Here is a 55727-nt window from a genome sequence, read left to right on the forward strand (position 1 = left end):
AGTGTAGACACAGCTGATCCTCACAGCCAATTGGCCTGGAGGTCAATTCCTCCCAGTGATACCAACAACAATCAAGGCTTAACTACAACAAGACTGTGCACACAGCCCACAAAGGGGTGCACCAAGAGTGTCCACCTCAGGTAACTGAGGAGGCTGAGCCACTGGGCCCTATAGGACAACTAGTACACAAAGCCACTCTATCAACTCAGGGAAGCAGCCAAAATGCGGAGACAAAGAAACAGGTCACAAATGAAAGAAATGGAGGAAAGCAAACGACTGGATATAGAGTTCAAAACCACGGTTATAAGGTTTTTCAAGAATTTCCTAGAAAAGGCCGATAAATTTAGCGAGACCCTCAAGGATATGAAAAAGGACCAACTAGAAATTAAGCATACACTGACTGAAATAAAAAATAATATACAGAGATCCAACAGCAGACAAGAGGATCGCAAGAATCGAGTCAAAGATTTGAAATACAAAGAAGCAAAAAACACCCAACTGGAAAAGCAAAAAGAAAAAAGAATCCAAAAATATGAAGATAGTGTAAGAAGCCTCTGGGACAACTTTAAGCGTACCAACATCAGAATTATGGGGGTGCCAGAAGAAGACAGCAAGATACTGAAAACCTATTTGAAGAAATAATGACTGAAAACTTCCCCCACCTGGTGAAAGAAATAGACTTAAAAGTCCAGGAAGTGCACAGAACCCCAAACAAAAGGAATCCAAAGAGGACCACACCAAGACACATCATAATTAAAATGCCAAAGGCAAAAGACAAAGACAGGATATTAAAAGCAGCAAGAGAAAAACAGTTAATTACCTACAAGGGAGCACCCATACGATTGTCAGCTGATTTCTCAACAGAAACTATGCAGGCCAGATGGGAGTGGCAAGAAATATTCAAAGTGATGAATAGCAAGAACCTACAACCAAGATTACAATACCCAGCAAAGCTATCATTCAGAATTGAAGGGCAGATAAAGAGCTTCACAGATAAGAAAAAGCTAAAGGAGTTCATCACCACCAAACCAGTATTATATGAAATGCTGAAAGGTATTCTTTAAGAAGAGGAAGAAGAAGAAAAAGGTAAAGATAAAAATTATGAACAACAAATACATATCTATCAACAAGTGAATCTAAAAATCAAGTGAATAAAAAATCTGATGAACAGAATAAACTGGTGAATGTAATAGAATCAGGGGCATAGAAAGGTAGTGGACTGACAATTCTCAGGGGGGAAAGGGGTGTGGGGGGTGCGGGAAGAAACTGGACAAAAATCGTACACCTAAGGATGAGTACAGTGTGGGGGGTAAGGGCAGAGGGAGGGGTGAGAACCGGGTGGAGGGGAGCTATGGGGCGAAAAAAGAGGAACAATTGTAATCTGAACAATAAAGATTTAAAAAAATAAAAAAATAACTACTGCCAGAAGATTAAAAATAAAATGAAGAATTGAGTCCCAGATTAATAACTTTCCCAAGGTAACAAGGTTAGTGAATAGTTGAACCCAGATCCATTATACTCTCAAAGACCTGTCCTCATAACAGCTAATAGTATAAAGTTTCTGTACAAACTAGTATACAAATATGGTAATTAATAGGCATTTGATGAATGAACAATTTAGTCTGGAATAGATATCTGGAATTCTTCTAGGGGGACTTTGCATTCACTCAAAAATATTTTAATGTGTACTATGTGCCAAGCACTAGGGATAAAGTAGTCAATAAAATGGACATGGTCCCTATCTTTCTTGAGTTTACAATATGAGAAAAACTGGTATTACACCAAAAATTACACAAATCACTATAATTGTGTTACGTGCTTTGAAAATAAAGTGTTAGCCATAACTGGTTTGGCTCAGGGGATAGAGCATCGGCCTACAGACTCAAGGGTCCCGGGTTCGATTCCAGTCAAGGGCATGTACCTTGGTTGCGGGGACATCCCCAGTAGGGGGGTGTGCAGCAGGCTGCTGATCAATGTTTCCCTCTCATCGGTGTTTCTAACTCTCTATCCCTCTCCCTTCCTCTCTGTAAAAATCAATAAAATATATTAAAAGAAAAAGAAAGTAAAGTATTAAGTGCATTGTAATGGGGATCTAATTGAGTGTGGGGAATCTTACATTATTCAGCTGTCACATCCCTGTCTTTCTCCAAAAAGTTTCTGATTATCATTCTTTAATGGTTTCTGACCTATGTTTAACCTGTTATAGTCAAATCCCAAACCTTTTTTGAGTAACTTTAGCCCTTACTAAAAAGGATTCTGGCTACAGTCAATTGCTAGCAGACTATGGGTTTAACATCCATAGCAGTCACTCCTAAATTATTTCACCCCGACACAAGTACTACATTTCCAACAGCACTGTAGACTCCATTTTCTGGATGGGTCTCTGACACCTCAAGCAACTTACCATACCTTCTCTTCCTATAAGAACAAAACAGTTACTCCTTCCCCACCCTTCCCTATTCCTGTTGTTTCAGTCAACCACAATGAACAACTTGGAGTAGCACTAGACAATATTTTCTAAAAATCATTCGTTATAACTGATCCTTTTTTTCCTTATTGTGCCCCTCCCCACTTGGTGCAAACTCTCTTGTATTCTTGCTGTGTGTGATCTTTTTCCATGTAAGCTTTTGGGGAACAGATCATACATTTTATATTTTCATATCGCCTTGCTGAGAAGGTAGGTACTAATCAGTAAATAACTGATTTGATAACATGCCAGATAGTTTATAGTGCAACATGCTGTTTACAAAAGTGTTTAGCATATACTATTTTTTCCCTAATATAAATTGTTGAGGTGGAATGCCCTTCTGTAAAAAGATAAGCAAAATGAGGATCAAATGTGAAGTCTTCCTAAAGATCACAATTTCTTAAACAATTATAACATGAAAAAAGGGAATGCTACAAAATGACCCAGTTATGATCTCTCTCCACATTTACCAGGTAAACTATTCACTCTTTAGTAAAGCCCTCTCTAAATTCTGTCTTCTCAAATCTCCAGATAGCCTCAATTCTCAAATTTTTCATGTGAAAATATTGTTCTACATTCAATGGATTGTTGGGAATTATCTATTCACTGTCCAGAAGGTAACCACTAGCCACACATGGTTACTTAAATTGAATTAAAATTAAATAAAATGTAAAATTCAGTTCCTCTGCCAGAGTATACACATTTCAAGTGACTAGTAGCTACCATATTGGACAGCATATATTTCCATCTTTGTAGAAAGTTCTATTGGACAGTGCTGTGCTAGAGCTAGGACTTGTCAAGATCAGAGAAAACAATATGACCAAACTGAAAACCCAGGCCAGTCAGTACCTGGTTGGTTCTGAGTGAGAAGGTTCACTGGGTGAGTGGGAAGCAAGCTGATTTTTGGGACGGTGACATCACAAAGCACAGCTCACAGTGGCTCTAGAACACGGGCTCCCAGGCCACTTTCCTTAACTCTTATCTAGGGTCCTGAAGCCTCTGAACATGTAGCTCCTGGAGCTGCTGTCTTATTAAAATGTCAACATTTTCACCTTCATCTTCTATCTGGGACATCATAGATTATGCCTCTCTGAGCTCAGTATGGAATTGGCTACAAGCAACTTTTCTGGGACAGACTAGTGTGACTCAGCAAACAAATTTAGGGCTACTAGATAATCTTGCTCCGGCTCTGCAAGTTGCCTTCGGAATTTTCTTTATTATTTTCTTGGCAGTAGGACTATATGCCTTATGGAAACGAAGTGTTCGGTCAATTCAGGTTATACTTTTTTGTTACAGAGAAATTTAAATAGTTATACATTGAAAGTTGATTAATTCTCTCCCCATATTGCTACCATTCTATTTTAAGACCATGCAGATGAACAAGGGTAAACTCGTCTCTGAAGGTTTTTTAGTTGACTGAAACTAAAGTATCCTTAAAATCTTCCCCCAATTAGGTTTTGAGCATAAAAATACTTTCTCACAATTGTCTTTGGCTTGTCTTATAGTAAAGTAGATCAAACAAGTTCACAACCTGAAAAGGTAGCCTTACCCCCAAATTTATTTATTTATTTATAAATGTTTTTATTGATTTCAGAGAGGAAGGGAAAAGGAGAGAAACATCAATGATGAGAGAGAATCATTGATCGGCTGCCCCCTGCACAACCCCCACTCAGGACTGAGCCCACAGCCCAGTCATGTGCACTGACCTGGGATCGAACTGTTATCACCTGGTTCATGAGTAGACGCTCAAACACTGAGCAACACCGGCTGGGCACCCCCAAATTTATTTGATCACTGATTCATCTTTGAGTGTCTACTATGTGCCAGACGCCATTCGGGGTACCTTTTCTAGAATAGGCACTGCAAGTATGACTGGGATCTTGGGTTCTTACTGTGCCACTGCTTTGTAACTGATGAGGCATGAATAGTCAGTCATTTAGTCATCATGGTGTTTTCATTATTTCCTTGTTTTAACAAGATAGGGTTCCATAAGTATACAGTGGCTCTTTCTGGTAAGAGTATAACTGGCTGGGATTATGAGAAACATTATTTTACATATTTCTGTGTAATCACCAAAAATAATACCTATATTTACAATATAGTCAAAATGCTTTGAGAGTCCCAATGATTTCATGATACGAAGTTATTTTCATATAGAAAACAAAAATGAGGTGAACTGAGGTTCAGTGGAAATGAAAGGAAATAGGGTTTTAAAAAAGACTTTCTTAAAGAGTGACTGGTTTACTTGGCAAATCCTAAAAGAAATTATTACCAGATCATTTTACAGCATGTCACTACTGTTGAGGAACCACGGTCACATGCATTCTCTTAATCTTTCAAAACCCTGCATGGTAGGCAGGGCAGGGATTATAATCTCAATTTTGTAGGTGAGGAAACTTGATTATCACCTACCCAAGTTGACAGAGACCAGAAAAGCTGAGATTTGAACCCAACTTTTAGGATTCACACTCAATTCTTTCCAAAATCTCATTTAACATAAGCTGACTTAAATCCCCAGTATGGATGTGTGTGTATACATATTCACATACACATTATAATCAGATAACACAAGGCAAAAAACCAAACTCTATCTGTAGTTCTGGGTTCTGCCCTTGTATAGTTAATGCTTAGCTCAATCAGAAAGACGAATTTACAGCCTTCCAAAAACCTCAGCCAAGAAAAAGCGGTAGTATAACAGAATGGTAAATAGCACGGGCACTGAAGTCGACTGCTGGGGCTTAAATCTTAGTTCCATCACTTGCTGTGTGACCAAGAGCAATCACTTAGCCTCTAAGCCCATTTCCTTATCTGTAAGATGGGTTTGCTAACAGTGCCTTCCTCAGGGTTGTTATGAGGATTGAAGGAGTATGTATAAAGCTTAGCACATAAATACCAATAAGCAAGTAGTGCTTGTATTATAAGGAAAAAAGATTGGTGTGTTTTTTTCTTATTCTGGCAGGAGTCTGTTTTGGTACATTAAAAGTTTTTTGCCATGACCAGGAAATCCAGTTTTTTAGACCACTGTGTCCTGAATATACATGTAAGTCAGAATTCCTGGAGTCCAGTACTGGCTCTACCATTTCCAAGTATATGACCTTGGATAATGGCAGGGTCCAAAATGGAAGGTAACAAAATGGCTATTCAGTTGTGTGGGGTTTTTGTTTTTTGTTTTATATAATTAGGTCATGCACAGGCAAGGAAACTCCTAGCAAAGAGCCCTGTATGTGGCAAACTTTTGGCAAAGGGTATCTATTATTATAATCTTTATTAAGTAAATGCAAAGAATAATCCCTGACCTGCCTACTACTCCATTTTGTGGTGAACATCAAAAGATGAAATAGGGGCAAAGATGTTTTGTTAAACAAGGCTAGGAAGAGGAATAAGGGATTATTGTTACCATTCAGTTTTTGTTTTGTTTTGCATCTACAGTAAACTGGCATTTCACGTGAATAAACAAGTAACGTTCAACTTCTGTTGTTTTATTTTAGAGTCTGTTGTTGTTTGTAATCACACTCTACAAACTTTACAAGAAGGGCTCAGATTTTTTGCAGGCTTTGCTGGTCAACCCAGAAGGGATTAGTCTCCCAATTCAAGACAAAAATATCCTCCTGTCCTTGGGTCTGCAAGAGAAAATTTTGAAACAACTTCAGATGGTGGAAAGCAAAGTGAAGAACCTGGAGGGGATGATCATTTCTCAAAAACCTGCCACGAAGAGGGATTGCTCCTCTGAGCCCTACTGCAGCTGCTCCGACTGCCAGAGTCCCTTACCCACATCAGGGTTTACTTCCACATCTGAAATCTGATGGACTCCAATCTTTTCCAGAAAAGCACCGTTTCCCTTATGTGTGCAGTGGTGTACCAATAAAGGTAGAGAACTGTATTGAAATTACCCTGCAAGGCCTGGCTCTCTATTCGGTAGAGCCCAACTTTTACTTGTGTTGGGGTAATATTGGGTAGGGTGGTGGTTTAAAATGTCTCTGGGATTGTGGTGCCCGCTCAGCAGGCTGGAGACCCGAATCTAGGGAGTGAGAAAAGAAGGGAGAGTGGTCATGGATATGGCCTTCAGCTCCATACCAAAGAGGTTGGGTTGGATATAATAAGCAAGAATGTACTGTTGAAGGGCGATGCTGTGGACTGTCCTGTAAAGTAGGCTGGCCCTTGTGCTGGTCTTGGGTATAAATTAACTATTTGGCCCAGGAGTCTCCCTGCATTAATTACTCAGGAGTGGCCAAGGGTGGGGGTGGACATAAAGGAGACTATTTAACTTTATCCAACTTTTATTGATCCTTCCTCTGTGCTAAGCAGTGTGATAATTCTTGGGAATCTGTCCTGAGTGTTTCAGGAGCACTCAGTTTGGCTGGCTGGACAGGTAATTTCAGAACAAGGAATTATAACACAGTGGGGTCATAACATCTTGAATTTAGGGGAACTCTCATGTGAATCCAGTTTGGCAGCACCTTGGCAGCACTCAGTTGGTTAGAGCATCATCCCAATGTGCCAAGGTTGCAGGTTTGGTCCCGGTCAGGGCACATACAAGGATCAACACTATGATACAATTTTCACAAGTATGGGGAGATGGTAGCTAATCTTTATTGGGCAAGCCAGGCACATTGCTAAGATATTTACAAGATTTTTCTTATTTGATCCTCACAATATGAGGAAGCAAATACTATTATTCTCATTCTACTGATCGGAAACTGATGTACAGAGAGGTTAAGCAACTTGCTAATATATGGTACAGCTATGACTGGCACTCAAGCAGCCTGACTAAATGATCACTCTTAGCCACAAAGTTTGGAGCTTCTGTGAGACTTCGGACCAACTGGATGGTCCTAGACCAGTGGTCGGCAAACTCATTAGCCAACAGAGCGGCAAACCGCAGCTCACGAGCCGCAGTTTGCCGACCACTGACCTAGACAGATGAAGACAAGAAGACTGAAGAGGGCATAGCAATGATAGACCAAGGGAGAGAGAATTTGGAAAAAGTGTTTATCCCCTCATATTTTAAGTTAACATCTAAGTTTTCATCATTCATTTAGTTGCAATGGAGCCCTAGCCCGTTTGGCTCAGTGGATAGAGCGTGGGCCTGTGGACCGAAGTGTTCTATTCCGGTCAAGGGCACGTATCTCAGTTGCAGGCTCCTCCCCAGCCTCGGCCCTGGTCAGGCCTCATGCAGGGAGGCAACCAATTGATGTGTTTCTCTCACATCGATATTTCTGTCTTTCCTCTCTCTTCTACTCTCTCTAAAAATCAATGGAAAATATCCTCGATTTAAAAAAAAAGTAGCTGCAATGCATGTAAATTCTGGCAAATTATAAATAATGACAATTTAAGATAAAATTGTAAAATTACTTTTTATAATGTATCCAACAGAATCCACTTAACAGCTGAATAACCACTATCCATTTAAAATTACACAAATAAGCTCTTTAACATTTGTCAATTCTACATTTTCTTTTATCATTTCTAATTTACATTTATATTCCACTTCCCCATTAAATGTTATCCAAATGTAACTTTTTGTTAGTAAAACCTTTAATTGATCCTTGTTTGGGATAAAAATATGTACCTATTAGGAATAGAATTTTTTAAATATTCCTGTAATTGTATGGGTCTATGTATTAGGATTCTTTGAATTGACTAATCATTATAATTATCACTACAATTAATGATTAAAAATCTGTGCAAAATTATATGATTACACATTTAATAATACATAAACATAAAATGTAAAACACTACTGTAAATGTATTTCTTAGTGAGATGGGTGGGGCTTCCCCACCAATTAATTCATTTGTCTGAATCTATTACTAATAGATTAATTTTTTTTGTTTCTGTAGATATAGTGCTGAGAAATATTACTTCATAAATAGGAATGCTAGTTTTCTAATAGGAATGTCAATTCTTTGATTTCCTTCTCCGTTATATACCACAAATTAAATAATGTCCCTTCATTAGCTGACAGTTCAATTAGGTCCACCACCAATTTTGTTGAAAGCAAAGAACTGAAAACAATTTGACTTGCAAAACAATTTATCCTGTCATTACAGTCCATCACTTTCTCAAGTGACATTTAATTATATAACTACTCTCATTTAAAAGCATTTCGGAAAAGTTGGGAAATTCAAGATAGTGTTAATTTCCACACATCTTTAGCACTACAATTTCACTCTAATTTAAATATATTTTAGTTGCAGCTGCAGATTTCGCTCAATTCATTGTAAATAATAATTATGCACAGTAGAAATGCCACTGTCAATCCAATTAACCAAGTCAGATTTATCTTGGGTCAGGAAATATTTTACTTTTCAAGTCAAACAAATGTGTTAACAGGCGTCCCCGTGACCACATTTCACTCCTGAATTCCAAGACAGACATGGCACTGTGCTTTGATAGGAGCTTGTCCCTAAAGTTAGGCCCTTTCACTTTGCTCCAGAGCACTCTCTCTTAGGCAAAATGCTGCCTGGGACTCGCTTGAGGTGGAAGAGGCGAGATTTTGAATGAAAATCTCATCACTACCGCCCATTCTCTAACATACCTGAATTCAGAATACCCCCATACAGGCCAAAACACGGCACTTACAATGCCTGGTCTCTCTGTTAACTATCCCTTTAGTTCTAAGGTATCCCGGGATGAACATACCACAATCCGAATAGCATTAGTTAGAGGAATGGCCTCTAGAGCCTGAGACGTCTGCTCGTCCCTCGTTCTTCCCAGTAACTTCGGGGCGGGAGTGGCGGTCCACTCTGCGTTAGTGCCCGCTCGGTCCCCCTACCAGTGGGCTTGTCCTGACGGAGAAATACGGCTCAGGTCGCAGCCCGAAGCGAAGAGATGCACTTGCGGATCTGGAAGCTAGAAAGCAGTGCCAGAGGGAAGCCGGAAGCCTCGGCAGGCCCTCGGCAAGGAGCGGAAGGGAAAAAAAAAGTTGGTGTGCAGCTCAGCATGACCAGGTCGCGGGCCGGAGCTGGGGTTGGCGAAGGCCGGAACGCGGCGTCAGAGTTTCAGTTCTCCTCCAGTCGGAAGTGAGGAAGGCGGGAATGGTCCTTTTCCGGCAGAAAATAGGCGGTTCAAAGAGGCGTGGGCATTGGGAAGACTATCTGTGTAACACTGCCGGCTGCGCGCAGGGAGTGGGATGAGGGTGGATGTCGGTGCAGGGGCGCTCGGAAGGGACGGAAATAGCTGTAACACCAACGGGACGCTCTGAGGGGACTGTGTTGGTGTGGCACTGTTGCACGCTTAAGGAGCAGGCGGAACCAGGTGGCCATGGGGATGTGGGCGTCGCTGGACACGTTGTGGGAGATGCCGGCAGAGAAGCGTATCTTTGGGGCCGTGCTGCTTTTCTCTTGGACCGTGTATCTCTGGGAGACCTTCCTAGCACAGCGGCAGGTGAGCCTGACAGAGCCCAGCTAATACCGACACCCGGCCAGCTCTAGGCCAGCCACGGTCTCGACCCCAAGTCCCTAAATGAATACTGCGGCCCCAGCACCCAGCCTCGACCCGCTTGAGTCCCTACTGAGCCTCCTAATTTGTCCCGATGGTGCGACTGGCCTTGAGAGGACCTGGTATCTTGGGGACGTTTTCCGCAACGTGATCGTGGGACTCAGGCGGGTTAGGGCCTGGTGGAAGGGAAAGCAGCCTGCCGCCTTGTCAGGTTTAGCTCTTATGCCTGCCCCACAGCTTCCTTAAGATCCCCGGACTTACCTTTGTTATCTTTGGCAGCGACCCATAAGCCTTCAAAAGGAAGATTTTAGAATCACTAACATTTTAGAATCACAACTTTCTCATGACGTTTGTACAATCATGCTCAACCACAGAATCAGGAAACCATTTTCTGAAAATAAATCCTTCCGAGGACCCGAACTCTTTTTCCTTAAAAAAAATATTTTTTTTTTACCCGAAGAACAATCTTTCTTGTTTTTATCAAAAGCGTCTTTATTATTTTTGTTTAAGCAATTAAAACAGTAAAGTAGAAATGAAAGTTACTTAGCAATTCCCGGGCGATGATCATAAACAGCTTGATGGATTAGAGATCTGAACTTTTAAATGGGATAGATTTTATGTTTAATTGACTGCTTTATTGCCATCTCTCACTGCTGGTTTGCTTTACCTACATTCTGTGTTGTTGCTGAATTGTATCAGCCATGATGGCTATGAAAACCTTTTTTTTCTTGAGCATTATAGCCTTTTTCCTCTGCAAATTTCGTCTCTCATTTTACATTCTGCATGAATCTTTAAATTTGAAAATTTAATTTTTCTATATCTGTCAATGTTTGGGTTATATTTTGATCTCTTCTTTTAATCCAGAATATTCAAAGAGGCATTAATATGAATAGCATTAGTTTCTCTGACCTAATAGTTCTTTGGATAGTTTCATTAGTTCAGAGTCTTGTCCGCTAGAGAAGATAATTTGCATAAAGGAAGCACACGATATGTAGTATCTAAATTGGGAATGGATTTTGAACATCTCTCTGTCTTACTTAAATAATAAGCCTATTTCAGTAACTACTTTTCTATAGTGTCTTCTTTACTCAGTTATGCTTTCATGTAGTACCTTTTAATGAGGGTTTTGTAAGATGCACAGCAATAAATAGAAAAGCCTTTTGTTGTAAAACCATTGTAGAAGATAATGTCCATTATATTATTTGATATCTGTTCATTGTATTATGTCCCATGGGCTGAAAGTATCTTTTAGCATTTGTTTTAACAAGAAAATTTGACTTTCTTGAAGACCTGATATGTTTGTATCTGTTATTCCTCAAATTTCCCTTAATTTGGCTGCTTGGACCAAATTTAGCCACAATATCTGTTAATACTCATGGTTAGCATATTTGGTTCCTTGTATGCTAACCATGAGTATTAACAGATATTATAGCTAGTAATTTGTTTGCATGAATTTGTTTTCTGTATTATAGGATATATGTTATACCTGAAATGGATGGTATCATTTGTGGTTTATATATGCAAGCTGAAGTATGATAACAACCCTGATTTTAATCTTACATAGTCAGCTAGCTTCAGATTCTCTTGTTCTTCTTTTACTTTTCTGCATCATTTGTTTTAGTAGACAATGTGTTTGATCAAATACATTGTTTATGTATAAAGCAAATTCAACAGGCTTATATGACAAATTAACATTATAAACCATTCAATGTTGGATCATAAATGACTATTGTAATAAATAACGAGTTGGTTTGACTGTTTTATTAAAGTGTTTTCTTCAAAATATTTCAGAGACGGATATATAAAACAACAACTCATGTACCAATGGAGTTAGGACAGATCATAGATTCAGAAACGTTTGAGAAATCTCGACTGTATCAGCTGGATAAAAGTACCTTCAGCTTCTGGTCAGGACTCTATTCAGAGATCGAAGGCACTGTGAGTAATTTACTTCTTGAAGAGACAATCTATCAAATTGTTTAATACTTTTTAACAAATATATTTTTATTGATTTCAGAGAAGAAGGGGGGAGAGAGAGAGAGAGAGAAATATCAATGATGAGAGTGAATCATTGATCGACTGCCTCCTGCACATCCCACACTGGGGATCGAGCCCACAACCTGGACATGTGCCCTGACCGGGAATTGAATGGTGACCTCCTGGTTCATAGGTCGACGTTCAACCACTGAGCCATGCTGGCTGGGCTATTTAATACTTTGTAATGTTTGTTTTCCTTTTTATATTTTTGTAATATAAATACATCTACAAACCTCAGAATGCTTTTCTGACCTTTGTTAGTGATAGAATAGGTGTGAAGCAAAAGAGGCAGGAATGTAGCTGCTATGATTTCACTTATATGTAGAATCTAATGAACAAAATAAACTAACAAACAAAATAGAAACAGACTCAGAGGTACTTGTAGAGAACAGACTGACAGCTGTCAGAGGGGAAGGCGTTTGTGGTGCTGGGTAGTAGCTTGATTGTTACAGTTTGTGACATGGGAGTGGTTCAGTTTGCTCTAGGACAGTGGTCGGCAAACTGCGGCTCGCGAGCCACATGCGGCTCTTTGGCCCCTTGAGTGTGGCTCTTCCACAAAATACCACAGCCTAGGCGAGTCTGTTTTGAAGAAGTGGCATTAGAAGAAGTTTAAGTTTAAAAAATTTGGCTCTCAAAAGAAATTTCAATCGTTGTACTGTTGATATTTGGCTCCGTTGACTAATGAGTTTGCCGACCACTAGGAGATGATAGAGGCAGGGAGAGTACAAACAGAATGAGAGCTCTGTAATCTGCTGTGGCTCAAGCTAGAAGCAGTACTGATGGGCAAAAGGTGGGAACAGTAATAGTCATTGTAATAGTTGTATGGGTAGTGATTTTTCACTTCATATATTGTTTTTATATTTATTGTTTTGTTGGATGTTTACAACAGTCTCTGTGGTAGAAAGTATAGGCATTATTCCCTTTTTATGGCTGAGAAAGTGAAGGCTCAGAGAAATTAAATGGCTTGCCTATTTAATGGCTAGGTGACACTAGTAAATGAGAGAATGGGTTTCAAACTCTGCTCTTCTGAGTCTTTAAAACTACATTGAAGAAACCATTCTTTTTTTTAATTTAATAAATCTTTATTGTTCAGATTATTACAATTGTTTCTCTTTTTTCCCCCATAGCTCCCCTCCACCCGGTTCCCACCTCACCCTCTGCCCTTAGCCCCCACACTGTACTCATCCATAGGTGTACGATTTTTGTCCAGTTTTTTCCCACACCCCTCACACTCCTTTCCCCCCGAGAATTGTCAGTCCACTCCCTTTCTATGCCCCTGATTCTATTATATTCACCAGTTTATTCTGTTCATCAGATTTTTTTATTCACTTGATTTTTAGATTCACTTGTTGATAGATATGTATTTGTTGTTCGTAATTTTTATCTTTACCTTTTTCTTCTTCTTCCTCTTCTTAAAGAATACCTTTCAGCATTTTATATAATACTGGTTTGGTGGTGATGAACTCCTTTAGCTTTTTCTTATCTGTGAAGCTCTTTATCTGCCCTTCAATTCTGAATGATAGCTTTGCTGGGTAGAGTAATCTTGGTTGTAGGTTCTTGCTATTCATCACTTTGAAAATTTCTTGCCACTCCCGTCTGGCCTGCATAGTTTCTGTTGAGAAATCAGCTGACAGTCGTATGGGTACTCCCTTGTAGGTAACTAACTGTTTTTCTCTTGCTGCTTTTAATATCCTGTCTTTGTCTTTTGCCCTTGGCATTTTAATTATGATGTGTCTTGGTGTGGTCCTCTTTGGATTCCTTTTGTTTGGGGTTCTGTGCACTTCCTGGACTTTTAAGTCTATTTCTTTCACCAGGTGGGGGAAGTTTTCAGTCATTATTTCTTCAAATAGGTTTTCAGTATCTTGCTCTCTGTCTTCTTCTGGCACCCCCATAATTCTGATGTTGGTATGCTTGAAGTTGTCCCAGAGGCTTCTTACACTATCTTCATATTTTTGGATTCTTTTTTCTTTTTGCTTTTCCAGTTGAGTGTTTTTTGCTTCTTTGTAATTCAAATCTTTGACTTGATTCTTGCGATCCTCTAGTCTGCTGTTAGATCTCTGTATAATATTTTTTATTTCAGTCAGTGTATGCTTAATTTCTAGTTGGTCCTTTTTCATATCCTCGAGGGTCTTGCTAAATTTATCGGCCTTTTCTAGAAAATTCTTGAAAAACCTTATAACTGTGGTTTTGAACTCTATATCCAGTTGTTTGCTTTCCTCCATTTCTTTAATTTGTGATCTGTTTCTTTGTCTCCGCATTTTGGCTGCTTCCCTGAGTTGATAGAGTGGCTTTGTGTGCTAGTTGTCCTATAGGGGCCAGTGGCTCAGCCTCCCCAGTTACCTGTGGCTCAGCCTCCCCAGTTACCTGAGGTGGACACTCTTGGTGCACCACTTTGTGGACTGTGTGCACAGTCTTGTTGTAGTTAAGCCTTGATTGTTGTTGGTATCACTGGGAGGAATTGACCTCCAGGCCCATTGGCTGTGAGGATCAGCTGTGTCTACGCAGGGAGAACTTCTGTGCTGGAGACACCCTTATGAGACAAGACTTGCAAAAGCCTCTGTGCTCAGCTTGGATGGGGCGGAGTCTCAGGGCGGAGCAGACAGCATTGGTTTCCCGTCAGCCCTGCCCTAATAGGCCCCTGTGTCTCAGTGTCCCGTGGCAATCGCTGCAAGCACCTCTGAGAGAAAGCCGTCCTCGAGTTTCGCCCGCTGCCAGACAGTCCAGTTTCTCCCCGAATGAGTCTGGGTCCCCAGAGTCTCACCCGGAACTGGAGTTCAATGTAGTCGGGAGCTTGTGTCTCCCTCCCGCTTGAGAAAGCCAGCTGCGTACTCAGTTGCCAGCCCTCTCCTCGCACGTGCCTCGGTACCTCTGCCTCCTGCAGCTCCTCTGAGTCTCAGTGTGCTTTTCTCTTTCCTTCTAGTTGTAGAATTTCCACTCAGCCTTCCTGTGGTTCTTGATGATGTCCGTTTTGTCTTTTAGTTGTAGTTTTGAAATTGTTGTGCGAGTCTTGGTTTCTCTGAAGAAACCATTCTTGAAACTCTAGGGACTGCAGCATGAATGTGCTCTTTCTCCTTGGGGAATTAGCAGCTACATTTGCCATTAGATATGAAGCATTTTGTGTTACTTTGAAATCCTGTTCTGTTTGAAAACAAGTTCATTAATTCCTGTTTTGTGTTGATTAAAATCAATAGGCTTATATGCTTTGATCACAAAGAACAAGTATAAAGATTAACTTAGACTTTTTTTCTTGCCTTGGTATTTTTTACCTGAGGGAACATAAGCAGAGGCCTTGTGTGCCCACAGGTGCCACTGTTCACACAAATGTGACAGCACCCAGAGAGAAAATGTCCAGCCTCTCTGAGACAGGCTTTCCTAACTTCTCACAGATGTCAATAAAGAGCCCTCTCAGGAAATGGAATGGCTGAGGAGTAGTGTAGGGCAGAGTAGAAAAGTTCAAATTGTTGCTTCCTTAATTTCTGCGTGTTTCTTGGTGAGTTTTAGCCTCTTTGAGCCTCATTTTCCTCCTCTTTAAGATGAGAAGTAGGTAGATATTAAACCATGTTGAAGGTGGTTTATGGCAAGGACTAAGGAAGATAATGTAAGTGAAGCATTTAGTACAGTACTTAACACAGCAATTACTTAGTCATTGGGTTTCTTGAGGCAAATTACTTGAACCTCTCTGAGTTTCAGTTGCCTCGTCTATAAAACAGAAATGACTATGCTCTTGCCCTGCCTGCTTTACAATACTTCATTGAAATAATTATAAAAGCACTGGATTTATTATTGCTGAGATCATTAGTTCTTTTTATAGGCTATCCCAGGAGCATGCTCAGGGAGAGTATCAATATAGAGAAAGTTTACTGTTCACTGTACTTTGATTTTCATTCCACAGAGGATACTAAACAAGGTTGCAACAGCAGTACCCAAATGCATTCGTAGATGCATTCAAAGTTCATATTACAGCTACCCTTGGTACTTACTTAAAAGCTGGACTTTTAATTTTAAGTGTTTCAGCCCTTCACCAAAGACATTATAAATCCTTAATTCTGTATTATTTATTAGTATTGAGAATAGGATGAAAGAAATTCATCCCAAGTCGATTAGTTCAACAAGTGGAGCATATACCATGCATTGATGCCAAAGCATGTCTTTTGGGAAAATAGGGTTTACACCTATGATTGAGTTAGTTATTGTAAAGTGGAAATAGCTGGACATAGAACTAAGGGAGCCTTTAAAAGCAACTTATTAAAACAGTGTTTTTCAAATTTGGGTGTACATCAGATTTATCTGGAGACTGCTGGGCCCCATTTCCAGTTTCTGATTCAGTAGTTCTGGTGTAGAGCCTGAGAATTTGCATTTCTAACATATTCCCAGGTGATTCTGCTATCTAGAGATCATATTTGAGATCACTGGTATTAAACCAACCCAGTATACTGGTAAAAATCTAAAAGATGGATAGCATCAACTGTGAGTGAGATTGTGGGGAAACAGGAACACTCAGGTAATGCAGATGGGAGCATAATTTGGTATAAATACTTTAGAGAACAAGCTGATAATACTGAATAAAGTTAAAACTCACCAAGGATGGATCTAAAAAAAATGTAGAGTGTAAAAGGCAGGTTGTACCATATGATGTCATTTATATACATTCTTAAAAAGCATGTATAAACCACGATATTATTTATGGATTCATAGATAAAAATGCAAAGTAAATTGGGAGGATACCCATGAACTATATTATAGTGCCTCAAACCCTCAAAGCACAAGGAACTGGTGGGATATCGTGCTTCTAACCAAAAAGTGTGATTGATCATTGTATTCCTGAGACTCCACAGGAAGAAACAATAAATTGATTCCTCTTGACCAAATGAGTTTCACAAACTTGTATCTGTTGTGGGAAATCGTGTTTCTTCAGCATGTATTCTCAGATTTTAAGAGCTTCCTCACTCAAATGTCCAAGTGATTTGGTGAATATCTGTATTCACTTTATCTGCCCAAGACAGGGGTGTGCTGAGAAAGGGGCCTCCTATGAAACCCTGACTCCTACCTCAGGATTCACCTTCTCCTTACCTGGAGAAGGCACAGAGAATCCATTCTGTCCCAATTTGATAAGTGGACAGGACTCTCCACTTATACCAATACTAATACTTTGTCCTGGCTGAAGAAGTGATTTCTTTTTTTTTTTTTAGGAAGAGCCAGTTATGGAGCCATAAAGCCTAGTTCAATCCATTTCCGTCACTCAGTAGCTGTGGGATTTTGGACAAGTTGCTTAGCCTTTCTAATCTTGTTTTCTGATTCAGAAAGCCTTTGTTATGGTCTTTTGGCAAAAGTTTTTTTTCTTTTTCTTTAAGCAGCTTTATTGAGGTACTAGAGGCCCAATGCACAAAATTCATGCAAGAGTAGGCCTTTGCAGCTGTGGTGGCTGCCTGGATCCCTCCCTCGCAGCCACATCCAGAAGGCAGCCACGTCCGGAAGGTCATCCGGAAAAATGTCCAGAAGGACATCTGGTCTAATGAGCATATTACGCTTTTATTATTATAGATAATTCACATATTGCACAATTCACCCATATAAATGTACAGGCAAATACCTTTTAACAGTCTAAATTTAGTATCTCAATTGGTTTATATTTATCTAAATGCATATTTTATCCTAAATAAGACAGGTCCTTTTTTCTCTATATCATGATGGTTTCTAGTACTGCTCAAATGTGAGCAAGGTATGCTTTGTTTTATAGCTTATTCTTCTCTTTGGAGGAATCCCTTATCTCTGGAGACTTTCTGGACGGTTCTGTGGCTATGCTGGCTTTGGACCAGAATATGAGGTATGTACATCCTTTTATTAGCTTCCTTGGCTCTGAAATGATACCTGTCCTTTGTATGCACATTTTGTAGGTGAACCACTCATTTAGTCTCAGATACAACGGAGCTGAGTGATGTAGTCTCTGGTTAGGCAGCTGCTTCTCAGGAACAACTCTGCAATGAATGGGAAAGCATGTGTTTTGTTGAGCCCACACTAAGCAGGTACTCTGTGCCACATAACTTAGCAGATACTTCAGACAAAGACAGAGTGTGTATCTCTTACAGTCTCCATTGAGCTGCTTGGTTTGTCTACCCACTCTTCTAGGAACTCCAGTTGAAGGCAAAGCCTTAAACCTGAAACTGCCCACCTGTAAGGATGTTGAGACACTGCTTCCTGACTTTTCCTTAGAAATTGCCCAGTCTATTCCCTCCCTCCTGATTCCTTTTTGAAATGATGGGTCTCTTCTACATACGTATATAGGTACCTTGGGCTTTAATTCAGCTCGTCTGATGTCCCTTTTCTAAAGCAGCCAAATTCTTTTAAGATCCCTTCTTTTTAAATATATTTTTATTGATTTCAGGAAGAAAGGTATAGGGAGAGAGATAGCAACATTAGTGATGAGAATCACTGATTGGCTGCCTCTTGCAGGCCCCACATTGGGGGTCAAGCCCACAACCCTGGCATGTGCCCTGACCAGAATCCAGCCACGATCTCCCAGTTCATAGGTCAACACTCAACCATTGAACCACACTGGCTGGGCTATTTTATTTTCTCTATAAAGGCACTTACCACTATTGCAGTAATATTGTTTGTTTGTTTTCTTTTTATTGCCCTAACAAGAATTTTAAGTTTTAAGGAGACAGAGACCTTATATATACAGGTGTGGGCAAAAGTAGGTTTACAATTGTGAGTACATGAAACAGTTTATTTTTTATAATTATTAATTATAATTATTGTATTATTTCTTTGTTTTGCAGTTGTAAACATACTTTTGCGCACCCCCTGTGTTCTTCATTGCTATGTCACTAGTGCCTAGAGCAGTGCCAGTCACAGAGTAGATACTCCATAAATATTTGTTGAATGAATGAACACAGTCTATAAACATATTCTGAGATATTATTTTAGGATTTAACATGTTTTGCAGATCTCTTCCTGTCCATATATAGATATCTTTGTCCTGTGTGTGTGTGTGTATTTTTTAATTTTAATCTTCACCGGAGGATATACTTTTACTAATTTGAAAGAGAGAGAGAGAAACATTGATCGGTCACTTCCCACACTTGCCCCAAATGGGGATCAAACCTCCAACCAATAGAGCCACCCCTCCAGGGTGATCTTTGTTCTCTTTAATGGCTATGAAGTATTGGTTGTCCATTCTTTACACAGTTCTGGTATACACAAATTTCAATTATACAGTTTAGTTAAATAACACCAGTACCTTAAAAACATGATTCAAATTTCAGTTGCCATAGTATATTATATGAGTAATCACATACAGTATAAACTTCCTTGCTAGCTCTTTAGTCCACCACAGGTCACTTGCAAATAACAGATTCTCATTGTCATCAGTGACTAATCACCTCCCTTTTTTCAAAGTGTGTCAGTGATTGGTCATTGCACATCTGTTATTCAATTATCCTGAGTACACATTGTGTTGCCTCCTGACATTTTAAATAAATGGATATATATCCACCTGACATTTTTAAAAAATGGATAATTGAAAAGGAATTGGCCAACAAAGATAAAAGTGTAGCAAATAAATGAAAAATGGTAACACAGAAGTGAAGTTCAATTCTGACATACGGGGAGTTATAGAAGAAATAGCTGGCCCTGGGAATGCTGCCCCTGCTATCATTAGACAGATTTAGATCTGCAGCCAGAGGAACTTAGTGAAGGTGACCTTTTTGGTATAAATGAGGAAAGTGGCTTTGACAAAAAGGATGATGTCCCAGAGTTGGTGTTACTGGCAAAAAAACTGCCACGTTAAAGGGCCTCAATGATATTTTATGACATTGAAAGCTCAAAGAGTAAAATGTTAAAATGTTCGAAGCTGATGTAAACTTTGAGAGGAGAATAACAATTTACCAAGACAGAGAAAAGGTGCCATTTCCATACAGTAAGTTACACAACAAGAAGGCGAGCATTGCCCTAACCGGTTTGGCTCAGTGGATAGAGCGTCGGCCTGCGGACTGAAGGGTCCCGGGTTCGATTCCGGTCAAGGGCATGTACCTTGGTTGCGGGCACATCCCCAGTGGGAGGTGTGCAGGAGGCAGCTGATCGATGTCTCTCTCTCATCGATGTTTCTAACTCTCTATCCCTCTCCCTTCCTCTCTGTAAAAAATCAATAAAATATATTTAAAAAAAAAAAAAGAAGGCGAGCATTGTTCAAACTACTCTTAAGTTTTTTTACAAAGAAATAAAACACTGTGCTCGCTTCGGCAGCACATATACTAAAATTGGAACGATACAGAGAAAATTAGCATGGCCCCTGCGCAAGGATGACACGCAAATTCGTGAAGCGTTCCATATTTTAAAAGAAAAAAAAAAAAAAAGAAATAAAACACTAATTCTTTTTTTAAAATATGCTTTTATTAATATTTTTTTTTAAGAGAGAGGGATAAAGAGATAGAAACATTGATCAGCTGCCTCCTACATACCCCCTGCAGTGGATCAAGCCCGCAACCCGGGCATGTGCCCTGACCGGGAATCAAACCAGTGACCTCTTGGTTCATGGGTCGCCGCTCAACCACTGAGCCACTCTGGCCAGGCAAACGCTAATTAATTCTTAATGTTTCTAATGGTTTCAGTTATAGTATACTGGCCCAGCCATTGTGCCTCAGTGGTTAAGCATTGACCTATGAATCAGGAGATTATGGTTCAGTTCCAGATCTAGCCACATGCCTGAGTTGCAGACTTGATCCCCAGTAGGGGGCATGAGGAAGCAGCCAATCAGTGATTCTCATTATTGATGTTTCTATCTCCCTGTATCCCTCTCTGATATAAAAAATATATTTTAGCCAAAACCGGTTTGGCTCAGTGGATAGAGCATCAGCCTGCGGACTGAAAGGTCCCAGGTTCGATTCCGGTCAAGGGCATGTAACTTGGTTGCGGGCACATCCCCAGTGGGAGGTGTGCAGGAGGCAGCTGGTCGATGTTTCTCTCTCATCGATGTTTCTGACTATCTATCACTCTTCCTTCCTCTCTGTAAAAAATCAATAAAATATATTTTAAAAATATATATATATATTTTAAATGAATAATAGTATACTAAATAAATATTAGTTTGATTATTTTTTCATATTCTTACATATTTAGAACTGACATTAGGAATAGCCAAAAATTGTAAAGCTCACAAAATAATCATCATTTTTTTATATTGATTATTAAGATGTGTTGATAAACTAGAGAGAATGGGGGAGGTTTCAGAAGATTATAGACAAACAAATGTCTTGATTTACAAGTCTTTTTTTTAATTCTTTATTGTTGAAAGTTTTACATATGTCTCCTTTTTCCCCCATTGACCTCTTCCCGCCTGCTCCCGCCCCCCCTCCCCCCAGCAAATGCCCCCACCTCCCTATTGTCTGTGTCCATTGGTCATGCTCATATGCATGGATACAAGTCCTTTGGTTGATCTCTTATCCCACACCCCTACTTTCCCCTGCCTCCCCTCTAAGGCAGTGGTTCTCAACCTTTCTAATGCCGCGACCCTTTAATACAGTTCCTCATGTTGTGGTGACCCCCAACCATAAAATTATTTTCGTTGCTACTTCATAACTGTAATTTTGCTACTGTTAATGAATCGTAATGTAAATATCTATGTTTTCCGATGGTCTTAGGCTCTACAGCAGCGGTTCGCCTAAGACAGTGGTCGGCAAACTCATTAGCCAACAGGGTGGCAAACAGCGGCTCGTGAGCCGCATGTGGCTCATGAGCTGCAGTTTGCCGACCACTGGCCTAAGACCATCAGAAAACACAGATATTTACATTACGATTCATAACAGTAGCAAGATTACAGTTATGAAGTAGCAACAAAAATAATTTTATGGTTGGGGGTCACCACAACATGAGGAACTGTATTAAAGGGTCGCGGCACTCGAAAGGTTGAGAACCACTGCTCTAAAGTTTGATGGTCTGTTTGATGCTTCTGTGTCTCTGACTTTATTTTTGTTCATCAGTTTATGTTGTTCATTATATTCTACAAATGAGTGAGACCATGTGATATTTATCTTTCTCCGACTGGCTTATTTCACTTAGCATAATGCTCTCCAGGTCCATCCATGCTGCTGCAAATGGTAAGAATTCCTTCTTTTTTACAGCAGCGTAGTATTCCATTGTGTAGATGTACCACAGTTTTCTAATCCACTCATCTGCTGATGGGCACTTAGGCTGTTTCCAAATCTTAGCTCTTGAAATTGTGTTGCTATGAACATAGGGGTGCATATATTCTTTCTGATTGGTGTTTCTGAGTTCTTGGGCTGTATTTCTAGCAGTGGGATTACTAGGTCAAATGGGAGTTCCATTTTTAATTTTTTGAGGAAACTCCATACTGTTTTCCACAGTGGCTGCACCAGCCTGCATTCCCACCAGCAGTGCACAAGGATTCCTTTTTCTCCACATCCTCGCCATTACTTGTTTGTTGATTTGTTGATGATAGCCATTCTGACAAGTGTGAGATGGTACCTCATTGTCGTTTTGATTTGCATCTCTCGGATGATTAGTGACTTTAAGCATGTTTTCATATGCCTCTTGGCCTTCTGTGCGTCCACTTTCAAAAAGTGTCTCTTTAGGTCCTTTGCCCATTTTTTGATTGGATTGTTTATTTTCCTTTTGTTAAGTTGTATGAGTTCCCTATAAACTTTGGAGATTAAACCCTTATCGAATGTGACATTGGCAAATATGTTCTCCCATGCATTGGGCTCTCTTGTTTTGTTGATGGTTTCTTTTGTAGTGCAGAAGCTCTTTATTTTGATGCAGTCCCATTTGTTTATTTTCTCCTTAGTTTCCATTGTCCTAGGAGATGTATCGGTAAAGATATGGCTATGACATATGTCTGATATTTTGCTGCCTATGGGATTTCCAAATCTTTTAACTGTTTATATGCCTTTAGTTAACTTTCATACAGTGCCTGGGTAATAAAAGAGGAATTGTTTTTTGCCTTCTTCTCTAAGAAGTAAACTTTGAGGGTATAGATGATGTTTCAGAGCTTGTATTAGCCATAGAATCAAGCACATTGCTTGAGTTCTAGTAGGTACTCAGCAATTGCTTATCAATTTGTTCACTAAGAATTCATTTTAAGAATGAATTAATATTACACTATAAAAACTGCTGTGTTTTTGTTTTTTTTCCTTCTTGTGTTTAGATCACTCAGTCTTTGGTGTTTCTGCTGATGGCTACACTTTTCAGTGCATTGACTGGTTTGCCATGGAGTCTTTATAATACTTTTGTGATAGAAGAAAAACATGGTTTCAATCAACAGGTATAATAGAAAATGCAAGTGTTCTCCCTTAAATGTGAAGACCTTTTGTGCTCATAATTTACTGTTGTAGAGCATGAAATAGTTGAGAAAAAAGGGAACTGCATGTGGCAAAGATAGTAGTTTAAAGTCTTGCCATAAACTCTTCTAACACTAATGTCTAGTGCTTTTCAGCTGACATTTAAATGAGTTTATTTTAAACTGTAGAATGCAAGACATTTAGTTATTATCTTGGGTTATCTAGTGTCATATAATATAGTCTCACTGCCTTTTAATTTTTAAATTTACTTTCATAATGTGTCCTTTATATTCATTAATTAGTTATTTAATAGCAGTTTCTCAGTTTCTTGTGATGATGTTTTCTTTTTTCAGACTTTGGGGTTCTTCATGAAAGATGCAATCAAAAAATTTATTGTGACTCAGTGCATTTTATTGCCTGTGTCTTCACTTCTACTTTACATTATTAAAATTGGGGGTGACTATTTTTTTATATACGCTTGGCTGTTCACATTAGTTGTTTCACTGGTGAGTAAAATCTTTGTTTCATGTTTTTTACAAAGTTCCTTGGTGGGATAATTATGGTATAGTCTTCATTAGCATGTAAACAGTTCTTAAGAAGCAGATAAAATATACATAAGTGCTCATAAATTCCCCTATTGGTTTCTGCATTTGGTTATAAAAATAGGAGAATTGACTCTGACAGATTTTCTTCTCCTTATGTTGACTTTTACAGATCTTAGAAGCTAGTTGTTACTTTTAATGATCCAGTTGTCAGGCAATTTTGGGCTATGCATTTATGAGTTGTCACCAGAATGGATGACACACTTTGGTAATTTAATGACTCTTGACTGAGCTCCATTGCCTAAAAATCATGGCTGTTTTGAAGAGAATAGATTGAAGAGGGACAAGAAGAAGAAAGCATAAATGTACCTGGTTTTTCTTTGCTTTCTTCCTCTGCTTTTTCCTTCCTCCTTTCTCCCTTTACCCTCTCTCCCTTCTCTGTTCCTTCCTCCTTCCTTTTCCCCCTTCTTCCTACCTTCCCTTCTGCTTTTCTCCCAGTCACTTCTGCTCTCCTTTCTTCCTTCTCCCTCCCTTTTTCTCTCATCCCCCTTCTTTTTCCCTCACTCACATCTTCTTTTCCTCTTCTCCTTCCCACATTCTAAACTGTTTCACAACACAAACACTACAACACAGTGAAAATTGTCTGTTGACAGCTCCTAGAAAATATCATCTGTCATTTCCTAACTCTGCCAATGAGCAGCCTTATTTTAGTCTGAATTACCGTGATGCTCATTGCTTCACTTCCCACTGGTGGGATCAAGATTAGAAAATGGGCACTAGTTGGATTTACAAATATCTGTTGTATGGCAAAGGAAGTGAGAGGAAATGCTTCGAAAATACTTAAAGAAGTGCTGTTTAACCAAGTGTACAGTTGTGAACTGCAGGTAATTAATTTTAGCAGACCAACCAAATAACAGATAGCACACAGTCAGGTGCTAGTAATTCTTTTTAGCAAAGACTTCAGATCTGTCATGATTACTTTAAAAGGCAGCATTCCAACTTCTTATGGGTTTATGAAATCCCCAAGATAGTTTTGAATGGACCATTTGACTTTTCAGTTATTACTACTTTGAGACTATTCATTTTGATTTAATTCATCAAACTGATTGAGTTGAGCACTACTATTTGGTACCGTTTGGGACTGGGAATACCAGAACAAATAGATAAGGTCCCTGCTCTCAAGGTTAGGTCACACAATTGTTTCAATGTAATTGAATCTGTATAATGAGTAGTTCTTTTTAAGAACATATTCATAGGTTGTTCTGACATTTACTTTTCAGGTGCTTGTCACAATCTATGCTGATTATATTGCCCCTTTATTTGACAAATTCACACCTCTACCTGAGGGAAAGCTTAAACAAGAAATTGAAATAATGGCAAAGAGTATTGACTTTCCTTTGACTAAGGTGTATGTTGTTGAAGGTAAGGCTACTGGGGGTAAGAAGATTTTATTTGACTGGTTTGTTTTATTTGAGTACTTTCTTTTTAAAACTTTAATAAATGAACAAATCAGTTTGTCTAAAATTTTGTTATCTAAAGGTTAGAATTTTACATTTTGATGTTTTAAGATTTATAGGAATTGATGATATAGTCCAGGGATAGAAACTGGGGGCTTGATGTCAAATCCTGTTCTTGCCTGAAGCCGTGTTTAGTTGGCTTTACAGTGTTGTTTTTAATTTTGGGCCAAGGCCTTTATCACTCCCTTTAATAGCATGCATATTAGACTGACTTACGGACTTCTGTTACCTGCCTGGCATCTAGTAATTAAGTAGGACTCTTGTATAGTCAAATTTCATATAGCACTAGTTTCAGGCTCATAAACAAAGCCATTGTTATTGGTTTTGTCTCTTTCAACAAAACTTCCAGTGTTCTGGAAGACTCTGATTGTGAAAACCTGCAAATTACCAAAACTATCCTACCATTGGGTAGAAGTAAGCTATCTAGGAGCTTACATAAGACTACTGAAGTCTCAAGGAAGCTTACAGAGATGTCAATTAAAATTGTTTGTGGTACCATGACTTCCAGAATCTTTAAATTAAAATCCATGTAAATGAACTAGACTGGTTTTGCCTCTGCTACTTACCAGCTGTGGAATCTTGGACAGGTCACTTCCCCACTCTAGCTTTCAGTTTTGCTTCCTTTAAACCATGGTTTGGCAAACATTTTCTGTAATGCCATAGATAATAAAATATTTTAGGCTTTGCAGGCCGTATGTTCTTTGTTGAAGCTATGCCATTATAGTGCAAAACAGCATAGATTATATATAAATATGAGCATGGCTGTGTTCTATAAAACTTTATGTATAAAAATAAGTAGCAGATTAGATTGAGCCTGCAAGCCATAGTTTGTCCATCCATCATTTAAACTAAAAAATCACCAATGAGAAGCAGTTATATTGGATGAATGAGTAGAAACTGAGAAGTATGTAATTTCAGGGCCAGGTGAGAACAGATGGTCACATCTGGAAAGAATGAATTAACAGCAATCAGGCGAGTATAGACATCTCAGATATTTGGTAGCTTCTGAGGTTATACAGGTCAACTAAAGGTACAATTGGAACATTTCCATGGGGAAATGGTAGGAGAATAAGCCGATTCATATTACTTCTTTAGCCTCTGAGAATCACTACCCTTAATATTAAACTAGTAGCACACTAATTAGTACAGTAGGACAGTTTTTCGGGGTCTTTATTGAAGAAGCAAACTAAGTTGCTAATCACTTAAGTTATAATCAGGTAACATGAAATCACAGCTGATGATATGACAATAGAGGTACTTAGATATGTGATACATGATTTTAGATGAAATAGTCAGGCAAGGCTTTATGTAGCATTATAATATAAGCTGAGAGTTTATAGAAAATCAAGATTTGAATAGGTGGAGGAGTAGAATTTCAGAGGATAGCCTGGGGAGTTAATATAATAGCCTTGGTTGAGTCCTAGCTCTATCAGTTACCTGTGTGACTATGGGCAACTTAACTTTGCTAAACAGACGTTTACTCATTGGTAATGTATGGTTTTATTGTTGTTAATAATGGTAACAGTCCTCAAAAATACTTTGAATGAGTGAATGTTGTTACTAACAATAACAACACATTATAGATTTGTAAATTAATAGGAATGTTGTAGTGAGAAGCCAAGATTCCTGCTCTCAGAAAATACCAGATAGCAAGTGCTATGCAGAGAATTAACCAGTGTGATGTGATGAAGAATGACTGAGTAGATACTTTAGAGTGGGTCATCAGGCAAGACCTCACTGAGCAAATGAATTTAAGCTGAGACCAGAAGAAAGGAGCCATGCATGCTGAAATCAATAGAAAGACCTTTCAGAGCTTTGAATCATCAAGACAGAGAAAAAAGTCCAATGTGGCTGCCACATAGCAGGATTGTTAGGACATGAAATCTGAGGCAGGCAAGAGTCAGACCATGAAAGCCTTTGTAAATCAGGGGAAGGAGCTTGGGTTTTATTTTAACTTCAGGGGGAAAAGCCATTGAAGGTTTTAGGCAGGAAAGTGACATGGTCTGGTTTGTATTTTTAAAATATCTTGGTTTGCTATGGAGAATAGATTGTAGGGGTGGCAAGAGTAGAAGCAGGGAGAGCCGTTAGGAGATTGCTCTAGTAATTCAGGTAGGAGAGAGTGGTAGCTTAGACTAGGGCAGTAGTGATTGATGGAGAGAAGTGGATGCACTGGGGATGTGTTTTAGAGGTAGAGTTGATGGACTTTGCTAATAGATTATATGGAAAAGATTAAGGGGAAAGAAGAGACATCAAGGATAACAACCAAGAATTTTTAGCCTGAGCAATTAGATAAATGATAGTTTACTGAGATTGGAAAAACTGAGGAACAGTAGGTTTATGAGAAATTAAGTTGGATATGCTGTATATTGAGATATCCATTGAACATTGAATTAGAATTCTGCAGGCAGTAGTTAGTGGCAACCAGGTAGTAGAAACCAACTGGCTAATGTAAGCAGAAAAAAAATTGCTTATTGAAACACTGTTTGGTAGCTTATCACAAGGAAATTAAGTTTACCAAGCTTGGAAGGTGGGCTGTCCCATAGGGAGATGGGGAACTCGGAATTTCACTGCAGAACCAGTCTGGGAGGACACTGCTGTTGCCTCCTTCTGTTGGATTCAGCAGTTTGCACCCCTAGTATCCCTGCCACTAGCACCTACAGAATGTGTTTCTCACTGTCCTGCTTCTAGTGCTAACTATCCAGAGTCCCCAATGGGTGCATTTGATTGACTGAGCTGGGGCACAGGGCTAGCTGTCAGGAATGCTGGGGAAGCAAATATCTGTCTTCTTGTATTTCTTAAGTGAGAAGCTGTCTCTCACAAGACTTAAATGGTTTGAATTCCCTTAACTTTGAACAGAGATTCCAGTCCTGGGCAGGGAAGAAACCACACATCCTATCTAATAAAGAAAGACATGCTAATTGACTGCCCTGCCCTCAAAGATGGCGGCGCCCACAGCCATAAGATGGCGGTGCCCAGTCCCCTCAGCCCCGCTGGGGCCTTACTGCCTCTGGAGTCCCCCAGTCCCCTCAGCCCTCCAGCCACCCAGGGCCAGCCTGAGGCGCAGGCAAGCCACTGATGGCAGCTGCCCAGCCGCCCAGGGCCGCCCAAGGCTCAGGTAACCAGGGCTGCCTGAGGCTTGCGCTGCCCACAGTGGCAGCAGCAGAGGTGTGATGGGGGCGTCGCCTTCCCCTGATTGCCGGGTCGCCTCCCACCCCTGAGGGCTCCCAGACTGTGAGAGGGGGCAGGCCGGGCTGAGGGACCCCCCCCTCCAGTGCATGAATTTTCATGCTCTGGGCTTCTATTAAGAATATAAGCAACAAATATGCACTATAGACATCCATGGGGAGATGTAGAGATAGCAAATAGTCAGCTGGATGTATGAGTTTGGCATTCTAGGGAGAGGTCCAGGCCAGGAATATTGATATGGAAGTATCTGGCAGGTTGGTGGTGTTTAATGCCATGGATGAGGGCATTTAGAGAAGAGTGTGAGGCTCAGGTCAGAGTCAGCAGGAGAGGAAGAGCCAGCATCAGACAGAGGAGACACCATTGAGATAGGAAGGAAAAGAGGAGAAAATGCTGGGTTTTTTTGAAATATGAAAAGAGTCCTGACCGGTTTGGCTCAGTGGATAGAGCGTCAGCCTTCAGACTGAAGGGTCCCAGGTTCGATTTCGGTCAGGGACATGTACCTTGGTTGTGGGCACATCCCTAGTAGAGGGCGTGCGGGAGGCAGCTGATCGATGTTTCTCTCTCTTCAATGTTTCTAACTCTATCCCTCTCCCTTCCTCTCTGTAAAAAATCAATAAAATATATTTTAAAAAAAGAAATGGGAAAAGAAAGTGTTTCAAGGAGGGAGTGATCAACTGCAAATGCTGTTGAGAGGTTGATTAAGATCATAAACAAAAATGGCAATGCCTTACATTTGCATAGAACCTTTTGATTTTTTGAGTTCTCAAATACATTGCTTCACACCTCAGGTGGCATCATTAATCCATTTAGTAAACAAGCACTATTGAGTATATACTACATGCCGGGCACAGCGATACAAAAAGCTTATGGTCTAATGTAGGGACTCTTAAACTTTAGTGAGTACTGTATAAGAATTCCCTGGAGAGTTTGTTAAAAGATAGATTGCTGGCCTCCATTCCCAGAGGTCTGACCTCATAGGTGTTTCTAGTATTTACTTTCTAACAAGTGCCCTGGGTGATTTTAGTGGAGGGGTTCCTTGGGCCATACTTTGAGACAGTTGGACCAGTGGGAGATAGTAAGATGTTAATTTTATTTTATGTATATGCCTACAATCTGCCTGCTTCTATAAATAACTTCAGGCAGCATCTAAGAAATATTTTTAAATTAATTAAAAACAACAGAAGACAGAAATGAAAAGTATAAGACCTCAGAATGATACACTGCTTTCCAGATCCTAAGGTCTGAAGGACTGGCAAAATTGTACCACATATTTGGCAATTAAACAAAAACTGAAAAATAATTAAGTAAATGCAACTATTTATCAATGCCTACTATATTCTAAACATACTGCCCAACGTACTGCTGTATATAGAGAATATACTATATTCTAAATATACTACTAGACATTCTTTACATTAGAAATATGAGTAGATAAAAACTCACATTTCTATCCGGCTGGAGTGGCTCAGTGGTTGAACGTCGTCCCATGAACCAGGAGGTCACCGGTTTGATTCCCGGTCAGGGCACATGCCCCGGTGGCAGGCTCAGTCCCAGTAGGAGGTGTGTAAGAGGCAACCAATCAGTGATTCTCTCTCATCATTGATGTTCCTATCTCTCCCTCTCTCTTCCTCTCTGAAATCATTAAAAAAATATTTTTTAATTCACATTTCTTTGAGAGATCTCAAATTCTCAAGAGAAACAAATATTTTATAATTACTTTTTTAAAGTATGTAAATAATAATAGTTTATATGGATCAGGCAGTATACTAATTGATTTACTTAGAATTTCTCATGTGATCCTTAACCTAATCTGATGGCTTGCATCATAAACAGGAAAATAAAGATTAAGGAAATTTTAAGAAAGTTTCTTACTCCACAGCTAATACATGGCAGATCCAAGATTTGAACCCAAAGTCTGCTCATAACCACTAAATTCACTGCAATTATAGAACATTTAGAAAATAAAAATACATAAATAAAGAAGAAAATAAAAATCAATCATAGTTTGTTCAGCTACTGTTAGCCACTGTTAAAAATTTAGGTATTTTTCCAGTCTTTTAAAAAATAGCTTTAATTATTTTCTGAATATAGAAATGTGTATACTTATAAGCCTTGGAAAAGAGAGAAAAGGGGGGAACAAAAATCCATAGTTCTAGAAGCCAGTGATAAACATTGCAGTGTTTTTTTTTTAACACTTCAGTATTTTGATATATTTCTTAATAGGCTTTTGTTTATGCTTTTCTATTTACATATATTTTTTTTTCATGATAATAATGGAACCTTATGTGCATAAAGTTTTAATCCTCATTATATTGGTGAACTTTTTCCTATCTTATTAACATTCTTCAAAAGTATAGTTTTGCCATCTCATAGCTTAATTATAATTTAATTTAATCATTTCGCTGCTGCTGGATATTTAGGTTTTCCTTATTTACTTATTGCTCTACAGCCCTGATGAGCATACATCTCTGTTAGCAAGACTACAGGTAAACAGACACTCTCCACTGTTGGTGGTGATTTATGTTGATACAGTTTCTTCAGGTATTAAACAATTTGAAAATGTTAATGTCCTTTCCAGTAATTCAATTTCTAGGAGTCTCTCCAAAGGACCCCAGACTTTTTAATTATTTTCCGTGCTTTGAACTGTCTTTTCCTTAGGATCTAAACGCTCTTCCCACAGCAATGCTTATTTTTATGGCTTCTTCAAGAACAAGCGAATAGTTTTGTTTGACACTCTACTAGAAGAGTATTCTGTACTAAACAAAGACATCCGGGAGGAGTCTGGCATGGAACCCCGCAATGATGGAGAAGGGGACAGTGAAGAAATAAAAGCTAAAGTTAAAGTGAGTTCTTCTTTTCCTAAGAGACTCTGGTTTAGTTTTTATAAACAGTTTCTGTGACAACTCTAGGTAACATCCACTTCTTTGTAAGTATTGAATTCAGGGAGAGAGACTATCAAATACAAACACCATGGCCCCTTTATAATTCTGGTATTTTGGAGAGATTCTCACTATTATACAACCTAACTACCTTGCAAGCTTTTGCAGAATGTACATTAAAATTAGAAGCATAAGATAGTAAAATTCTTACGATTATAAGCTATCTTTAAAACAGGGGCTTTATCTTTATTCCTGATATGTTTATGATCAAAGAAATCCCACAAGCAGGATAAAAAGGAGATAAACATCTCATTTTTAGTTTCATTGAGACAATAATTATAGGTTCTGGCAACGGAGAGACTTGGACTTGAACCTTGGTTCTGTCATTTAGTAGCTATGTGTCCTCGGGTACATTATGTAATTTGATCAGTTTTCTTTTGTTTATTTAACAAATATTTATGAAATGTATACTCTGTGCTGAGATACTTTGCTTGGCACTTGGAATCCAAACTTAAAGAGGCAAACCCTTGCTCTCAAGGAACTTACACAATCACAGTACAACATACTAATTGCCACAGTGAAGCTATGTATACTGGATGCCATGAGAACACAAGAAAAGGCATTTCTTAAATCTGACCTGAGAGTCTGAGAAAGCTTTTTCTGAGTCCTTTCCTGGATGAGGTCAGCTGATGCTGACTAACAAAGTCTAAAGTGCTAAGACTAATGGGGGCCGGGGTGTGGGTTGGAGACAATGATAAGAAACGGCCCAAATGTAATCAGAAGTAGTCACCAGTATTTGTAGGTGTGATGTTCTGTTGGCTTTGATATCATACAGAGATGATTTTGAATCTGTGTAATGCTGGGCAAGTATGTTAAGCTTTCTAAATTGTTGGTTTTGGTTTTGTTTTTAATATATATGTTTTTATTTATTTCAGAGAGGAAGGAAAAGGGAGAGAGAGATAGAAACATCAGTGATGAGAGAGAACCACTGATCAGCTGCCTCCTGCATGCCCCACACTGGGGATCAAACCCGCAACCCAGGCACGTGCCCTGACCAGGAATTGAACCGTGACTTCCTGGTTCATAGGTGGACGCTCAACTGCTGAGCCATGCCGGCCGGGCAAATCGTTGGTTTCTTAACTAAAAGATGATGCTACTGGGGTTTCTCACTTCAGCACTGTTGACATTTGGGCCAGATAATTTTTTTTGTGGGAGGATGTCTTGTGCATCATAGGATGTTTAGCAGAATCCCTGGCCTCTCCCCACTAGATGCCAGCATCAGCACCACTATCACCACCTTGCCACCCCAACAGGTGTGACTACCAAAAATGTCTCTAGACATTGCCTGATATCCGTGGGGGTGGGGGCTTGCAGGGCAAGATCACTCTAAGTTGAGAGATACTGGGCTAAAGATGCCTACCTTTCAGGGTCATGAAGATTAAATGAAATACACAGGGTGGGTCAAAGGTAGGTTTACAGTTGTGAGTATGTAAAACACAGAATTTATTCTTGTATTGTTTATTAATTATTGTATTATTTCTGTACAAACAACTATAAACCTGCTTTTGTCCCACCCTATATTTGAAATAACTTGTAGTTCATTTTATATCATCTACATACCAGAAAATAATTACTATCATTCAAGCATCTGCTTTGACCTAAAAAGTTGTTCTAGTAAAATGCCTAGCCCAGGGGTGGGCAAACTTTTTGACTCGAGGGCCACAATGGGTTCTTAAACTGGACCAGAGGGCCGGAACAAAAGCATGGATGGAGTGTTTGTGTGAACTAATATAAATTCAAAGTAAACATCATTACATAAAAGGGTACGGCCTTTTTTTTTAATTTATTTCAATAGTTTTATTCATTTCAAACATTTTAACAAGAAGAATGTAAGCACTAATTATTATAATTTGAAACTTCAAAAAATGGAGGAATCATAGCACAATAACATACCTTATATTGAAGATGGCAAAGGCAAAATAAAATTGCCTAACAAAGGAAAGGTACAAAAGCCTTTCAAATTAAACTTAAATATAATAAAATAATTTAAAACTAAAACAAATAGAAAAGAACAAAATGTGTAAACAGTAAATTAAACATTTTCTTTAGTGCAACTTCCAAATTATGCCCGGGACGTAGATGTAGATGGCAATGTAGACTGGGTTGAAAGGTTTTTGGTCTTTAAAATATCAACTTCAGTGGGAACAGTGTTGTTGGTCTCCTTTTTAGCTAATGCTCTGATACTGTGCTCTCCAGGGCCGTGTCTCCCTACATCACCACAATAACGTGTCTACGCATTCCCAGGGTGATGTCGGGGGACGCATCCGCGGGCATTACAAGGAGCCTCTGGAAGATTGAGAGGTTGTTCCTTCTACTGAATGGGCAGATATAAATCCGCCCACTCAGAAGAAGGAGCTGCGGCCGTGTTTCCCGACGTTGCCATGTTAACACTGCTGCTGGTGAAGGAGCAGAGGGGAGAGCAAGAGAACCCTCTGCTCTTTCGGCTCCTCGGGCCGGATAGAACAGCCGAACGGGCCGGATCCGGCCCACAGGCCATAGTTTGCCCATGGCTGGCCTAGCCTGTTATAAATATGTAGATGGAAAAAAATTCTGTGAAGGGATTAAATAGCATTGGGAGAACCTTAACTCATTTGATTGTATTTATTTTTTAAGTGTGGTTATCCTACTTGTTGGGATTTTGGAATGAAGACCACTTTGGTCTGACCAAGGGTCATAGGATTTTAAGCCAGGGAGAGATCTTAAGGTCATCTTGTAGATAGGAAAACTGGAGTCCAAAAGGGTAACCCAGTGACAACACTGAGGAGTCATACAAATTCAGCAAAGCAACCAACTAAGAGGTATCCACATACAGGGTGGATTACATTATAGCCAAACCTACACATAGATAGTGATTCACTAACTTTAAACAATGTAATGAAATCAGATCTTTAGTATATATGAGAACAGTACTCTTTGGCTTAAAGTTTTAAAAAGATTGGTTAGTCCTTTGAAGCATGTTGAATGGAATTTGAATTATTTTCTGGCTTCTTGAAGAGCCTGCTTTATTTCATTGATAACTACAAATATTTTAGCATCCATGTATAAGTTACATGATGAAGATATATTAGACATAGCCTTACCCTAAAGAACCTATAGTGAAGAAGACTAGATATGTACACAAATAGCTCATACTTTAAGGCAAAGTGTGGTAAATATCCTAAGTGGCCGAAATAGTGTGGCTTTTAGAAATTAAGAAGTTAACGCAGATTCTAATCATCAGATAGATTTCTTAAAAGAGGATATTTGAACTAGACAGAATTTAACTTGAGGATGGGCCTTTTCACATTGAAAACATGGAATTAATAAAGCTATAGAGACCAGAAAACAACAACACACTACACAGTGGTTATTCTGAGACTGATGATTGAATGGATTCTTGTGGAATGAGATGAAAACGTAGGCCAGGACCAGTTTGTAAAATACTCCTTCCTGAAGACATCAAGTGGTTATTTCCAGTGGCCTGAAAAGTTTAGATATACTCTGAAAAGTTTAGAGTATAGAGGCCAAAGCTTGTTTTAGGAAGATTAAAATTTGATGGCAGCATATAGGAGAGAGCAAAGACTGGAGGCGGGCAGGCTTCTCGAGGCCTATTGCATCAAGATAAGCATGAGACAATGAGGGCCTGCACTAAAGTGAGAGGTCAGAATAAGTGGGAGAACAATAAAAGATGAATTTAAAGTACTTGATTGCTATTATGTGGAGTGAAGGAGAAGGTCAAAGATGAACTCAACATTCATTAACTGTATTGCTTTCCAGTGTATGTCCCACTAGTGAGGTGATTTTAAGTAGTATATCAACATTGTGAGTTTGAATAGCTATATTTATTACTATACTAGAGGCCCGATGCATGAAATTTGAGCAAGGGGCTTGGCTCTCGCAGCCCCAGCCTCCTCAGCCCTCGCAGCCCCAGCTTCATCCGGATGGTCGTCCTAACAGTCGTTCTGCTGTTTGGTCTAATTAGCATATTAGCTCTTTATTATCCTATATAATAAAAGGCTACTATGCAAATCAACTGAACGGCGGATTGACTGCTCGCTATGACACAAACTGACCACCAAGGAGCAGACGCTCAACACAGGAGCTCCCACAGAGGGAGCACTGCTCAGCCAGAAGCCCAGCTCACGGCTGGCGAGCACAGCCATGGTGGCGGAGTCTTTGCCACCTCTGTGGCAGCGCTAAAGATGTCCAACCTCTGGCTTAGACCTGCTCCCCACAAAGCTGTCAGTCGAACATCCCCCAAGGGCTCCTGGACTGCAAGAGGGGGCAAGCTGGGCTGAGGAACCACCCCCCCACACACAAAGTGCATGAATTTCGTGCACTGGGACTCTAGTATAGGATATTAGGAAAAAGAAAACTAGCATATTATGACTTCATGAATATTGTCATTTAAGATAAGGCTCAGTTTTAAAAAGTGAGTTGGGTTAGCCCAGCCGGTGTGGCTCAGTGTTGGGCGTCAACCTATGAACCAGGAGATTACAGTTCGATGTCCAGTCAAGGGCACATGCCCAGGTTGCGGGATCCCCAGTGTGGGGCATGCAGGAGGCAGCTGATCAATGATTCTCTCTCATCGTTGATGTTTCTCTCTCCCTCTCCCTTCCACTCTGAAATCAATAAAAAAATATTTTTTTAAAAATGAATTGGTTTAAAGAAAGACATTAAGTAAGTAACACATAGAGAGTACACAGATGTGGCCGAAGTTTAGAAAACAGTGATGTATTCAGCACCTAGTATTCAGCACCTACTGAGCACCTAGTATGTACAGTACAGTGGGGGATACAAAGGTGATTTTTAAGTCTGGATGTTGTAGAGGAGATGAATCGTTTCATTTTTAACAAGTTTAAGGAAGAACACTTAAGTTACCTGAAATCCCTCCTCTTAGAGATAACTGCTATGGACATTTTGAATGTCTATATTGCCTATTAACATTTTAAAAGCTGTCTAGGAAACTTACTCTCTGGAATTTTACCCTTCAGGAGACAAATAGAACACATAATTGGAACAGCCTGTGTCAAAAATAGTTTAAATAAAAGGAAAGTTAAAACTATATAAAATTGTACAGAAAAGCTGCCCTTTTATAGAAGAAAACAAGTATTTCCCCTGCACATGGTAGGGTTAGGTGAAAGTCTTTCTAGCTGATGAGTATGATAGAAATGGTACAGTCTCCTCAGATGTGGGTTTGGATTTTACCCACTGCTTATTAGCAAGATATCTTAAGACATTTTTTTTAAATTTATTTATTTATTTTAATATATGTTTATTGATTTTAGAGAGTAAGGGAGAGGGAGAGAAAAAAAGAAACGTCAATGATGAGAGAATCATTGATCGGCTGCCTCCTGCATGCCCCACATTGGGGATCGAGCCCACAAACCAGGTATATGCCCTGGAACCAAACCGTGACCTCCTGGTTCATAGGTCAGTGCTCAACCACTGAGCCATGTTGCCAGGATTAAGCAAGACATTTAATTTCTCAGCTTCCTTTTCCTCATCTCTAAACTGAAGATAATACTTTCCATCCTGCCAAACTTGGTGCTGTGAAGATCAAATGAATCAGTGTATGAATTTTATAAAAAAGAAAGTATCATAGATAAGGAAAGATGTGTGGTATTTTTGTTGTTGTTGTTGTTGTTTTATATGAAACTAGAGGCCCGGTGCATGAAATTCGTGCACTTGGGAGTGGGGGGGTCCCTCAGCCTGGCCTGCACTCTCTCGCAGCCCGGGAGCCCTGGGGGAATGTCTGACTGATGGCTTGGGCCCACTAAGCCATCAGTCGGACATCCTTAGCGTTGCCACGGGAGAGGCTCCCACCACTGCTGCTGTGCTCGCCAGCCGTGAGCCCTGCTTCTGGCTGAGCGGCGCTCCCCCTGTGGGAGCACACTGACCACCAGGGGGCAGCTCCTGCATTGAGTGTCTGCCCCTTGGTGGTCAGTGCGCATCATAGTGACTGGTCATTCCACTATTTGGACATTTGCATATTAGCCTTTTATTATATAGGATACGCTGTAGATGAGGCCCCCTAGAACCATAAGAAATGCAAAAAATTCAGTTAACTCATTCTCGAATTGCCCTACTTAAAATCAAATTGGCCCCCTGTGAGGCATGTGCTGCATCTTAGGAACCACTGGGCTTGACACTTTTCCTCTCTGAGTTTCATTTCTGAATACATATGCATATACCATGGGAATTGTAATCTCTTCTCCACCTACCTCACTGGGTTGTCATGAGGAGGTTCTGAGCTAATAAACCTAGAAATGTTTCATCAAGTAAGTGATGTCTAAATGGGAAGGGATTGTTATTTTTAAGCCCACCGGTACCCTCACAGGTAGCAGGTGCTGATTAGGGAGGAGGGCATGATTATTTCCTGGGACTATCGCTATCAAAGCTTTGCAGAGGGTTCCACAGGCCTAGAAGGGGTGGGCTCTGTAGCAGTGGTTGTCCCTAGAGGCACTGGCCCAGGGGGCGCTAGGTTGGCAGCGAGGCCGAAGGGGGAGTAACTATCAAACCTCCCTGCTTAGTGCCATTCTTTAAATTGTATGTGACCGTTTTACAGCTGTACATGCTCAGAGCGGGGCTCCAATCTCCTGGAGCGGGGCAGGGGCGGGGCCAGGCGGGCTAGGAGGGCGGGTTTAGCCAAGGCCCCTAGCGAGGTTCAGTGTGCTTCCGCTGCAGAGACGGCGCTGGCGCCACTGCTGTCAGGAGGGTTGAGTCTGACCCTGAGTGGCCGCTTGGGACTGCCTCCACCTGGGAGGAGGGTGTGCCTGGCCCCAGCGGCCCGGGTGCCTCAGGGGTGCATATGTGCTATTTTTGTGGGCGCCCCTGGGTGCGGGGGTTGAGGTAGGATGTCTGTGCAGGGGGGTTGGAAGAGCTCCCCGTGACCGCTTCCTCTTCCTTCTTTGCAGTCCAGGCTCCTGTCAGGCACTCTCCTCAGACCCCCAGGAACTTGGCTCTGGCTGCCCCACCCCTCTGTGGCTCCCTGCCGCCCCCGCCCACTCAGCTCTCTACAGCCGCCCACCTGTCAGGAGGCTGCCGGAGCGCCCTGCTGTAGGCAGCACAGTCCTGGGGCAGGTGTGGGGGTGTGGGGAGCAGCTCTAATAAAGTTTAGTAAATCCTGGGTCTGCGTCAGGATTTGGATGTGAGGCTGCGGGGGAGTCTGCCTGGGCCGGACTAAACTGTGTGAGACCCGAGTCCCGCCCCACAGCCCTGCCCACCCTGCTGAATGGTCATGGCGTGATGGCATCCTGGATAATTTGCATATTCCTCTATTATTAGATTAGTGTGGGAAAGTAAGAAAATCCAGTTCTGCCTAAAAATCCACTACAAACAAGTAATTCTTCTTTTTCTGGAAAATGATCCTTGTTTAATCTCTTTCATTCCGTATCTTTGAATGTGACTCCGGTGCAGTTCTGAATAAACTTCTAAATCCAGATATCAAACCAAAGACATGAGCCTATGCTATCTAATTGAGAACTGGTGAAACAGAAGCCTGAAGACTGTGTTAATTTATATAAAATGAGGCCAATGATACCTGCCTTATAGAAGTAGAAATGAATGAGTTGCATGTAAAATACCTAATATTCACTGTCTGGTATATAACCCAATAATGAGTGGGAACTGGTATCATCATTATTAAAAACAGCCATATTTTTGCTTATTATTAAAGTAATAGAAAAGTTAGAAATCATCAATAACAATGTTCTTGCTGTGAATATCTTTGTATGTAAATCTTCAGTTGCACCTCTTAACTTTCCCCTTTATAATAGATGTCTGTTAATTGGTGCGTTCATTCATTGCTCCCTTTTAATGGCCATGCCCTGAAGATACAGATACGCATGTGTGTATCAGCCATTTTAAGAACTAGGTTAGTTATCTCATTCTTTTCTTTCTCTACCAAATGCACTCTGATCTATATTCTAATATTTAAAAGGAAAAGATATAATAAATGTAAATATTATCCTGCAAATATCTTTAATTGATCCCTTTTTCTCATGCATCTACCCCTCTTTGCTTTAAGTGGTCACTTTTCCTTAAAAATGAGGAATTGGTAAAGGAGGGGGAAGGACTATCTAGACTATCTAGATTCCAATAAATCTGGCTACCTGTGTTCCCATTAGGTTGCGTTTTTCTAAATTGTATAAAGCAAAATCAAGTCCACGTTCATCTGTGAGGTTTGGTGTTTTTTTCTGTACTTCACCCTTTAAGTAGCTGAAATTTATTTCAAAACCTTTAACCTTCACTTTCTAGGATATATGTTTTCTAAGTCTCCAATAGATCAAGCTTGTTTATTAGTTTGTTCAGATCTTTACATCGTTATTAATATTTTATTTGCTTGATGTTTCAAAGATTGAGAGAGGTATGTTAATATCCTCTGTTATGATAGGTTTGTCAGGTTTTATTTACAAATCTGACAATTTTGAAAAAATATATCCTGAGGAAATTGTATCTTCTATATATATAAAAGGCTAATATGCAAAGTGTCCCCTCGGGAGTTCGACCGGGAGACCAGGAGTTCAATCGCTTGCTATGACCTGTGCTGACCACCAGGGGGCAACGCAAAATGAAGGAAGGCCCCAGCTGGCAGCCGGAAGGCCCCGATCGGCCGTGATCGTCAGTCAGGCTTAGGGACCCTACCCATGCATGAATTTCATGCACCAGGCCTCTAGTTAGGTAGATAAAAATTTAGAATTAATATATCCTCCTGTTAAATTGAACCTTTATCATTCTGTTGTGACTTTCTTTAATAATGCTTTAAGTTTATTTTCTCTGATATTAATACAGCTCCCAGCTTTTTTTTGGTTAATGCTTACTAGCATTGTCATGTAATCATTTCACTTTTCAAGAAAATTGAGATAAAATTTATCATTTGAACCATTTTAAAGTGTACATTCAGTATTTTTTAGTATATTCATGTTGTACAACGATCACCACTATTTCATTCATCCTTTTACTTTTAACCTTATCATCCTTATGTTTTAGATGTCTTGTGCATAATCTGTAGATAGATTTTGTTGTTATGGCTGACAGCCACTACCTTTTTTATTGACAAGCTGAGTGAACCCCCAGTTGAAAAGTCCTCTTCTTTTGCCCTATCCAGAGAACAAACTGCCAGGGTGAGGGAGGAGCAGTTGCCTTTTGGTGTGGAGCTGGAGAAGGAATCTGGAGCTTTAACTCTTTCTCGAACAGCTCTCATTCAATTCTTATTTTAGTTACCTTCCCCTCTCCCCCAGTTCCAGAAGTACCTGGTGCTGTTAATTCCCAAACCATTTGAAGACTGCTGTAAATAAGGCTAATTCTCTTTTCTCCATCTGTTTTCTTGCTTCCAAAATGTTGCTGTTGTCACCTCTACTGTTTTCCCCATCCTTGTGGGTTTATATCTTTATGTTTATATATATATATTTTTATATCCTATCTAATAAAAGTAATATGCAAATTGACCATCACTCCAAGACACAAGATGGCCGCCGCCATGTGGTCAAAAGATGGCTGCCCCCATGTGGACACAAGATGGCCACCACACGATGGCCTGCAGGAGAGGGCAGTTGTGGGCAATCAGGCCAGCAGGGAGGGCAGTTAGGGGTGACCAGGCCTGCAGAGGAGGGAAGTTAGGAACAACCAGACTGGCAGGGGAGGGCAGTTAGGGGTGACCAGGCTGGCAGGTGAGGGCAGTTAGGGGCAATCAGGCCAACCAGGGAGCAGTTAGGCATCGATCAGGCTGGCAGGGGAGTGGTTAGGGGGTGATCAGGCTGGCAGGCAGAAGCAGTTAGGGGCAATCAGGCAGGCAGGCAGGTGAGTGGTTGGGAGCCAGCAGTCTTGGATTGTGTGAGGGATGTCCAACTGCCCATTTAGGCCCAATCCCACCGGGATCGGGCTTAAACGGGCGGTCGGCCATCCTTCAAGGGGTCCCAGATTGGAGAGGGTGCAGGCTGGGCTGATGGACACCCACCCCCTGCACACGAATTTCGTGCACCGGGCCTCTAGTATATATATAAAGATATACTTATATTTATATATAAATATAGATACTAGAGGCCCAGTGCACAAATTTGTGCACGGGTGGGGTCCCTCGGCCTGGTTGGCAATCGGGGCCAATCGGGGGAGCTGGCTGGCTGGGGGGAGGGACTGTGGGAGGTTGGCCTGCTGGGGGGTGGGACCGTGGGAGGTTGGCCGGCTGGCTGGGGGAAGGGACTGTGGGAGGTTGGCCAGCTGGCTGGGGGGAGGGACTATGGGAGATTGGCCAACCGTGGGAGGTTGGCTGTGGGAGCACAATGACCATCAGGGGGCAGCTCCTGTGTTGCGCGTCTTCCCATGGTGGTCAGAGCACGTCATAGCAACTGGTTGTTCAGTCATTCCATCACTTAGGCTTTTATATAGATAGATATCGTGATTATAGTTTTATTGGGGATTTTGGGGAGAAAATTAGATGTGATGTATTTTTTGCCATCTTAACTTGGAATTCTCAATTTTTATAATGGCAACTCCTGGTGTGTTTTTGGAGGTCATAAGTGATATGTTCTTATTTATAGATAATTTAGATTATAGGAAAGATATAAAATAGTTAAACATCACTAACTCTACCATATAGAAGAAACTTGTTAACATTTTGATATACCTCCAGTCTGTTTTCTAGATTCGTATATTTTTACATAGACATTTACTATATATATAATTACATATATAATTGATTTCAGAGAGGAAGGGGGAGAAAGAGATACCAGTGATGAGCAAAAATCATTGATTGGCTGAAGCCGGTTTGGCTCAGTGGATAGAGCGTCGGCCTGCGGACTGAAGGGTCCTGGGTTCGATTCCGGTCAGGGGCATGTGCCTTGGTTGCGGGCACATCCCCGGTGGGAGGTGTGCAGGAGGCGGCTGATCGATGTTTCTCTCTCATTGATGTTTCTGGCTCTCTATCCCTCTCCCTTCCTCTCTGTAAAATATCAATAAAATATATTAAAAAAAAAAAATCATTGATTGGCTGCCTCCTGCACACCCCCCACTGAAGATCAAGCTTGCAACCTGAGCATGTGCTCTGACCAGGAATCAGACTGTGACCTCCTGGTTCATAGGTCAATGCTCAACCACTGAGCCATGCCAGCCAGGCTCACATTTTTTCATAATTAGAATCATAAAGTGTTTTTGATTTGTTATTTCCTGCTTTCTTCACCTAATTAAATCATTTTTCCATGTCAGAATATAATCTTTGAAAACATTACTAATGGGTCTATAACATAACTATTTTACACTGTTCATCATGAGCAATTTTCCATGTCACAACCTAATTTTTTAAAACAAAATTTCTGTGCATCCTTCGGCAGCACATAGACTAAAATTGGAACAATACAGAGAAAATTAGCATGGCCCCTGTGCAAAGATGACACGCAAAATTCGTGAAGCATTCACAAAATTTTTAATGGGTTTATAATATGGCTGTCATATGACATTGTCATGATTTATTTATCTAGTCTATTGATAAAGATTATATTTTTTCCAAATCTAAATTAGGCTGTAAACTTCAGGAAGTCAGCATAAGTCTGTCTTGTTCATGATTCTCTCCTCAGTACTTAAACCAGTGTCTAATATAAGTGGTTTAAAGAATGTTCCGTTAAGTAAATGAACAGTTTTACACAAAAGTCAGATTGCTTCCTTAAGTTAAAATCAAAGATGGGCTCTTACTGGGGTAAAAGGTATAAACTCTTTGAATGTTCTTGATAATTTATTTTCAATTTGTTCTTTGATTCAGAATAAGAAACAAGGATGCAATAATGAGGAGGTACTTGCTGTACTAGGCCATGAACTGGGGCATTGGAAGTTGGGACACACAGTCAAAAATATCATTATTAGCCAGGTAAGTTTGGAATGACAGTTCTCTTTTTTGTGGCTTGGTAGTCAAATTTGAAGTATGGCAGGTATGAGAGATCATATAGGAGAGAGGTTAAGACAGACTCTATAGCCTGGCCACCTGGCTTCACATCAAGGCTCCCTGACTTACTACCTATGTGACTTCAGGCAGTTTCCTGAACCTGTCTGCCACCATTTCCTTTTTGAATGATAACACCTCAAAGGACTAATACAAGAATTAGATGAGTTAATATATGTTAAGAGTTTATAGTAGTACCTGAAAATTGGTAAGTACTATAAAGTATTTATGGTTATCACCATCGTCATCACTACCTCCTGAGTCACTAAACTGTGGGAGCTGTAATATCAAAAGAAGTGAGCCCAGCCCTAACCGGTTTTGCTCAGTGGATAGAGCGTCGGCCTGCGGACTGAAGGGTCCCAGGTTCGATTCCGGTCAAGGGCATGTACCTTGGTTGCGGGCACATCCCCAGTGGGGAGTGTGCAAGAGGCAGCTGAATCGATGTTTCTCTCTCATTGATGTTTCTCACTCTCTATCCCTCTCCTTTCCTCTCTGTAAAAAATCAATAAAATATATTTTTTTAAAAAAAGAAGTGAGCCCAAATAGGTTGGACATTAAAATGCTTTTATTAAAAACATTTTTTTCTCATTAAAAGTCATTATACATCTATTGATAAGGAATTGGAAAATGTAGTGAATATAAAGAAGAAAGTAGCAGTTCCTATAACATTCCTCCTTTGGGTATTAATACCTCTAAAGCCACAGAGTGACCACACATTTGCAGGCTCTGGCTGAAATAGCACTGCATCTTGTTGACTAGAGCCGAGCATTTATGGGTTTAACTGAATCTTAAGTAGGACTTTGTACCTTTCTAAAAGCCACCTGATTCTGGATGATGAATTATATGGGAAGATTTATGAATCCTGTAGGTACTTTCCTGTTGCCTTAACATCTATAGGTATAAAAATGAGTTCCTTGGCTTGAAGTTGTTGTATGGATACACATCAGTGAGTAAAACTTTAAATAAATCCAAATTCAGCCTAATAAGGAAAATCACTGCCCTTTTCATGAAAGTAGGTGTCCAATGGAATCAGTTTACCTCATATGAGGTTGTGGGCTGGTCCCTAAGGTGTGGTACTGGGCCTGGGGTTGATTGCCTCCCCTGAGATTGGGCACCTAGCAGGAGCCAGTGGGGGGATGTCTTATGTTGTTGACTAGTGCACTGACTCCATCCCTATCGCCTTGGCTGTTTTGTTCATGAGTCCCTCATCCAGGTTCTTGAGTGACAAAGCAGGCATCTTCTCCACCTGATTTTTGAGAGCCTCCTCTTGTGGGACTCTTGGTGAACATTCACCTTAGACCACAGAATTAACACACTCAGTACTAATTTTGGAAGTTTTCCCACATCCCTTTTTTCCAAATCTTGTTAGCCATCCTCTAGTTCAGTGGTCGGCAAACCGCGGCTCACGAGCCACACGCGGCTCGCAAGCTGCGGTTTGCTGCTCTGTTGATTAATGAGTTTGCCGACCACTGCTCTAGTTTGTTCCAAAGCCCTAATCATCCAGCCAAACCATTAGTTGTCCACTGCTAGTGAATCAGTATATATAGCCTCAGCTTAGACCCTCTCTCCCTCTCTGCTTCCAGACTGACTGAACGATGATGTAAATTGCTTAAAGTTCCTCATGGAGAGTATTCCTTTTTTTTGTTAATCCTCACCCAAGGATATTTTTACATTGATTTTTAGGGAGAGTGGAAGAGAGAGGGAAAGACAGAGAGGAAACATCGATGTGAAAGAAACACATCGATTGGTTGCCTCCTGCACGAGGCCTGACCAGGGCCAGGGCTGGGGAGGAGCATGCAACCAAGGTACGTGCCCTTGACTGGAATTGAACCTGGGACCCTTTGGTCCACAGGCTGACACTCTATCCACTGAGCCAAACGGGCTAGGGCACACTAACACCATTCTTAAATTCACACTATGATGTCTTATTGTACTTTTTGGTACTGCAGTGAAATTGGCTTAGTAATAACTTAGAAATTTTGTGTCCTTTCTAGATGAATTCTTTCCTGTGTTTCTTCTTGTTTGCTGTATTAATTGGTCGAAAGGAGCTTTTTGCTGCATTCGGTTTTTTTGACAGCCAACCCACTCTAATTGGACTATTGATCATCTTCCAGTTTATTTTTTCACCTTACAATGAGGTAATGTATAATCTTTAAAATTATCTCACATATGCCCTTGCCTGTTTCAAATCTAGAACCCCTAGGGTAGTAAAAAAAACCCTAAAAGCTATAGTTTTTAACAAGGAAATGAAACAAAGTCTTTTAGTCCCTAGATTTCCTGGCCAGTATAAAAAAGTAGCAGAAAACCCAAGCCCAAATAAACAAAAGCTTGCATACGGCTAAGGGAAAAAAGTAGAGAATTAGACTTTAGTAGTATAAACCTTGATATAACTTATATCTCAGAGTCTTGGTGGATGAATGCTGTGCCTTAGACCACATATTCACCAATGCTTGGGTGAAAATCCATGTGTGAGGGAATAGAACAAATAATAATTGAGGGTATATGGCTAGATAAGGAAGGCTGTATGATTGTGTTCTCTAACCACCTGCTTCAAAATAGCCTTAGGTCCCCACTGCACACCCTCAAAATCAGATAATCCTATATAATAAAAGTGTAGTATGCAAATTGTCCCTTCAGTTGGGGTTGTTTGGGAGTTTGACCAGGGGGTGGCGGCAGGCGAAGGGGGCGGGGGCGGGGGCAGTACCCGGCTGGCAGCCGCTAGGGACCCTACCAGTGCATGAATTTCATGCACTGGGCCTCTAGTTTATGATAAGTGAAGCTTAAGAACCACTGCTCTGTGATTGCTCAGTAGTGGGACTCCATATATATTAGACAAAGATTACTGAGACTATTAACAAATCTGATGATACAACAAGTCATATTTGATAAGGCTTCCAAATTAAACCAAGAAGTAACATTGGGTGTCTTGATATCTCTCCATTCAGAAGAATACTTTCTTGGGATAAGTATAGATTTAAGGTTTTAAGATAAACTAAATGAATCCTATTTTGTCATAAAAAAGAGGAGCATGGTAAGTAAGGTACCAGAAAAGAAAGAGAGGAACAGATCATATTTATATAGCATTGTCTATATAAAGTAAACAAATTTTCCAGAGAACTGAGATTATAAGTTTTATGGGAAGTATTTATAAAATGCCTAAGCAGTTTGTTACTGCTTAAAGAGGTTGCAGACTGCCTTGTGATGGCATTGTCATTGCTGTCTTCCATCCCAATTCTGTAGTGCCTTAGGACACTGAACTATGTGTACTAATGAACCCAGACCACGCTGCCTTTTCAGCAGTTGTGCTATTTATTTATTTACTTACCTAATTTTCTTGTCTTCCCTCACAGTCAGGCTAATAATCCTTGGTGCTATCAATGTGACTTTCCTTTATGGTCACTATCCCTTCTAATGTTCTTTAACCTGCCACAGACTGGGAAATCAGATAATCATTCCCATTAAGTAAGAGTTACTATATATAAATTTCAGGCAAAATTCAGTTTTTAGGTTTGAACTTATCTTAGAAGGTATAAGGAACTGAGTAGAAAGGTCCTCTTGTAAGTAGTGTTAGTAGTTATCCTTTGTGGCATTTAATTGGGCTCCTCAAGGAGGTTTTGTTTTGTTAGTTTCCTTAAATTGAATAGTTGAATTCACTTCAAAACATCCTATCTAATAAAGACGGAATATGCAAATTGACCACAACTCCGTGACAAAGATGGCGGAGCTCACAGCCAATAAGGAGGGAATATGCAAATTGACGCAACAAGGCTGGAGGCAGAAGGCGGCTCCGGGCGGAGCGAAGGCGGTGCCGGCAGCCTGGGGAAGGAAGGCCTATTCTTGCACGAATCTTCGTGCATCGGGCCTCTAGTGTCTAAATAAATATGTGAGGTAGTAAAATAATTTGAAGTGGTTAATTGACAAAGATACCAACTTTTTTTTTTTTTTAATCCTCACCAGAGGATATTTTCCCATTGATTTTTAGAGAGAGGGAAAGACAGAGAGAAATATCGATGTGAGAGAAACACATTGATTGGTTTCCTCCTGCATGCCCCTGACCAGAGCCTGGGCCGGAGATTGAACTTGCAACCGAGTTACATGCCCTTGACCGGAATCAAACCCGGGACCCTTTAGTCCACAGGCTGATGCTCTATCTACTGAGCCAAACTGGCTAGGGCAAAGATAACCAATTTTTAAAACCTTGGAGAGCCCATAAGATTTGTTTCAAAAAGACTAGATATTTAAACAAAAAATCTTATGTGTAATGTCAGTGTTTAAGAGGTCATGATAGCCCTGGCTGGTTTGGCTCATTGGATAGAGAATTGGCCTACGTACTGAAGGGTCCTGGGTTCGATTCCAGTCAAGGGCACATGCCAGGGTTGTGGGCTCGATCCCCAGTGGGGGACTTGCAGGAGGCAGCTGATCCATGAATCTCTTTCATCATGGAGGTTTCTATCTCTCTCTCCCTCTTCCTTCTTCTCTGAAATCAATAAAAATATATATATATTTTTTAAAAAGAGGTCATGATAGGAAAGAGATTTTCCTGGGGACAACTGCCCAATTAAAAGGAGTTTGGAAACCTACGTAAGAGTCGATAGGTGCAGATTAGTAACTGCTTATGTCTTTATTTATGTGTTACAGTGAGACAGATGTGTTATACATTCTCTCCCAAAGAGTTTATTAAAGATTTGGAAAAAAATTTCAGGCAGAATTCAGTTTTTAGGTTTTGAACATATCTTAGAATGTATAAGGAACTCCCAGACTTTACTTTGAAACTTACATTTGCTAGTAGCAGTAAGAGGACAAACGAGAGACATTTTAGACTTTTTGTTTGTTTTAATGCTGAAGTATTTTAAGATAAGAAATATCTTAAATATCATGTTATTCAACCTGCAATATTTCAGTATACAAATAAATTATTTTTCCCTCAGAAATTTATATTTTCAGATGAAATTTGTGCCCTTCATAGCTGTCACCTGGGGAGAGTGGATATTCTAACAACACTTCCATAGCTCAGAACATTTTCGAAAATTCCATTTTGAGATTGTTATTAGAAGCTGTAGCATATTTTTTAGAATATTCTCAGTAAATACTGTCATTACCTTTAAAAGTAGATGTGATCAAGAATATTTTTTTAGAAAGAAAAAAAAGAGCCTGAATGTAAATGATCATGCCTTCACTCTGTCTCTGAGGAAGGTGGTGTGCATGGGCTTTGGAGTCACTGAGAATTTCAGCACTACCACCTTCTAGCTGTGTGACCTCAAGCAAGTTATCAACCTCTCTGAGCTTCACTTTCCTCATCTGTAAAACAGGAGCAAGATTGTCGGGCAATATGTAAAATGCCCGGCAAATAGCAGATTCTTAAAAATTAATATTTTTGGTAAGGGTCATTTGGATATATATCTGTTTCCGTTCTATTTGCTTGGGGTGGGGGGGAAAGCTCAATATATAATAATTCCCTCATCCTAGGTTCCCTAAGTACTAGTGATGTTTCTTGGGCCTGCTGTTCCTCTTATCTTGAGCAGAACTTCCTCTACAGTCTTAGCTCTTGAAACCTTCAATGACAACAAAGAGGTGGGCAGTGGTTAAAATGCTTTTATTTATTTTTTCAGGTTCTTTCTTTTTGCCTAACAGTGCTGAGCCGCAGATTTGAGTTTCAAGCTGATGCATTTGCCAAGAAACTTGGAAAGGCTAAAGACTTATATTCTGCTTTAATCAAACTAAACAAAGATAACTTGGGATTCCCTGTTTCTGACTGGCTCTTTTCCATGTGGCATTATTCCCACCCTCCACTAATAGAGAGACTTCAAGCTTTGAAAAATTCTAAACAAGACTGAGTTGCCCAGCTTCTGCAACTGACGGCATTTCTAATTATTTCTGTCCTGACAGCATGTTCCGGCTCTTGATGTTTTTAAACTTTTCTTTTTAAAGAAAACTATTAAGTACAGAAAAGTCTAGATTTAAATATATTTAATCCCATTTCAAAAATTATTTTAATGATCCATTTCTCAATGAAAACACTGGATGACGTTTTAAGGCTTGTACTTTATCTTTAACATTGAATTTACCATCAACTTGTAGAAAAAAATTTTAAGTGAATTTTTAGAGAGAGAGCAAGAAACCCTGATTTGTTGTTATTTGCGCATTCATTGGTTGATTCCTGTATGTGCCCTGACTGGGGATCAAACCTGCAACCTTGGCGTATGGGGATGATGCTCTAACCAACTGAGCTACCTGGCCAGGGCCATCAACTTGTAAATTTTTTTGAGCCATGTAAAGTATTTGGGGGCATATACTTAAAAGAGGACACACCACCTCTGAGTCCTATCTGTAATACAGAAACTGCTTTCGAAGCACTGTGCTCATACCCAAGTTGAGACTTGTTTTTACTTTCATGCTGTTATGATTTAATCTGGCCAATCAGTGTTTTAAATGAAGAAGAAAGATAATAATTGGTAAGGCTGATGTTGTTTAAATGAAAGTAGTTAGAAATATGTCCTAACAATTCTACCAAATTTCTCTGTTCCCTCTCTTGCTACACATTGATCAAGAATTTCCAATAGTGCTTTGAAATTAGAAATTATGTGTAGAATGCTTCAAATCATTGGGTTTTAGTTTTGTTTTTAAAATATCTTAGTCTTTATTTTTCCTTCCACCTGGTGAGTATGATCAGATCCATTAGCAGTAAACTAGTATTTTTTAGAACATTCAGCTTTTTCCTCATTCATACTCTTTTATTCAATAGGTGGTATATTCTTTCACTTGGCCGAAATTGCCATATTGAACAGATTTTGCTATTTTTAAAATGACAGAATGTGGAAAGAAGAGAAATAATATTTTAAGAGACATAAGGGTGAAAATGCTGATTCTCTTATGATATTATAGGAAAAAATATAGTTTTCTATCTCTTTCAAGGACAGAAGAGTTTTGGTTTTTATTTTTATAATTTTTATTAGTAAGTTGTAAGTACTATTTAATTGAGCCTGTTCCATTTTTTAAAATTACACTTCTTGATATGCAGATAATTTTTCCTTTTTAAAACAAATGTCACAAAAGATTTCTCTTTAAGTTTAAAAAGCTGCATGTTTGACTGATTCAAATCTCTGTACACTTCCTGTATGAGAACTTTGTGGCTAAACTGCCACCCACGGGTAAGGCTTACCTTCTGGGCATTTATTCCAAAGTGGGATCAACTGTGCACCCTTGGTATCTGGCCAGAAAGTCTTTTGCTCAGCTCATAACTGAGTGATGTCTAGTTTAGTACAGCATTATTTATTTCCCCAAGGCTAAAGAGGAGCAGTCCTATGGTTTTATCCAGCTTTGTCGTGGACCCATGCTGTGTTAACTGCCTTTCCTCCCTTCTGTGCCTTTAAACACAAATTTTAGTTCTGCACAAGTGAAACATTAAAAATTGCCAATTACAGATTGATGTACTTAGTCTTTGATTTGAAAAAATTTGTGTGTCATTTGTCACCTAGCTATGTTTATTACCTAGAGCAGGGGTCCTCAAACTTTTTAAACAGGGGGCCAGTTCACTGTCCCTCAGACCGTTGGAGGGCCGGACTATAGTTTAAAAAAAAAAACTATGAACAAATTCCTATGCGCACTGCGGGCCCGGGACGAGTCGGCTGCTAAGCAGGACAGGTAGCGGCACCCGGCGGGCCGTAGTTTGAGGACGCCTGACCTAGAGAACTGAGTTGCTAGGACACGAAGAATAATGGGAAGAAACAGCCCTGATGCTGAGTGATGTTGACCCCTCACCATGCCTCACTCACACAGGCCTCTTCAGAGTCTACCTCCTGCTGCACTGGTGTGTCAGAGCGTTACAAGTTTTTACTGGTGTGTTCTCAGAAGCGTCATTCGGAACCATTCCTTCTCCGCTTTCATGACTTCCAGTTGTCTTGAGCCTGTGTGGTCTGCTCCAGCTGCCTCTTTGGACTTCCTTCTATGTAGCAGTAGTTAGCTTAATTGTATATAATTAATATGTAATTGTTTTCATCTAGTCACCTACAATGTATGGCTGGCAGGGGCAAAGGGGTGGCCAGAGTATCCTGGTAGGTTCCTGAGTTTTGCCCAATTAGGGGAAGGAGTAGGGAGGCCAACCAAAGAGGGAAGGAGATAGCAATTTGCATCCCTTGGTGGGTATGCAGGGGGCAGAATGAAGTAGAGCAAGGCCTCAGCAGGGTTCAGCTTTGAATTTAAGGCAGAGTCAGCTATGTGTATATACTGCCTTTGTCTTGGCCCTTTACTGACATCTGAGAGCTGCTAGTAAATTCTACCTCTGTTTAGGATAGGAGCAAAATCCCAAGGATTTAGTGGTTTTAGTACCAATGTTGGTCCCACCTTGCCCTTTACCTTTATATTCTCATTGTCACCCCCAATCCTTTATGTAGTATTTCCCTCCCTGAGGAAGCCTTCTTTCTTTGGTCTTTTTCATCAATCCTCTGGATTCTTTTGTACATGTATACTTTATGTAGCTTTGACTGTTTTGAGTACTCTGTCATCATTAGCAGAAAGCTGAGTACCACTTGAGGGCGGTAAGTTCTGTCCTAGGTGCTATAAAAAGAAAATTACAGAGAACTCATATCCAAAAACTTCTGATTCAAGACCACAATGGTGTGAATAAGGAACTTGTGTGTCAAGCTAAGTACAGTTTGGTAGGAAGGCAGAAATGACCCATCGAGGCATGGTGTAGCCCTGTTCAAACAATACTACCCAGGATGATTACTAGGGAGGAGGATTTCCTAAACAATTTGTCAGAGAGGAAGATATCCCCATGTGTTCCATATATGTATTTCTTTTGTTAATCTCACCTGAGGATATTATTCCATTGATTTTTAGAGAGTGGAAGGGAGAGAGAGACAGAAACACTGATGTGAGAGAGACACATTGATTGGTTGCCTCCAACCAAGGTAACATGCTCTTGACCAGAATCAAACCCAGGACCCTTCAGTCCCCAGGCTGATGCTCTTTCTACTGAGCCAAACCAGCTAGGGCTACCCCCATGTGTTCTAAAAACCTGTGAAACCAGGATTTCCCTCCCCCCACCCCCAACCCCGCAAGCAGGATGAAGCCAGCATCTCAGATGATAGCCTCCACTTTTGGATCAGAGCTCCCCTGTGGCTCTCTGGATGATGGTTGATAAACAGGGGGTGTATAACTTAAGAGTAAGATCTAGGGCTCGAAAATCCAACATACCATGTACTAGTGAGACTTTGAGCAAGAAACTTCACTGAACCTTCATTTCTCCACCTGTTACTAGTGAACAAATATCGAGCCCCCACTCTGTACCAAGTTCTGCTCTAGGTGCTGGGGAATCCTAATTAATAAAAGAGTAGTATGCAAATTAACCATCACTCCATTACACCCACAAGCCACACCCACCAGCCAATCAGGAGCAAGTATGCAAATTAACCCAACCAAGATGTCTGCGGCCATGGAGAGAGCAGGAGGGAGGCTTGGGTTTCCCCAGTGATGGAGGAAGCCAAGCTTTCCGCACAACCTGGCCGGCCCAAGCCTCCACTCCAGGCTACAAAGTTTCAATTATAGAAGATAAATAAATCCCAACAAAATAGGCGGCAGCCACGGAGCTGGAGAGAGCAGGAGGCTAGGGTTGCCCCCGGCGATGGAGGAAGCCAAGCTTTCCGCACACCCTGGCTGGCCCAGGCCTACACTCCAGGCTACAAAGTTTCAATTATAGAAGATAAATAAATCCCAACAGAAATGGCTGCCGCCACTGAGCAAGCAGAAGGCTTGGCTCTGCTCCAGGCTACAAAGTTTCAATTATAGCCCTAATCGGTATGGCTCAGTGGATAGAGCGTCAGCCTGCGGACTGAAGGGTCCCAGGTTCGATTCTGGTCAAGGGCATGTACCTTGGTTGCGGGCACATCCCCAGTGGGGAGTGTGCAAGAGGCAGCTGAATCGATGTTTCTCTCTCATCGATGTTTCTCACTCTCTATCCCTCTCCTTTCCTCTCTGTAAAAAACCAATAAAATATATATATTTTTTAAAGTTTCAATTATAGAAGATAAATAAATCCCAACAAAAATGGCTGCGGCCACAGAGCAAGCAGGAGGTTTGGCTCTGCTCCATGTTACAAAGTTTCAATTGTAGAAGATAAATAAATCCCAGATACCAGGGCCTCCGCTTGGGTCGCCAGGGGGCGTGGCTGGCCTGCAAACCACCACAGGCCCCTTGCCCAGGCCGCCCCACGCCCCAAAGGAATCCCACCCTGATCTGGGACACCCTTCAGGGCAAACCAGGTGGCCCCCACCCATGCACCAGGCCTCTATCCTATCTAATAAAAGAGTAATATGCAGATTGACCATCACTCCAACACACAAGATGGCTGCCCCCATGTGGTCAAAGATCCTGCCCTCATGTGGACACAAGATGGCCAGCAGGGGAGGGCAGTTCAGAGGGACCAGGCCTGCAAGGGAGGGCAATTGTGGGCGATCAGGCCAGCAGGGGAGGGCAGTTGGGAGGGACCAGGCCTGCAAGGGAGGGCAGCTGGGGGCAATCAAGCCTGCAAGGGAGGGCAGTTAGGGGTGACCAGACCAGCAGAGGAGAGAAGTTGGGGGCAATTGGGCCTGCAGGGAAGGGCAGTTGGGGGGGGCAACAGGCCTGCAGGGGAGGGCAGTTAGGGGTGACCAGGCCTGCAGGGGAGGGCAGTTAGGGGCAAACAGGCTGGCAGGGGAGCAGTTAGGCACCAATCAGGCTAGCAGGGGAGTGATTAGGGGGTGATCAGGCTGGCAGGCAGAAGCAGTTAGGGGCAATCAGGAAGGCAGCAGGCGAGCAGTTGGGAGCCAGCAGTCCTGGATTGTGAGAGGGATGTCCCAGATTGGAGAGGGTGCAGGCTGGGCTGAGGGACACCCCCCCCCTGCACAAATTTCATGCACCAGGCCTCTAGTACATTAATAAAGGAACAATAGAAAAATCCCACCTCATGGAGTTAACATTCTAGTGGGGACAATCAAAATATATAAAATAGATATTAAATGGTGATACACGTCTTGTAGAGAAACGAGGGCTTGAGGTGTTTGTGTGTGATGGTGGTGGGATTGCAATTTTAAATAGGATGGTCATAAAAAGACATCGCCGAAGGTAATGTTTGAACAAAGAACTGAGAATTGAGTGGGCGACCTAAGCAGATGTTTAGGGAAGAGCGTCACAAGAAGAGGGAACAAGTGTAAAGACCTTGATGTGGGAGCGAGCCTGGTGTGTTTGAGAAATACCAGATGACCAGCGTGGCTGGGACGGAGTGTGCTGGGAAGACAAGAGACAAAGTCAGAGTAGAGATGGAGCAGATTTTACAGGGATTTATAGGCCATTGTAGGAACTCGGGGAGAAAGAGGAGAGGGTGGGCTAGTAAGCAGAGTTCTCTGCCTCTGTTGGCCAGAGGAGGAAAAGAATGCTCCAGCATCTGTGGGGACTTCCAGCCAAGTTTAAGGTGACATGTAGGAGGGCCCAGACTTCATAAAATGCTCAGACCTCAGTCCTGAGTCCTGTTGTCTCCAGAAGGGTCTGGGGCTGGCAGAATGTTTTATTTGGGGGAACAAATGCCCAAATCAATAATGGAACAGAGGGATTGGTTATTCCCTGAATTTCAAAACCTTCCATCTTTGGATGGGTCAAAGACACCTGCCACACCCTTCCCTGCTCCTGCTGCTTGGAGCAGCCTTGCTGGCCTACAAAGCTGAGGCTGGGAGCCCCCAGGGGTACAGGTCAGATTTCCCCTAGTCATCCCCTTAGTGGAAATGGTGTGACTGTCACTTCTGCTCTCATCATACAGGTCTAGGTCTTTTCTCATGGGCCTGGGAACCCCTGGCAGGTAAAAACCAAGTTTTCTAATATTTTGCTGCCAGATCCTGTCCCAGGGCCAGCACACAGCAAGTGTGGAGACACAGAGGCCCTCATGTGTGCCAGGCCCTGGCAAGACACCAGGTATGCTCTGCTGCAACGATTTTCAGCCTTTTTCATCTCATGGCACACATAAACTTAAAAAAATTCTGTGGCACATCAAAAATATGTTTTTGCGGATCTGACCAAAAATTGTATAATTTTGATTGATTTACAAAATAATAATAGTAATTACCTACTCTTTTTGCTCCAAAGTGACTTTAAAAAATTGGGGGACTATACTTGTATATAAGGTGCCAAGAATTAACCAATCACATACAACCTTATTATGCGACATGACCAATAAGATACAACTCTATTATATGATGTATATTTATGTTTAAGACAGGGTCACACCAGGCAGCTGTTGTGTTGGCTGTTGTCATTTTTTAATTTGACAATCTAAAAGAAAAGAGGTAGTGCCCCTGAACTAAATAGGTATTGCATGTTTTAAAAATTCTTACAGCACACCAGTTGAAAATTGCTGCTCTACTGGGACAAA

The 55727-nt window shown here is 40.6% G+C and overlaps 2 protein-coding genes across 2 annotated transcripts; both read left to right on the plus strand.

Moving 5' to 3' along the window:
- Positions 1-3503: 3503 nt before the first annotated feature.
- Positions 3504-6270, plus strand: TMCO2 (transmembrane and coiled-coil domains 2; the record flags this gene model as incomplete). Its single annotated transcript, XM_080657106.1, has 2 exons — positions 3504-3743; positions 5956-6270. 2 exons carry the CDS (start codon positions 3504-3506, stop codon positions 6268-6270), a joined length of 555 nt encoding a protein of 184 aa, XP_080513232.1.
- Positions 6271-9510: 3240 nt separating this feature from the next.
- On the plus strand, positions 9511-50799 carry ZMPSTE24 (zinc metallopeptidase STE24). Its single transcript, XM_080654453.1, has 10 exons — positions 9511-9853; positions 11699-11845; positions 17682-17768; positions 23106-23222; positions 23592-23744; positions 25061-25202; positions 31142-31326; positions 43154-43258; positions 45325-45468; positions 48940-50799. The coding sequence occupies exons 1-10, from the start codon at positions 9731-9733 to the stop codon at positions 49162-49164; spliced, it is 1428 nt and encodes a 475-aa protein (XP_080510579.1). The 5' UTR covers positions 9511-9730; the 3' UTR covers positions 49165-50799.
- Positions 50800-55727: the final 4928 nt, after the last annotated feature.

The sequence above is a fragment of the Plecotus auritus genome (genome assembly GCF_963455305.1).
Source record: "Plecotus auritus genome assembly, chromosome: 2".
NCBI lineage: Eukaryota > Metazoa > Chordata > Mammalia > Chiroptera > Vespertilionidae > Plecotus > Plecotus auritus.

What these genes read in the sequence shown, in the direction of transcription:
- ZMPSTE24 (XM_080654453.1), top strand. Translation starts at nt 9,731, where the DNA reads ATGGGGATGTGGGCGTCGCTGGACACGTTGTGGGAGATGCCGGCAGAG. An exon ending in ATTCAGAGATCGAAGGCACT is followed by an intron (nt 11,846 to 17,681) that starts GTGAGTAATTTA and finishes TTTGTTTTATAG; the next exon opens with CTTATTCTTCTCTTTGGAGG. An exon ending in AAAATATCATTATTAGCCAG is followed by an intron (nt 43,259 to 45,324) that starts GTAAGTTTGGAA and finishes TGTCCTTTCTAG; the next exon opens with ATGAATTCTTTCCTGTGTTT.